This window comes from Thamnophis elegans, chromosome 2 (genome assembly GCF_009769535.1).
Source record: "Thamnophis elegans isolate rThaEle1 chromosome 2, rThaEle1.pri, whole genome shotgun sequence".
NCBI classification, from domain to species: domain Eukaryota; kingdom Metazoa; phylum Chordata; class Lepidosauria; order Squamata; family Colubridae; genus Thamnophis; species Thamnophis elegans.
The window spans coordinates 47,301,691-47,373,779 of record NC_045542.1 but is presented as its reverse complement, the minus strand read 5'-3'; the positions used below and the strand labels follow the sequence as shown (position 1 = coordinate 47,373,779).

General features: G+C 40.7%; 2 protein-coding genes across 4 annotated transcripts; one reads left to right on the top strand and one right to left on the bottom strand.

Moving 5' to 3' along the window:
* Positions 1-19,765: 19,765 nt before the first annotated feature.
* Positions 19,766-49,044, top strand: LOC116505060 (chromobox protein homolog 2-like). The gene is made up of 5 exons (XM_032212372.1): positions 19,766-19,961; positions 20,105-20,148; positions 21,374-21,439; positions 42,017-42,086; positions 42,475-49,044. Exons 1-5 carry the CDS (start codon positions 19,890-19,892, stop codon positions 43,822-43,824), a joined length of 1,602 nt encoding a protein of 533 aa, XP_032068263.1. The 5' UTR covers positions 19,766-19,889; the 3' UTR covers positions 43,825-49,044.
* Positions 49,045-59,626: 10,582 nt separating this feature from the next.
* On the bottom strand, positions 59,627-64,014 carry CBX8 (chromobox 8). 3 transcript variants are annotated; one of them, XM_032210303.1, is made up of 5 exons: positions 63,697-64,014; positions 63,070-63,113; positions 62,791-62,856; positions 62,596-62,662; positions 59,627-62,345 (listed from the first exon to the last, which is right to left on the bottom strand). In XM_032210303.1, exons 1-5 carry the CDS (start codon positions 63,763-63,765, stop codon positions 61,509-61,511), a joined length of 1,083 nt encoding a protein of 360 aa, XP_032066194.1. In that variant the 5' UTR covers positions 63,766-64,014; the 3' UTR covers positions 59,627-61,508. The 3 variants fall into 3 exon arrangements, with proteins under 3 accessions (XP_032066194.1, XP_032066193.1, XP_032066191.1); XM_032210302.1 differs by having other exon boundaries at positions 62,791-63,113; positions 63,697-63,751; XM_032210300.1 differs by lacking the exon at positions 63,697-64,014 and having other exon boundaries at positions 62,791-63,689.
* Positions 64,015-72,089: the final 8,075 nt, after the last annotated feature.

Below are 72,089 nucleotides of genomic sequence, written 5' to 3'. Positions count from 1 at the left end.
CAGTTCAAGCTATAATGAAGCAGAAGCAATTATTTGGCTGACTCAGGAATGGCTATCAAGCCAGTTTGTCCAGGCTGTGGGTGTCTTCACGTCTCGTCCATTGTGATGTGAATTGCATTTGCAAGAAGTCTATCTGAAATCTCTGCCAGGGTGGCTTTGTTTTGATGGTTTCACAGTTTGTCAGTGGGAAATACTCAGGAAGGTCAAAAAGTGCTCTCAAAGGCTGTTGCAATCATTCCAGTGAAGCACATAAAAAGTCGGCTGTTCTTCTTTTTCTAGTACTATAATGTCAATATTTCCCTAGAGCTGGAACAAAATATCAGTAATATCATGCAGGGTTTTTTTCCCCTCTTTTCAACAGTTTTTAATTAGTTCATAATATCGCATGCAAAGAAAATACAAAAATAAATAGTAGGAAAAAGTGAGGGCAAGGAAAGGGGAAAAAGAAAAGACATTTCCCTTTGGTGCTGTAGAATAAGCCATTAACATCAAACCTCAACTTTTTATTTTTAAATAATAGTATAAACTAGCTATTTCTATAACAACAAATCTATCTAATTGGTAAAACCCAAAATCAAAGTTTCATTTTTTTCCCCACCTCAAGCACAAAGTCCAGAAGCGGTTTCCAAGTAGAAATAAAAGTATTTATATATTTTTTCCTTGATCAAAACAGTCAATTTAGCCATCTCTGCTAACTCCATCACTTTTTGCAGCCATTCATCCATTGTTGGGATCAAGGTGACCTTCCATTTCTGTGCGTAAAGTAATCTTGCTGCCGTCAACATGTATAACATTAAACTTCAAAAAAAAAAAAATCTAGGTCTTTTTCCATTAAACCCAAAAGAAAAGTCTTGGGTTTTCTCTTTATATTCACTTTAAGAATTTTCCATATTAAGATGTGTATCCTACTCCAATATTTCTTTGCTTTATCATCCATCCACCATATATGATAAAAAGTCTTTACATTTACATTTCCAAAATTCATTTGAAATACCTTTATACATTCTTGACAACTTATCTGGAGTTAAATACCAACATCATATTATATAAACGTATATTTAAGTTATAGTTTAATGTAAATTTTAAACCTTTATTCCACATATTCTCCCATTGTTCAAGCATTACAGGGTTTTTTTTCTCTTAAAGCAATCTATATTCCTCTATTTTGACAATAACCTACAACTGTGTGTTTCTACTTACAGTAATATCAGAAATGTTAAAAAAGCTCTAACACAATACATATTCTTTTGGGAATAAAACCTGTGGAGCTTATTGGAACTAACATTTAAATAAAGATACACAGGATTCTGATGCTAGTTAGGGATTGCCATGTTGAAGGGTACAAACATAAATAAAGTGCTGTCCTGATTTTTAAAAAACCCCAAGGGACCTACTCATCTGTTACAAGAAGGTTATTTAAAAAATGCTCTCTGATTTCTATCAAAGTCTCCGAGTATTTAGCAGTCAGGAAAAGTCTTTGAAACATCCTCCTTCAGAATTAGATATAATTAGGTATAATGTTTAATAAAATGGTAGCAATGTGTGTTACCACCAAATGGTTTGTTTCAATTTAGATTCATAAGTGGATCAGTGGTCACTTAAGCTCCATCTTAAATATGAATGTTTCAGCAGCTAGTATGTTATTGTGCACCATGGTTTAAATTTGGCCTGCCAAGATTTGCTTCCAAATTCATATGGAGCAATGAAGTACATGGCTTCATTCTATATTATCTTTTATGATAAGAAAGCCAGTGGTGGGATTCAAAAATTTTGTGGGAGTGGCTTGGTGGGCTTGGCATGGCTTGGATGAGCATGGCAGGGAAAGGATACTGTAAAATCTCCATTCCGCCCCCCCACTCCAGGGGAAGGATACTGCAAAATCCCCATTCCCTCCCGATCAGCTGGGACTCAGGAGGCAGAGAATAGATTGGGGCAGGGCCAGTCAGAGGTGGTATTTACTGGTTCTCCGAACTACTCAATATTTCTGCCCCTGGTTTCCCAGAACTGGTCAGAACCTGCTGAATACCACCTCTGAAATGGAAGCTATAGAAACATAATCATAGGTAAGTAGAATTATCCCTATAGCTGTAAGAGGGAGAGCTGGACAATAGAAGACCTGCTTTTTCATACAAATGTGTCTAAGAATTAATAAGTGCATTCAAAATTCTCCTCCAGGTACTTTCACTATCAGAAGTTATATGCAGAGAATGACTTAGAAAAAAATAACTAGGAATGTCAAATAAATATTTTTAAAAAGCAACAAGAAAACACCCTTTCTTTCCCATGCAAATATTACTTTAGGCTTGGGGAGGGCTAATTCTGGAAGAGGTCATGCCAACAAATCTTGTTTCATTCTCCCATCTTCGGTGTCCTGGAAAGGAATTCTTGCTGAAACTGATCTCAAATCATAGGGGAAAAAATATTGTACTGGACACAAGCACCAGGGTCAAAACATATAAATAATTTGGTATAAAGTATGATGTGAGTTAATTCAGGATTAAAGTAAAGAATAGCTTGGTGGAATATGTGGCGCTAGTCAGGAGTTAGAACATTAGAGTACTTCGGAAAAATTGTAACACAATTTTGATGATTAATTTTAGTTTAGTTTAAGTGTGTTATGTGCAACCTTGTTTTCCATTTGAAAAAAAAATCCCAGATAGGACACATAGGATTTACACATGCTAGGCTCCAAATTGGAGGGGGGGGAGCATTCCATCAAAATGTGTATATGACAGTTTATACATAACAAGAAGCATTGTTATCTATATTTTATTTAATTTAGGAACAGTTGTCTTCAAAGTATTTTATTTTGTTGTTTTTTGGATGCCGAGTTTAGTTTCTTATTTATTTGCTTGTAACTTCCTTTTGTTTTTTATGCATCCTTCATTTGTTGTCAACATGGATTTATTATTTGTAAATTCAATTTATTTTTGTTATAATTTTATTTTTGACTTTTGTTGTTCTTATTGTTACTGCTTTGAAATGAAGGGAGCCATGTATTCTATCTAAGAGTTGTGATTTCTACTGCCTAATCTAAATTTGGTATAAAAATGAACATGTTAAAGGGAAAGAGAAGCAGGCTTCAAGCTGCCCAACAGGGTTAACAACAAAATTAAAGTCCATAATAATAATTAACCCACTAAGCCTCCAAACATTATAATACAAAATGCCATGTTCCTAGAAATAAAACATGTACCAAAAAACTACTACTATACTCACAATCTGCACAATAATGGAAAGCAGGTGACTCTTCCTAAAGTGTTCCTTTTATAAACTTGTTTCTCTGTAAGAAGATTTTTTTTCTCTAATTGCTACTATAGGAAAGGGGTCATTTATGGGGAAAGGACCTGAATGCAAGTCTTAAATCACATTCAGATGGAAGCAAGCCAAGCAAAGCATTTTGCTCTCAAGGCCTTTTCATTCTGATATTTCAAAAGCTTTTGGAGAGAGACAGACAGGATGTGATGTATCAGTTGATATTTAGTCTATAATATGAGCTTCCAATAGGCTGCACAACTTTTAAAAGTTGTATAGAATGCATCCTTTTGGCTTTCAAGTGGAAGAAAAATGCACCCATCTATAGCATCTGCCTCATCCTATTTAATGAGCCTCACATGTGACCTGACCATTTAAAAAAAACATAGAATATAGAATAATAGGATTGGAAGGAACCTTGGAGGTCTTCTAGTCCAACCTCCTACTCAAACAGGAGACCCTATATCCGTGATGGCGAACCTATGGCACACTTGCCACAGGTGGCATGGGGAGCAATTTCTTAGGGCACACAAGGTGTTGCCCTGTCAGCTCCAGTGAGCATGCACAGGCTGGCCAGCTGATTTTGGCCTTCATTTTCAGCTGATTTTTGCCCTCCGGAGTCTTTAGGGAAGCCCCCTGAAGCCTTTGAAGGGCGAAACACAACCCAACACGCAAGCCAGAAGTTGGAAAACGGGCCATTTCTGTTGTCTCCTGGCCAGCAGATGGCACTGTGCAAAGCGCCTCTGATTGGCCAGGACACGCCTGCCCCTCGGCAGGAGAAATCCTGCACTCCCATTGGTTCCCCATCTGACAGTTCATCCTCACCGACCATAAGCCTTTGCTGGGAATTCTTCCTGGTGACCCGCCTACTCCCCCTATCATTTCTCCCCCACATGTCCTGGTGGGCCGGGTTTTTAGCATCCTATTCCTACTCCCTTCTCCACAAGCCCGGCTGCCATATGGGGCACGTGGATGCTCTGAGCCGCTGCCCCTTGCCCACCTTGCTGGATGACCCTGCCCCAACTCACTCCATTTGTTTGATAGAGGATCTCCATCTGCCGATGTCATCCTCTGACATCGCGCAGGCTTCCCTCTCTGACCCTGTCCTCCCTGCTGTTATCAACACTGTCCGCCGGGGCTGGCCCCTTCCCTCCTTCCATTCTTCCATCGCCATACGGAACAGTCCGTGCTCCAGGGCTGCCTCCTTTGGAGCACCCGTGTGGTCGTTCCTTCCTCCCTCCACCAAGCTGTCCTCACCCGCCTCCATGAAGGGCACCCAGGCATTGTCCGCATGAAAAGCCTCTGGCGGAGCTATGTCTGGTGGCCCTCCATGGATGCGGACATTACAGCCTGGGTGCAGGCTTGCCCGGCGTGCCAGCAGGTGCGGCCGGTGCCTCCCGCTGTGCTGCACCAGGACTGGGAGCTGCCCCATGCCCCATGGAGACGGCTTCATGTCGACTTCCTGGGTCCTATTGAGAGTCTCAATTTCTTTATTGTCGTGGATGTGTGGTCCAAGTGGGTTGAGCTCTTCCCCATGAAGAGCACAACTTCTGGGGCCACTATCCACGTCCTTGACTCCCTATTCACCACCCATGGCCTTCCAGACGTACTGGTCTTGGATAACGGCCCCCAGTTCTCCTCCTCTGAATTCCAGCTCTACCTGTCTGGCCTTGGCATTCGTAATGCTCCTGTGGCCCCGTTCCACCCTGCGGGGAATGGCTTGGTGGAGAGCGCTATGTGCTCCGCCAAGGAGGCCCTCCATCGCATGGCTCTGCTGCCCTGGTCTACCCGGCTCTCCACTTACCTACGTTCCCAACACACCACTCCTTGCCCTGTCTCCGGTAAATCTCCTGCGGAGCTCCTTATGGGTCGCAAACTCCGCACTACTTTAGACTGTCTGCGCCCCCACTACACCCCTTCCTCTGTTTTCCAGCCTCCCCCCCTCGGGCTTTTCTGGTGGTGAGGGGATGTTCACCCGGAACTTTGTGGACGACCCAAAGTGGATTCCTGGTGTCATCTCAGACATAACCGGGCCCTGTTCCTACAGGGTCCTTCTCGGCGATGGGAGACATTGGCGGAGGCATGTAGACCAGCTCCGCCGCCGAGTTGCGGAGGGGCCCATGGACCATCCAGCCATTCCAGAGACCTCCAGCCCTAACAACGCCGCCTGCCGGCCCGACCAACAAACCACAACTAGCTCTGACGCCACACAGCCTGCCTCGTTCTCACCGGGACATTTACCTTTGCAAACTGGTGCCATGGCCAGGGTGGGCCCTCCAGCATTGTTCCCACAGCCAATCCAACGGCACAGAGATGCTCACACTCCTCCTTCTTCGATGGCTGCCACACTCTTACTGAGACACTCTCAGCGCGTGCGCAGATGCCCGGACTACTTTCACGAATATGCTTATGCAGGCCAAGGGAAAGGGGTGTTGTGTCCTGGCCAGCAGATGGCGCTGTGCAAGGTGCCTCTGATTGGCCAGGACGCGCCTGCCTCTCGGCGGGAGAAACCCTGCACTCCCATTGGTTCCCTGTCTGACAGCTCTCTGTATAAATAGCTGTCAGGCGGGGGTTTTGTTGCCTGTTACTTGATTTAAGTTCTGTTAAATAAAACCATTACAGTTGTTGTTAACCAGTCTCCTCAGTCATTTACCTCAGAACATAAAAATTTCCAGCCTCCAGAGGGCCTCCAAGGGAGCTGGGGAGGCCATTTTCGCCCTCCCCAGACTCCAAGAAAGCCATGTGTGTATGTGTGGGGCAGCTGGGGGGGGGGGGTCACACGTACATACGCAATGGGCAAAGCATGAGGGGATTAAGTTATGGGATGGGTATGCAAGCACACTCGATAGTGCGCACGGTCGTGCTTTTGGCACCCAAGGTGAAAAAGGTTCATCATCCTTATAACATTCCAGACAAATGGCTGCCCAGTATCTTCTTGAACACCTCCAATCAGGGGTGGGTTTCTACCGGTGTTACGGCTGGTTTGCTTTGCACATGCTTTGCTTGCATGTGCCACAGGTTGCCTGTAAATTGTTACGTGCATAGCATTAGAAAATGGCTAAAAACATGCTGGCAACAGCATGGGTGACTGGGGAACTGGTTCGGGGGCGTGGCCAGACTGCTGTCCCTACCGGTTTGCAACCTAATCTCTATTTCCACTACCAGTTTGCCTGAGCCGGTGCAAACCGGTAGCAACCCACCTCTGCCTCCACTGATGGAATACCGAGAGGTAAGCAAGGTAGGGATCTTGCTAAGTAGAGAACTCTGTATTTTTGGTAGGCACAAGGGGTTCTCTTTTAAAAAAAATATTTCTTTATACTGGGGTGTCTAATGGGGGATAAAGAGGAAGAGTTGCAGGGGGGGAGTGGGAGCCACATCTGCACCATCAAAGCCCTGCCCTTTTTATGTGCATCATTTTGACAGCACAGTCATGGATCCTTTCTGAAAGACAGACAGACGGATGTAGAATTATAATTTTTCATTACAATAAAAGTACATAAAACAAACAAAAAAAAGATGGAAAATAAGAAAAAGAAAAGAATAATAAAATACAGTATTGCCTTCCACCCGTCTTTCTATTGTGTAATTATTCTTTTTCTCATCCTCTTTGGGCATTTTTAATCCCCAGATTCAAAAACCATCAATTTTATTTGATTTTTTTTCTTTCAATAGAAATTCCATATAAGGTTTCCAGACTTTCAAAATAATTCATTGTTTTCTGCAAGTTCGGTTAAATTTATGATCCAATCTTCCACTGTAGATATCTCATTACTTTAGCAGCTTTTTGTAAGCAATGATCTTTCCACAGTTTTCCTTTTTTTTCTAATTCTCTGCCTATAAAACTCAATAGGAATAATTCTGGATTCATCATGACATGAGTTGCATTTTGACTTTTCACACACACACACTCACAGAGAGAGAGAGAGAGAAAGGGAGGGAGGGAGGGAGGGAGAGAGAGAGAGAGAGAGAGAGAGAGAGAGAGAGAGAGAGAGACTGCAGACATCCCTAGCATGATTGATAGGACTCCTGTGTCTCAGGCAATCTAAAATTTTCCAGGATAATTCTATCCCCTACCAACTGTATTCATAAGGCTATATAAGAAGGCTTTGACCCACTCCACAAATTATTCCAGAGATGTATTGATGCCAGATGAGTCCCAATATTTTAAAAGCAAGGCCAAAGCTCTCATTATAGGAGTTAAAAAGCAATAAGGAATGGAGTGCCATAGAGATAGCCTGGAGATGCAGTTGACGCTTCTTGTTTTATCCTGAGCCCCAGTGACCAGCAGTCAAAGAGGGAACTGGCCGCTCCAACCACAATCTCAGGTACATTGGAAAGAAATGCCTTTCTCCACAAAACACAACTCCTTGAAGACACAGCAATTGAAGAAGTCCCTTCTCCCATTCAAAAGAGAGATTGTCAAGATGAGCTCAGAAAGATCATCAACTGAATAACAAGGAAAGGTGGCAACAAGGGAAGAAGGATTTGCATGTTAATTTTGCCAAATAGACTTGTGTTGTGCTCTCTGGCTATGCAAGTCCATCTTTGATGTTTATAGATGCCAACTGAGGAATTAGTTTCATTGAATCTAATGAGGTTTTGTTCTGAGTCTGGGACAACAACAAAGGAAAATTGATAATGATTTGCCAAAGGGGAAATGAAAACAAGGAAGGTTTGTTGGAGATATGAACAGCTCCACTCAATAGGAAGTATTATAAATAATAATCCTAAAAACCAAATAACAAAAGGCCTTTTTTAATCTTCAGAAATACCCCAATCTGATTGAAGAGAGGAGGAAGCCTCCCAGGGCTGTTGTGGCTGCTGTGGCTGCTAATGAAGTTGCTCTTCATTCAGAAAGGGCTCTGGAGGAAGAGATGAGGAGGAGGCAGCCCAGCCAGTAGTGGCTGTCCTTTCCACTCACTTGCTCCTTCCTTCCATATTACTTCTCTGCTATGGCTCCTATTGTTAGGGCATTTACCTGGGCTGCAAAATTTGGACAACCACTTTATCTGCAACTAATTTCAGGCCACTGTTCTGTTCACTAGGTCACTTTTTCTCCATCCTGGGTTGAGAAGAAACTGGATCTGCACCCAAACTTCTTATTTTCCAGTCAATGACTATTGACATTCTTGTGTTCCTCTTCACAGACTTTGCCAACAACAAAAAAAAAAAAAAACTAAGGCTCATGCAGCCCATACTCTACGGCACAAGTTTTAATGCATAACTATCTACTTCATCAAAAATGAAGTTCAAGAACCTCCTAATAAGCAGCTAGTTATGTGTTTAGATACACCCGACTTTTTCTTCTTGTTTCCCCGTTCATGACATCTTGATTGAACCATAATTCAGTTACTGTACACATCCTGCCTTTATAATCACTGGAATGTTTAACACAGACAACAAGCACCATGAAAAAACCAATATGAAAATGAATAACAATGAAAGCAAAGATAATGTCTCTTAACTCCTCTCCTAAAGTAGAGACAGTGGGGATCAAATGCAGTTTCCTGACCAGTGGTTTTCCCCAAGTTGGAAGAAGGATACAGAAGGCTCTCTCCCACTAAAGGGGCCTCCTTAAGAAGGTGTCCCTGAAAATCTGAACACCCAGGAGCATCCGTAATGAGAGAGGTGCTCTCGCAGACAATCAGACTCTAAACCTTTTTATCAATATCAATACTTTTAAGTCATGGCCAGAAAGAAATCAGCAATCACTGCAGTTTTTTTAACAAGGAATTCACTTGATCTCATGGACTTCTGAAAACAAGAGCATTGCAGAGCAGTAGGAGGGCTGGCGTGTGGGACAGGCTGAGCTACGCAGAAGATGAGGGCTGACATCATAATTATAGGTCCTGATATGAAGTTCAAGCACTTGCAAAAGCTTAGTCAACAGATAATAATTGGTAGTACGAAGCCTGTATATTAAATCAACACCACTTAGGGTGATGCACCCCCGGATGAGAGACAGACAAGGGTTGGGGAGGGAAGGGGAGGCTGAAGTAAGAGAATGGGCCACAGGAAAATTGAGATGAAAGTGGAAGGTCATCAAGAAAGACTAAGTTAGTGAGTTCTCAGAGAACAAGAGCTACATATGGGAATTGAATGTGGATTGAGTTGATTGAGTAGTGGTTTATCATGCCTCCCAACATCATCCTTCTGTTCTACATAGTAATTTGCTATGGTTGGGCTAGGACAGGACAAGACAGGACAGGACAGGACAGGAGAGGGCAAGATAATAGACATCTGCAGCCATTATTATTGTTTGATTCATACCTTTCCTATATTCCTAATATTGTTTACTTCAAAATGATGTTTCTTATCTCTAAGCGACACATCCTGGTGAGAGAGAAGTTCCCTGAGGATGGGTTCCAGCACAAGTCCGAAAGCTCAGAAGACTAAACCTCTCTGGTCCCAATGATAGACCCAGATTGGATCCTGAACCATGGTTTTTTTTCCCCTTGCTGTTCCCCTTCTATTTTTTTTCTGTATAAATCTCAAGGTTATTTTTTTTTCTGCAACGTTGAAGCTCTTCTTTATAAGTGTGACAGGTAGTACTTGACTTACGATCATAATTGAGCCCAAAATTTTTGTTGTTAAGGGAGACGTATGCTAAGTGGGTTTTACCCCATTTTATGACCTTTCTTGCCACAGTTGTTAGGGGAATCGTTGCATTTGATGAGTTGTTAACCTGGTTGTTAAATGAATAGGGCTTCCCCATTGACTTTGCTTGTCAGAAGCTGCAAAGATCATAACTGTGAAAAATGGCCATAAGTCAACTTTTTTCATTGCTGTTGTAACTTTGAACGGTCACTAAATGTAATGTTGTAAGTCGAGGACTACTTATATATGTATTATCCTGGAGACCAGTGTCACATCTCAGTCTTCTTCCATATAGTTAGATTTCCACTACAGTATAATTCAATTCTTCTATAGTTCCCATCCTGGGACATTCCTCTTCAAACCACTGGACAACCTGTTGAAATGAGCTGCCCCCGGAGCTTCGTATAATCCCCGACCTCCGGTCCTTCCGATGCGCCCTAAAAAGTTGGCTTTTCCAGCAAGCCAGCCTGGCCTGAACAGAACAAAATAAATTACTGATCATTGTTAATTTTAATTTGATTTTTTTTAAAAAAATGTTATTAATTCTAATTGGGTTTGTTTGGGATATTCTATTTAATTTTTTTTAACTTTTGTATTATGTGTTTCTTTTAATGTTGTACGCCGCCCTGAGTCCTTGGGAGAAGGGCGGCATATAAATCTAATAAACCTAACCTAAACCTAGTACCAGCCACCTGGCTACCAAGTAGAGACGTAGTTGGTTAGTTGGATGGATGTTGGGGAAAAGACAGATCTTCAAGAGGTTAGGAAAGTTGTAGAGAAGGTAATAGGGATAAAATGCAAAGATCTTTAAAAGAAGATAATCTGGAATTCCAGATCCTTTTCATTTGGAAGGTTTAGATTGAGTATGAACGGAAGTCACTGCTGTATATAAAAATGAACAGATTTTCTCATGCAACCAGACCATCCTGGAGAATTCTATTTCTAAAGTCTACTTTCCTAAGGGAAAGAACAGAAGTAAAAAGCAAAATTGGAAGCTTTGCTCTCCAACAGTTTATTGGAAAAGGAAGAGATACACTAATATACATACAATATTCCTGTAGCTGAAGGATTTAATAACTGTAGCTTAGCAACAGGAGAAAGACACAATAAAAGTTTCCTGGATTTTCCCTTTAGGGCTCTCACTGACCAGTTCAAATATCCATTTTCTCCAAGACATTTCCTTTGCCACATAGAGATTCATAAATTAATAGTTGAGTGCAGCCGAGTCCACTAGTAGTTTCCAGCAGGGCAATGTTAAAAGTATATGTGTATATACACACATGCATGCACACATAGAGATCCATGCATTTATAATTTTGATGAGGAATATTAAGATTTAAACCTTTATATTTAATATTTCTGTCTCAAAATATATTGCTAAAAACCCCACCAATTTGTATTGCTGAAGTTATCTATTTTGATAGTGAAACATCTGTAAGTAAACATCCAGGCTGAGAGAGCATTAAGGACTACACAGATATTCCTATAATTAAAGGTAAAGAGTTGTATGTACTTTGTTGAATCAACAAAAAAAAGAATAAGCAATCCAACAAAAACAGTATTCAAGTTCTTTGCTCTTGCAGTAATTTTACACCAGTGACATTTATCATGCTTCTAAAAATGTTGAGTAAAGAAAGATTGCTTTTAACTTTTTGTGATTTTTTTTAAAAAAGGGTACAATGTACAAAATTAGCTGTTTTGTTATAGCTGTCAAATAACAAAATGGAATCAACAGTTTAATGACCATAATCTAAAGACAACACATTTCCTGACATTTTGCCAGCAATTTTGGCTGGCATCTATAGTCCGCCTTATCTCTGAAAATGCCAGCCACAGTTGCCAGTGAAATATCAGGAAATTTGTTGTCTATACCACAGTCATTAAACTCTGAAGACCAATACTACCTACCTGAATCTGAGTTTCTTCCTCTCCATCTTTCTGTCCCAGCTGCACCTTTTAAGACTTTTAAGAGTAGGCTAACCCCGTTCAAAAAGTTGCAACGGACTCTCATTAAGCCTGCCAGGTTTAGTTACCTAACTAGCTATAGATATGTGCCTTCAAATATTTCCAAGAAAAGTGTCTTCTCCACAGATTGCATATAACAGCAAAGCTCAGAGTAACATATCTGTAGCTCGATCTGTTTGGCCTTTCGCCCCATGAACAGAAGAGAGAACTAATACCAGGCATGCTATCCTTTCAAACTATACTTGCTATAGTTTTTGCATGTATAAAATCAAAGCAAACATTTGGATTAAACCCTGAGGTCCTCAGCAAGGCAGACAATGTACTTCACTTACCAAACTCCATCTACTAAGGAAGGGCAGAAGTTTTAGTTGAAAAGAACACAGTAATTACTGCACTCAAAGAATTTGGAATCCACATAGATTTTGCACTTCTGTCACTCATCCCTTTAAAGGCAGCAAAGCAATTATAAATGTGCCCATTTTAGCTTTAGCATATCACCATACTACATCCAAACTTTATTGGCTGTTCCAATAATTCGATCCCTGGTTTGAAGCACATAAGAGAGCGCAATAGATGAACACTTCATCATGTGAGGTCACTAAGTCAGTGAAGACCATTCTGGGAGAACTTGTTCCAAACTCTTTTTGATGAGGCTACTGAAAGATCAGTGAGGCTGTATACCATTATGGATGAGAGGTAACAGGTTACTATCTAGGGATGGATTGTTTGATTTACTGATGTCCCGTGTTCTGCATACTGCATGGTCAAGACAACAGGAAGGAGCAGGCTTCATGTTTGAATCTACAGATGGCAGCTTCCAGCTGCCTCTTTCTATACCAATAGAATGCAACCAGGCAGAATTAGAGTTTACATTGCAAATTGCATCCTGTAATTCCAGGATGTAACCCAGCCACCTCTCAACCTAGGAACTGACTGCTAAAATCTTTGCTGTTTCTTGGGTAGATATGCAAAGAGAGCACATGAAGCACAAAGCATAAGGATGCCCCATATGCTTAAAAGGCTTATCTTGGATAGATGAGAAAAGGAGATTCTGATATAGGCAGAATACAGAAACCTGGTTGTGTCAATGCAGAAAATACAGCAGTGTTGGAAAATGGTCCTGAAAACTTTTTCAAGCCATAATTATTGGTTTGCCATGAAACCGGGTTTCATAAGGGTGGCATCACTCCAAACCAGTTGGAAAGTTCACCATAGAGATCCCCTGCCTGGGATATGCGGTGTCCCATACTGTAGAGGACAACAACAAATTTGATTTCTCAAAGGAATGCAATTCAGAAATAGTTCCCCAAAGACGGTTTTAAGAGCTCCACCTCCATTTTGAACAGGCCCCAGCTTTCTTGAAACAGGAGCACACCTTCACAACATTTGTGTTCCTCTTTCACAATTAAAAAAAAAAAAGAAACTGGAAAGGAAAGATCGTTTTATCACCTTCAGGAAAAACATGCTCTGAAAAGGACATGAATAACTAACCTAACTATGTCTGAATGGTGAGGATCACGAGTATCCTCCACTCTTTGGTACAGCTAACCCTTAACTTGCAACCATTCATTTAGTGACAGTTCGCAGTTACAATGGCACTGAAAAAGGTGACTTATAGCTGTTTATCACACTCACAACCATTGCAGCATTCCCCATAATCACGTGATCAAAATTCATACACTTGGCAAATGGCATGTATTTAGGACAGATGCAGTGTCCCAGGGCCACATGATCAACTTCTGTGATCTTCTGACAAGCAAAGTCAATGGGGAAGCTGGATTCACTTAACAACTGTGTTACTAACTTAACAATGGCAGTGATTCACTTAATAAATGTGGCAAGAAAGGTCGTAAAAGGGGGCAAAACTCACTTAACAATTGTTTTTTACTTAGCAACAGAAATGTTGGGCTCAATTGTGATGGTAAGTTGAGGACTATCTGCATTTGCTGCCTACAGAAACCAAGTCAAATAAGCTGCTCAGTTTCAGTAAGACCCCCTTAATGAGCTTCTCCTGTCTAAACCAAATGTAATGAACAGGAGCCATCCAGGAGTGCTGATTCATTCTAGAAAAGATCTCATTGCTGTAATAGCTATCATCTAGCAAATGTTATACTGCACTATCATTACAGAAGAGGGGAGTAATTGTCTGAAAGTCTTATGGTACAAAGACAACAAGAGCAAGATAACAAAATAACAGAGTTGGAAGGGACCTTGGAGGTCTTCTACTCCAACCTCCTGCTCGAGTAGGAGACCCTATTCTACTTCAGACCTATGGCTGTCCAATTTCTCTTAAAAAACCCAGTGATGGAGCACCCACAACTTCTGAAGCTGTTCCACTGGTTAATTGTTCTCACTGACGATAAATTTCTCCTTAACTCCAGGTTACTTGTCTCCTTGGTTGGTTTCCATCCATTGCTTCTCATCTTGCCTGCTGGTGTTTTGGAGAATAGGTTGACCCTCTCTTCTTTGTGGCAATCCCTCAAATATTGGAAGACTGCTAACATGTCACCTCTAGTCCTTCTTTTCATTAGACTACACATACCCAAATCCTACAACCGTTCTTCATATGTTTTAGCTTCCAATCCCCTAATCATCTTCGTTGCTCTTCTCTGTACCCTTTCCAGAGTCTCAACATATTTTTAATATTGTAATAATCAAAACTAAGTGTGGTCTTACTAAAGCATCATAAACCGGAATTCACACTTCATGTGATCTTGATTCTATCCCACCATTAATGCAGCCTAGGATTGCATTGGCTTTTTTGGTGGCTGCAGCACATTGCTCCCTCATATTTAAGTGATTGTCCAAGATCCCTCTCACAGTTACTGCTATTGAGTCAGGTTCCACACATTCTACACCTGTGCATTTGTGTTTTTTTTCTGTTATTTTCTATACATTGAATTTCAATTTGTTAGATAGGGCCCAGTGTTCAAGTCTGTTGAGATCCTTCTGGATCTTGACCCTATCTTCTAGAATGTTGCCTACTCATGCCCGCTCAGTGTCATCCGCAAATTTGATAAGTTCCCCTTCTATTCTCTCTTCTAAATTTATGAAGATATTGAAGAGTACTGGCCTAAGACAGAACCTTGGAATACCCCACTGCTACTTTGGTAGTTTTGTAGTAGGTACACAGAATGCTGCTCCCCACACCATCAGCCACAACTAGCCACTGTCCTTAGCAAGATTCACACTTTGCCCAATGATGGAGCTCTCCAACAACCATGGAACTAAGGTATGGAGGAGCAGAGGGCAGAGGATCCACACTTGGCTAATGAGAGGGGGAAGGAGCCAGCAGAGAAGAATTCCCTTTTCCATTCATCTGGCAGCAGCAGTAAATCACTGTCTCTCTGTCAGCCTCTTTTAGAGGTGTAACAAAGGAAAAGCTGTGGAGGAAGCAGTTTTCCAAGTAACCTACTTACCTCCTTTTGTTCAAGGACAAGAGGATTGCATCTTGCCAGGGGTGTGGGGGAAAGCCTTGAGATGGTAATAAGGCAATCATTTTGAGGAGGTATGGTACCATTAAGAATTATTTTTACAGCCTGTAATTGATGAAAATGGATGTAAAAGAAATTTTTACATCAAAAAGAGTTCCTGACATCAAAGTCAAATCCTACCTCTTCATCCTAAACTTTTAAGAGACTTTCAAGAAGGAGGTCTTGCTGTCTTTGATTTGATAAAGAATTACTTGACTGGGCCTTTTATGTGAGCTTGGTAATGGCAGCTGGGGAAGAGAGAATCAGTCACCCATTTAAGAAAACCCAAAAGCTTCAAAAGATGTTGTTGTTGTTTTCATTTCTCCACCATTTGTTTTACTCTTCATGTCCTGAAATGGAGGTTACAAAGTTAATACTCCAGAATATCAAACAGTAGTACACGTGGTGAAGTTGCCCAGAGCCGCCTTATCAGTGAGATTGATGGCATGTAAATGTAATAAATAAATAAATAATATATAAGCAGACATACCGATAATTTATAGATCTTTGGCCATTCTTTCTCAAGAACTATAGTGGAACTTCTCCTTGCAATGATTTAAAATAAAGTCTCCATCATATTCTGTGGGCCATGCTATTTGGAAAGAAGTTTAACTAATTTTTCAAAATTGGAGAAAAGGTAAAAACTGCTTGGAAAATTCATACCAATCAACCAATCAATTTTGATTATGGTTGCAGACCAGCATTAAATTCATATCTATCTGCATGAGTCATTGTAACCATAATTTCAATGTTGGACTCCTACTGTCACACACACTCATGCATACACCTGCGAGGTTCCTCATGAGCTGATATGGTTTTTACACAAGATTTTCATGAATTAACCATCGTATGGCATATCCTTTAATGTGAAGAATAATTTGCTACTTAAATCTGACATAGAATTTACTTCCAATTGGAAATTGTTCTTGGTGTAGAACAATAGAGGTATGAACAATTCATACAATATAATGTTATCTATGAAGTTGTGTCGCATCTGAGATTTGGATTTTCATTTCTATAGAATCATATTTCAGCTTGTTCTATGGTAATTTAATAATTGTGTATTGTTTGTAACTAATTAATGATGTGTAGTATGTTAACCAAGTAGGTTCAATTTAAAGTTCAATAGGATAACGTTTATTTTTTCATGTGGTTTTTAAAGAATCAACTTTCACATGACATATTATATCTGTCAGCAAGAATGAGATATTGAATTGCAGATGTAGCATTTTTGTTCTTAATTATTTTTATCTGTATATAATATGTTTTTATATCAGATCCAGAGAGATCCCATGCACAAATCAGTACAAGTCATCAGTGTCATGCATCTGGATTTTCAAAACTTTCATATGCAAAAACCATAGATGTGATGCATCACAGATTCATATTATTGTTTTAAGAAATCTGCATGAAATCATTGTCAGATAATAGACCACATCATTTGCGCAGAATGAATAATTGAAACATAAATTTGACTCTTTATTCTCACTAACCTTCAGGTATATATGATATATATTTTAGTATTAGATTCAGTCAGATCCCATTGGGGGGGAATGAAATGTGTATCCCTGCCTTGAATTTATACCTTGTATTACTTTATTGCTACTTTGGCACCTTAAGTAGTGAATTTGTGATTGTAATTATTTATTCTGTGCAGATAAATCCCTTTTAGAACCAGATATTACATGAAGATTATCACCAGATCTGAATTTGTGTACAAGATTATTAAAACCTTCAAATCCAGATAATAGGGACTCTGTGCACAGATGAATATCCCTATAATTTGATGCTGGATCTACCTGAATCTAGATATCATTTGTAGAGGATCCATACTTTGGATTCATATTTTTACACCATGCTAATACCAAAAACAAAGGATTCATGATAATCATGTTATCTAGAGCAATTGTGATTTAATTCTGAAAATCCCATGTGAAAATTCTGTGAATGCAGATCCCTGTTTTTGTACCAAAGCAATGCCAGCACCTATTTGATCCATAGCTTTAATGGCTCATTACATGCATGGTAGCATCAATTTTATTGTTCTTGCTTATGAATCACATGTACAAACCATGAGTAATTAAGTTGATCCAATGACTTGGGTTCATGGTTTTCTGGCACAAAAATCTTCAGATTTTTAATTGTTGAACTGCACTAAAACCTAACAGATGCAACATTAGTTGATAAGATGTTAAATCAAATGGACACATAGTTCTGTAAATTGAATAGCAATCTGTCTCATTTTGGGGTCTGGTGACTCCAAATTTTGAAAGTGTGATTTTAATGGTCTCATTGCCTTCAAATATCTCTGATTTTTTGTCGGTTTTATGAGAATCCCATGTGAAATCATTTTGGTCCACAAAGCTCCATAACTCGTCTCCACAATTTAGTGATATAGCACCTCCAAAATTGTTGGGTTCCCATGTGAGTGTAACTAATGTGATTGTGGTTTCATGGGGATTGCAGATTTTAAAAAGCACGTGTTTGTGTGAAGATCTATAAATCAGATCTATGTTTTTGTGCTATGGTGGTGCCAGAACCATTGGATACAAAATTTTGAAGCACCTTCAATGTAATGGATGTGATCTAATAATGGTTTCATGTGAATCACCTGTAGTATTTATGTACAATCAAGAGGATTTAATGTTTATATAATAAAAAACTTTTTATAAAAAAAGAGGATCCATTCTTTAAAATAACTTATTTGATGAAATAGATTCTTGATGGCTAAAGTTTGGGGCATGTAGTCATACTAGATCTGATTTTATGTGCTTTTATGTACTGATACTGATTTTACCTGCATCTCATGTAAATTAACATTAAAATGAACATTTTGAGTTGAATCCACATTTTTGCATCATGACATGACTCTTTCCATGCCAAGATGTGACCTGTGATTTGATAATGACTTCATGTGGATCCCATGTTAGTTATGCACATATTTTTTATGACAGGAAAATGTTAAAAATCTGCTTCCTAACTGTAGCATCTCACCCATACAATTGATGTGATCTGTTATTAATAATGGAGTTATTGAAAAAATATGAGGATCTGTATCTCAGATCAATGTATTTGTCTTATAGCACTGCCAGATCCATGGTGATCAGGGAATTTTTGGTGAATTTTTGCCCTTTTAAAAAAAAGGCAGATCAAGAGGATACAACCTTTGACACACTTTTTTGTTTGCAGGACAGTGCCAAAATTCATCCAATCTTGATTATTTGAATTATGTATCTGCAGACAATTGATTATTTGTTTCAGGAGGATCCCATGTCAAAATATTATGAAATTATCTATGCTCGATTTCATGTATCCAGCTTCCATCTAAATTCATCATCCTCAGACTTCTGGATAAGATTCAATTTTTCACCTCATAATTTACAAATCAATTATTCCACATCACCTCGTTGAAATTACCATACTTGTTTCTCAGCAATACTGAAGCTGATGGAAACTGTAGAAACTTATATTTGTTTTCTTTTCAAACATTTAATTCAAACAATAAAGGGGGGGGAATCATAACTTTAATTTGTGAACACTGCTGTATTTCTTGACTGATTTCCTGACGAGATCATTTGTCCGTAGGGTGATTCCAGACGCCTAAATCCAAGTCAAGTAAGGGGGTCCCCGCTACGGATTAGGATTGAAGACCCTCAGAGCACTCTAGGAATAGATGGCTGCACCAAAAAAGCTGAGGAAATCATCTCCCCGTAGGAGGCCAGAGATGAAGTCAGGAGTTGGGTTCGACTTTTATCTCGCAAGAGTCCTGAGAAAATGAAGAGCGAGGGTGAGTTACCACTTTTCCGGCGCGCTTTACGAAATGATGAAGAGGAGCCGTTGTTAGAATTCCCGCAACCGGATGAAAAGAATTTCGATTCCCACATTTAATCGGCGTTCTAAATCAACAAGCTTCGAAGGCTTGTTGAGCGCTGAAAAGTCGAAACGCCTCGAAACATTCCCACTTCTTCGGGAGCCTATTTCTGGCGCCGCCACACGTTTTAAGAGCCCCGAAGAACGTCTCTGGCGGGTCCCACGAATCTGGGCTGGAGCGGGCAAGTGTCCTTCTTCTCTCAAGGTTTAAACTTCATGAAAGTCCCCTCCCCCGCACTCTCCCTCTCTCCCGACTCGGTCCTTTCTTCCACCCTCTCTCTCTTAAGTCTTCAGGAACTCGGCCGTCGAGAGACCCAGAAAGCCACGCAAGAAACAATAGGCGAAGCTCGGCTTCCCTTTCTCCGCCACAAGCTCTCAAGCCCCGCCTCCCCCTTATCCGATTGGCCGACCGGGAATTTGGGGAGCCCCTGAGCAGGGCGTGTGGGAAGGCGGAGCCGGTTGCGCGCGCGTTGCATTGTGTGCGCTCGAAGTGAAGCTCTGGGCGTCGCGGGGGGGAGGCGTGTGAGGGGGGGGGGAAGGTGCGCGCTTTGCCGCCGAAACTGGGGGGGACGGCGGCGGCGGGTGAGGGGGAGCGCGCGCTCCCGCGGACGCTAAGCCTTGTTCGGCCACAACGCTGGCTCCGCTAAGAGTAAGTCAGTGTTGGCGGAAGAAGCGGAGGCGGCGGCGGCCAAGGAGGAGAAGGGAGCCGAGCGGAGCCAGTCGGGCGCCATGGAGGAGCTGAGCAGCGTGGGAGAACAAGTCTTCGCCGCCGAGTGCATCCTCAGCAAGCGGCTTCGCAAGGTGGGCCAGCGAGGCAGCCAAAGCGGCTAAAGCAGCGACGACGACGCCCGCCGCCTCGGCTCCCTCTCTAACGCGCCTCTTTTTCTCTCTCTTTTTTTTTCTCCTCTCCCACCCCACCCCCTTCCCTGTCTCCCTCTTCACAGGGCAAGCTGGAGTATTTGGTGAAGTGGAGAGGCTGGTCTTCCAAGTGAGTCGGACAATGAAGCGAGCAGCTGAGCGCCAAGCCAGCCGTTGAGCCGAAGGGGCTCCAGGGCGGGGCTTGAGGGGCTTGGGGATGATGGGACTCGGGCGAAAACAAGACCCGGGCGGCGCGGAAAAGGGACTGGCGGAAAGTCCGGGACTGGGGAACCGCCTGCAACCTGGGCTGGACTTGCGAGCGCTTGGAAGTTACTTCGTTCCTTGCGGGTGTTTTGTTTCTTTTTTTACTCTCCCCCCCCCCCGGAGCGTTTCCTCTCGCCCGACCTTCTTTTGTTTAGTGAGTTAAATGTTCCTTTATTGGGGTCGCTCCGCCGGTGCCGGCTTTCGGGTGAATTCCATGCTTGGCTTCCATGTGTTGCTTTTGCCGCTTCTGCTAAAAGAACGAACTTCTTTAAGTCCGCGGGGCCGACTTTCTGTCTCCCTGGTTGTAACGGGGATGGAGAGAGCCCGTTGGAGAAGCGTCAGGGCTCCTCCGCAGAAACGGCAAAACCTTCCTTTGCTCTCCGGTTGACCCACTTCTGAAACCCCGATCTTCCCGCTGGTGCATGTGGTGGGGGTCCTCCCCCGCCTCGCTTGCAGAAGAAGGGGGAAAGGGTTGTCAGACTAAAAGAGGAGCTTCTCCTTTTACCCCTCCTGCCAGCTGCTTCTGAAAGCCAGACTTTCCCTCTGCTTTCATCCTTTTCCTGCTTGACTTCTCTTCTTACACCCCGAGCCCCCCTCCCCACACACGTGCCCAAGTTATCCATAATGCATCTCAGTGTGCTATTCCCCCCCCCATTGCCTCCCATGCCTTTTCCATTAAGCAAATTGAAGACGTCCAGTCATAAAATACAAACTTTTCATTGAGCGGCTGGGGGGAAAAATTTCACCCCAGAATTAAACTAGTGCTTATTATTCAGCAAGTTCTCTTACGTCCCCTGGCCAAGACAGTCTTTAATTAATTATTACTTTCAAGCCAGCTTTCCCTCTGATGCCCTCTGGTTTGATTAAATTGCAGCTCTCATTATTCATAGCCAGCAGGGCAGGAGTACTTCCATGTTGGGGTTATGAGAGTTGTAGTAACTCAACCGATTAGGGAGAGCTAAAGTGTGTAGTGCGCTTTGGATAGGCTTTGCCTCAACATGCAGTCCTACAATAAACAAAAACCTCTAATTGTGAATTGTATGTTGTAAGAAAGGGTATATATTGTAGTGAGTGATTTTCCTCTTTTCTAGGCACAACAGCTGGGAACCTGAAGAGAATATTCTTGATCCAAGACTCCTTTTGGCCTTCCAGAAGAAGTGAGTAAGCCACCAACCTTGCTGAGAGATGGGAGGAGGGCTTGTCACAACTCCAGACAGGCTAGAATTGTGGAAACAGGATACAGAGTACTCTATTGTTCCGCCAGATTGCAGCCCATTGGTCTGTTTTTCCTTGATACCTAAGTACTGTTTTAAGGGCCTGGTTAATGAAGAAAGCTCAAGTGTAAAGTTGATTTGTGATGCTTTTAGACAGAGCTTAATCAGATGTCATGTTTTCTTTGCTTCTGTATTCAGCATAGGGGTTGCTGTGTAGATTTCAGTCTGCACATTGATAAACTAATCAATCTGTTATGAAAAAAAGTTCCTGTTATGTAGCATTGAAGTAGAGAGGATTTAGGTCTGTCTCACTGGATGCTGAGAAGAAGGCTGCAATCGCTAACTTGATGCTTAAGACTGCCAACAGGCCTTGGTTCTCATGTAAGTTTTATGGACATTGAGAAATTATAAAAATTGTTACTGGTCAGAAAAGAAGATACTAAATAGCATTTTCTCTGAATACAATGTACAGTAGTAGAATATTAAACAGTAGTATCTGTGTGGGATGGTTCAAATTGATGAACGAGTCATGCCAATCCCAGCCCCATCCTTTTCTACCGTGACCCGTCAAAACCGCGGTCCACTAAAGCGCGCCCGATTAAAGCGCGTACCTGACGTCATCAGCAGCGCGACAAATACGACCGCAGGAAAAAAGGGCGCTTTAAAAAGCGCTTTTACAGCAAGCCGATTCGCATAAAGGTAAGGGTTAGGGTAAGGTTTAGGTTAAGGGTTAGGTTTAGGTTTAGGGTTACGTTAAGCGTTAGGTTTAGGGTTAGGTTAAGGGTTAGGCTTAGGGTTAGGTTTGGGGGGGTTAGGGTAAGGTTTTCGCGTTATTTTTAAGTTTCCCGCTCACAGCGTGCAGTTTTCATCGCGCTGTGATGACCGCGGTTTTGTGGTGGAACCCTTTTCTACATGCATTGACGATTGTGCGTGCATACAAAAGGGATGTGGTTCAGATCATATCCACTTTCTTGCCCATTTTGCTCCAATGCAGTTGCCACTGATATTGGGAACTATTGAACATGCATAATATTAGGAAAGAAATGTAAAGCTAAACTAGCTGGCATACAAGATAAAGGTTGTTTGGTGTTGGAAAGAAGTATGCTAAAGATAGAATTGTCTCCAGGATAAAGGCAAGAATGTTTTTCTTAAATTTGTTAACATATAGTAGTTGTGCAGGCTGCATGAACATTGAGAAGTTTATAAAATGGTCCAAATTAATCAAGTAGGTGAAGATACTAAGTGATATATTCTCTCAATACAAAGTGTGATAACAGATAAGCACAATAATTGGAAAGGAACAGAAAGCTGAAACAATGGTCATACAAGAGAAGTGTGTCAAAGGAGTTGACAAAAGTGAGGGACTTCATGTTTAGATTGGCAGTCTGTATTGCTATGCAAAATAAGCCTTAGATTTGTCCTTTGGTTCTGGAACAGCTTCCCCAGAGAACCTTATGTGTTCCATCCTAAGCATCTTCCGAAAGTCTTTGAAAACTTGGCTTTACTCCTAGGCCTGAAGACAGGTAGCTACTGAAACCCAATTTGTTTCTCCTGGGGTGAGCATTCCAGACATTCATGAACTATTTCTTCTATTTTTATAGTCAATGAAGATTCTCAATCATCCAGGCCAAGTTATCTGGAAGTTTAGTCATGATAACTCAGCTTATTTTCTTGTTGATTCAAAATATTTTCCTGCTTTTCCAAGTAGTTTCTTCAGTCTGAACAAATTAGTTTGGGGGACTCTGCATATGTCCTCCTAATCAACTTTCTCAGGCTGAAGAAGCTACCTGGATAAGCAGCAAAATGTTTTGAACCAACATGAAAAGAAATCCAGTTGCCATTATTTAACTTCTAGACATCTGGGGGTTTTTTTGTTCCTTACTTTTAAAATGTAAGCAGAAGTTGCACTTTTCACAGCCTAGAGTCAGGTGGCCTCTATATATAAAATAAATATACTGACATCACCATTTTCAATGCTTTATCACACTTATGGAATACAAATTCTAAGAATAATATATTGCTGCATCCTCCCACCAAAATTTCCAGTGTGATTCAAGAGGTTGATTGTACAGGTTTGAGCTGTTTTCAGAGTTTGTACAACTGTAGTTTCCTGCATGTATTTTTGGAAAAAACACAAAACTGATTTCCTGTGCAAGTGACAATGTTATAAGATTTATAGATTGGGCCATGCCTTTCCCAGCTGTGTGCTATTTCACAGTGAAAAGTGCAACTTCTTTCTCCTATAACACATTATAGATTTGATTGTGTCCTCTTTGTTCCTTAGTTATTTTATCTAAATTTTAATTCCAATAATATAGTTCTGGAAGAAAGATTGCTAAAAATGGCACAGAAATATATGAATTTTATAAAAACAACTTAGCATGTAGTATATAAATGCTAATAAACAAATGCCTGAGCAGGGAATTGAACTAGAGGAACTCCAAGGTCCCTTCCAACTCTGTTATTCTTTTAAATGCATTAAAGCTGAGAAATTATTCTCTAAATGGGAATGATGAGAAGAAGAGTAAATAAGAAATAAGATAATTATATTGTTTGTAAAACAATATAATTATTTGCATGAGATGTATCTACTAGGCCTGGGATTTAAAATATTAAATAAATAAAAGATGGATCTGTTAATAAATGTCAACCAAGAAATTGAAATCTCCATTTTCAGTAACTGTGTCCCTTTAGTATTAATAAATATTGCTGTTGATGCCATATTTTTGCTTTCTTATGGGTTTCTGGCCACTGTTGGACTGAAGAATAATATTGGAGTATTCAATTCTCCTACTCTGCAATTTTACTACATAATTTCATAAAGTGATTAAAAATAATTATCATCAAAGGAAAATAACAACATAAGGACAAGTAAATAGAGTTATTTTAAACTTTACAAATTTATATATGTTTCCAAATTCTAAATCTTTTGTTCCCTCTATTTTTCTTTTTTAATCTATGCAATTCTTATAACTTAAGTGAAGATAGTTCAAGTGATAATAATTAGGCTATCTGGATATCCAACAAATGAAGCCCTCAAAAGTAATAATAATGAGATAAAAGGATTTTAACATTTGTGGTACCAAAGCAATGGAAGATACATGTAAAACATTGTCATCATGGCTATCATGGCATATGAGGGGAGGAGAATGCTTTGGCTGGGTACGATGGGCACATTCACTTCTGTGTGCAATATTCTACCAGTCAGTCCAAAATTTGGTGCAAGAAATTTTCCTTTCATTGACTTCAGTGGAAGAAATTAAAAAAATCAGAAATTGCTATCCCAGGTTGACCACAGCATTACTGATATCAATATGCCAGAATTTAGTACTTATAGCTCACCTCGCAAGCATAACCTAAATGTATCCGCCTCAGACAGATATCATGTCTTAGAATAAGTGTGCAACATGGGCAGTATTTTTAGCCTGACATTTTGCAAAGAGAGCTCAAATGGAAGAACGATGGGAACATGCAGAGAAAAGATGTTCTGCACAAAAAGGAAGGCTGGTCCACAAAACCACCTGACCTTGCAACACATATGAAGAACATTACTAACCAATTTTGCCTAGACCCTCAACAGGTACTTATCTTGGCATTTCAAACACGTTTGGCACCTAATTCTGTTTCCAAGTTGAAGGACAAGACAGCGTCATACACAGGTAAACATGGAAATGAGGAACATATCTTAAACTGCATCTCTTTCCCATACCTCTTCCCAGTCCTTTTGCCATATATGTAAGAAACATTTGAATGGTCTGGGTTGTTTTAGCATTTCCCATGCCCGGCAGTAGAAGTCCTCATTCCTAAATATCAAGGGAGCCCTTCAATTGGCTAAGATCAGGTGCTTCATTACAACTGCTGTACAGGAGCACTTTTGCTTTGCAAAATTAAAATTTTGATTTTGCATGAGGATGGTCTAAGCAATCAAGGATATCATTCACTCTTTTCTTGACCAAATACTTAAGTATATATCCAGATCAAGGGGCTATGGGATCCTGCTGTCTATTGCCAGTTCCACTGTCTATGTTTTCCCTTGCTGTCCTACAGGTACAGGTTGATGGACAAAATCAGAAAAGAGATTATAACCTTTGACTATCAGCAAAACCCAGGATTTCCCCAGATGTTCTTCAGTGAGGTATTGACCAGCCTCTCCAGGCAGATTTACATACCTCCAGAGCAGGCAGTCATACAATTTGCTGCCCTGCTGTCTGTTAAGCCACTATTTCCAATGCTCAAGACTCTGCTCTTTGTTTCTTCTGAGGCAGCTCTATCCCAAAGGGACCATTCAATAAAAGCTCTGACATTGTCCTATGTATGTCCTATGTTTGTGTTTTGTTACAATGGAATAGTGACTAAGGCTTCTTTTTTATAGACATTGTAGCTGTGACTGTTGAGAGTCTACATGCTTGAAAAGTATCAGGTTGAAATCATTGCCATAATATCTCCCTCTGTTTAGTTTCAAGGTGGAACAAGAGAATAAAAGAGTTTGGTAGACTGAAGACTAGCAAGTGATATGTGCATTCTCATCTATGTGCTGAGGGAAATCTCTGTGAACTGGTGAGATAGATGCCTGAATCAATTAGTAGAGAATAATCGGGAGGCCGTGGGATACTCACACAAGAGTGCAAAGTTGGTCCAGTCAAGGATGGCAGAGGCTGCAAAATGAAGGGTGGGCCTCTCATAAGGAGCAATCAATGTGTTGGTGCCATTTTTCATCTTGTTATGCAGTGTCCTTGCGTAGGGACCTTTTCTATGTATAGTGTAGAACATATTTTTCTGCCAACTTAGTGTTTATTTTGCTCTTGATTCCTGTGATTACTACCTAAAGTTTTAAGGGAGAAAAGAGACATTGCTCCTTATAGATCTGGCTGTTTTGATATAATGGTTCGCTAACAAATTCTATTGCAATTCTAGCATGTTGTGCTCCCTTTTTTGTCCTGTCATTTTCTCCCGATGTCAAAAAGAACGAGTGGCTGTGTTTTGCCAGCACTTCCCCCTGCAAAACTTAAAATGTCTTTTGTTCAGCCCTGTGCAATGAGCCACTGGAGGGTGCTGCTAGCAGTTTATGAGAACCCCTGTTTTCTGTAGGTTGGAAGAGTGACTGCAGCTGGGCCTCCCTAATGCTGAAGTGGTATTTGTAGTCTGTTCAGAACCCCTGCTTGGGAAGCTGTGTTACATGAACTTTCCTTCCTTCCCTTTATATATTGTGCTCCAGAACTGAAAGAAGAACACGAGATTTTTGCAAAAGGGGCAAAAAGTCTGAATGGGGAAGGGAATTCTGAGGGGTGGTTGCAATTCCCTGTGTGGATCAGTTTTGTAATGATGCAGAAGATATGTTGGATGTTGTTTGAGTTCAGTAGCTCCCATTGGGTGGCTGGCATATAGCTTCAGCAGTACACAATTTGAAATTGTTGCCCATGAAATGTGTTGCCTACCTGTTATTGTATTTGCTGATTACAGATGTTGTTCTGCTCTCTGGGTATTAACTGCCTTAGGTATAGAAGCCAGTTGGCCAGAGGAGTAATGGTGTAGTTCCTGAACACAACTGTTTCAATGACATAATGTAAGATCTAAAATATCTATTTTGGGCAGGATACAATATCTTCCTTAACCAGATATGTGAAATTAAAAATGATATATTTGATGCAGTAATTAATACATATTTTTTCCTAGTGTTTTCTCATAAATCCAAGGTCTGTTTTTTTCCTGGATCAAATGAATGTTAATCTATTGGTTGTGACAATTGACCAACTAGCTTGTTACCTGAGTCAGACATGGGCCGAGAGTGACTAGTGTGGGCCAAAGTCTCTCAGTTGGCTTTCATGCCTAAGACAGGACTAAAACTCATAGTCTCCTAGCTTTTAGCTTGGCGCTTTAACCACTAGACCAAACAATTCCCATAACTAATAGATAATATCAAATAATATTCTTTACGGAGGCTTGGGCCTTAAAAGTTTCAATTTTCCCAGAAATTGAAAACTTACTTTTTGCACAGAATTTCCCTTGATTTTATTCACTTCCCTGAATTATTTAAACTATTTCTTTCATTGGTCTTTTTAAAAAAAGACAAATTGTTTTTATTTGTATTTTTATTTATTGTTTTTATTTCATAGTTTATGGAAACTGCTTTGATATTTGCTAAATGAAAAGTTATAAAAATATTGTAAATGGTGAAAGAAATGTACTTCATAAGTCTGGATAGATGAAATACAAAACACTATACGATCATTTTGGCTTCTTCCATGGTTAATCCAGTTATAGATATGCCATACATTTGTATAAGGTCTTTACAGGGCTGGTGGTTTTAATTTTGGTCCCTCCACCAAGGATCCTTTACATTGAACTGATGATTTTTTTTTTTACAATGCCACATGTTGAGTCAATGTCTTCTTTCAGCTACCTGCTGCAGAAGCCCCATTTTTGTCCCCTGCTTAGTTACAAAAAACTCAGTTCTTATCAACATCGTTTTAAAGTAAGAAAATATGTATCCCTTTACATTTACTTAAACCCAAAGTTAGGCCATTTCTGTGGCCATTTGCTCATTTTAAAGAGGAGCCCTGGTGGTGCAGTGATTAGAATGCAGTATTGCAAACAAACTGCCCATAGCCTGGAGTTCAATCCTGGCAGGGCTCAAGGTTGACTCAGCCTTCCATCCTTCTGAGGTCAGTAAAATAAGGACCCGGATTCTTGGGGGAAATGGGTGACATTTTAAACCACCCAGAGAATGCCATAAAGCACTATGGGGCGGTAGATAAGTTGTGTTGCTATTAAAGAGACCCTTCTGGAGCTTTTACTAACCTGAATCTAAGTAATACTCATTTGGCAATCACAATTGGTACGGACAGTTAGATCATTAAATGAGGTGGTTGCTAAATGAAACCACAACTGGGCTTATGGTTTTACTTCAGCTTTCCTTTGCTTACAGACCTGCAAAGGTTATAAATGTGAGACTTGGTTGTAAAGTTATTTTTCCCCACAACTGCAATTGTGTACAGTCACTAAATGAGGACTATATGTAGTTTGATATCATTTGCAAACTTGGCAGCTTACTACTAACTTCTAAGTTAAGATTTTTTTAGGAAATTTAAAAAAGCTTGAGAGACTCTCTCTTCCCTCCACTGAGAAAATTGTCAGTTTATTCCTTGTCACTGCCTCTTCTTTTTTTTAACCAGTTACCGATGTATAAAAGAAAAATCATATTTTTGAAGAATACAAAATATAATGAAATCACCAAGATGCACAATCGTAACAAAATATAACAATGCATAAAACTAAACATTTTGGGGGGGGAGAGAAAAAAATGAAAAGTGGGAAAAGAAAAAACAAATTTTGTATATTACATTTATATTCACTAGTTTAAAAAAAACCATATAATGCTATACTACAGCCAGATATGTTATTACAAATTATAAAATCTAAACATAGGGACATAATTTTACATCCTTTGATTAATAGAAAATAAGACACTTGTTTTATCTCATGAATGCTTCATTTGCGTGAGAGTCTTTGATAAAGTGAATGTTTGATTTTGTCAGATTTTGGGATTCTAAGGAAGTGGCAGTGTCAGCAGAACATTTAAATCTGTTGGTGGAATACATGCTGGAGTATATTGACTTTCAAAGTAAAGTCAACATAGCTTAGTGGTTCTGGTTTTAGCTTAACTTAGTGGTTCTGGCTTGTACAGAACAGGACATACAGTACGTTAGAGTGGTAAAATTGGACTTTTGGTTGCACTTGGGCTTTCTTCCCAAAATATACCAAATAGACCAGTATTGTGTTGGCCATTAGCAGGGAATGCTACATGTGGCAAAGGCATAACCTTATAATTCTATTACAAAACATATGAAAGCTTCAATTGACCAAAACCATGTTGGGCAATGGAAGACAATAATTATGGGTTGATCTTGTGATGATCATGGCATTTGGAATATTGTGGCTTGGAATGGAAGAAGAGTAAATAATAAAGACTGTGAATTAATGAAGTGAAAGAATAATAATTATGAAAGCAAAAGAAATCAGTGGAACAACTTGCCTCCAGAAGTTGTGGGTGTTCCACCACAGGAAGTTTTTAAGAAGAGATTGGACAGCCAATTGTCCGGAATTGTACAGGGTCCCAGGTCTCCCGCTTAAGCAGGAGGTTGAATACCTCCAAGCCCTTCTGTGTTATTCTCTATTCTGTATGAAGAAAGAAAGACTGATATCCAACTGAATAAAATCTGGATCTTCTGAATAAGAGTCAATATGAATACATGCAGGAGAGTAAAGGTGTGGGTTTGATTATGAATGCAAGGGCTAAAATGTGTCAGAAAATATAAATGAGTTTTATTTAGGTTATGGTGGATGTGTTTAAAAATATATTGATGGTAATTCAAGTTATAGACATTTTTGAGTACAGGGGTGAGTTTGAAGAAAAATATTTTGAATGAATGTAATCTGGGGGAAAAATATTGTGACATGAATGGTTAGAAATATAAACAAGATAATAGTATGAAAAGCGCTACTGAGCCATTTGGAATGAAAATGAGAAAAAGAATAGTGATTGCTTGGTGAGTATCTACTTGAAAGTAAATCTATTGGCTTTAAATAAGCAGTATAACCTGTGTTCATGCAAATATGTAAATATAAGTCTCCCAACAGATTGAATGGAAATTAATACCAGAAAGGAAGATGTGAGTGCTGTAAAATGAATTAAGATGGAGTTCCACATTTATGCTAATAGGATGTCTGAAAAAATGCTTGGTAAGAATGATGGAAGGGGCTGTGAATAAGAAAAATACATATGAATGCTACAAAAAATAGAATGAGAGAAAGCTATATGGAGGGAGGGTGGGAAGCAGTTACAAAGAATGCTATCTAACTTTCCACTTAGTTGTTGGACATCTCAGGAGAAATTCAGTGATCATTTAAGTGTGAGTTTTAAAAGAAGAAAATACAGCATTAAGCATGAATGGGACCTGAATTAATGTAGGTTGAATATTAAGTGAATTATTAGTGAAGAAATATGTTGATGGTTTGGTTATACAAAGAAAAATAAGGATCGAATAGAAGTGTATGGAAAGTTATAGTCAGTGTTTTTGAAAAGTGGACTGAGCTTAACTTACTTTGATTTTTACTTTTTTGTGTTTATTATTTCTTGCTCCATTTTTGCAGTTAGCATTATGTTACCATGAAACAAAATATAGGTAGTCCTTGACTTATAATGGTTCATTTAGTGACCGTTCAAAGTTATAACAGCACTGAAAAAATGATTTATGATCTTTTTTCACATTTATGACCATTGCAGTATCCCCATAGTCCTGTGATCAAAATCTAGACATTTGGCAACTGATTCATATTTATGACAGTTGCGGTGTCCCAGAGTCATGTGATCGTTTTTTGGGAACTTCTGACAAATTCAATCGGAAAGCCAGATTCACTTAATAACCGTGTCACTACTTAATAACCACAGTGATTCACTTACTGTGGCAAGAAAAATGAAAACAGGTCAAAACTCATTTAACAAATGTCTCGCTTAGCAACAAAAATGTTGGGCTCAATTGTGGTAGTAAGTCAAGGACTAACTGTAGTAGGATGGCTATATTTGTATCTTAAAAAGCCTTGGTATTGGCAGGGCCAACCCATAAATCTGTTGATACTGTCAAAAAGCTCTGCAGAAGGTTGGAGAAGCAGAATTTATCTTTGAGAATCCAAACTTATTATACTTCAGCAAAACGCTTTGAATGTAGTTTTACTTGATTATCATGGCAGCTAATTTTCCAAGAACAGATGCTAAGCTAATCATGCCTGTGATTTCCCAGATCTTCCATTAATGATGCCACATCTATTACCTAGCCCAGCATGTGGAACAAGTTACATTTTGCTAGTAATTTAGCGATTCCACATTTGAGTTCTAACTCTTAAACAAATACCATCAGGACCCAATGATTTGTTACTGTACATTCTCTCCTAATGTAGACTCTTCTTTGGGTACCTCAATTTGCTTCAGTTGCACCAATTCCCTCCTTAAGAAAGTCAGATCTCTCTTCTATTTTTTCTGTGGTACAAACAGAAAATATAATTTATATATTTCCTCAACATTCCTGGGTGTCCCTTTCACTCCTCTGATGCTTAATGGCCCAGTCACTTCCTGTTTCTTCGCTGTGAATATATTTAAAGAAATTATTTTTGTTCCTTTAATTTTTTTTCCTGTACTATAGTGAAATTATGATTGGTACTTACTGGATTATCATTTTACACTTATCCTGGTTTGTACTTTATGTTCTCTTCATTAGGACAGATGTTCCCTTTCCTGCAGGAAGACTTTTAAACTTTTTACAGCTTCCTGGATACCATTAGAAAAAACAAGGCATTTTCCTGGACTTGTTGACCCATTCTTACATTGAGGTTATTTGTGGTTTTAAATAGCCTATTATGAAACAAATGGACTTTATTTTCTTCCACTTTCTTTACTAAAAGCTGATAAACTCCTTCAGGGGAGAAATGTTCCTAGATTCCTGCTATATCACTCTGGTTGTACTTTCCATTTGATTGGCATTTGGAATGAAACTGAAAAAGGCCACCCAATTATTTTTATGGAAGTTCTACTATAAATGAGAAAGTATAGCCTTTGCAATTTGTACTTTTTAATTATGCATGCACTTGTTATAGTTTACTGTATCTCCTTGGTTACAAGGAGAGATTACAAATGGTAGATTATTGAACAGCCCTGCTCCCCCCCACTTTCCTGGTCCCACCTTTTTCCTCGCTTGTTCTTTGTTTTTTTTAAGATTCATATACTATTTTAGAAAGATTAATCAGTAGAATTCCCATTCTTCCATCTTCCCCCTACCCATCTGTAGAGGAGATCTTATATGATGCACCATGTTTTGGTACTAGTAGTTGCAACATTTAAATTTCAGTACGGCAGGTATATGTCATTTCTACTGCTTTGAATATTAACATTTAATGCAGTCTTCTTAATAAGATGGAATGCTAAGATGTTTTTCCCTGCAGTCAAACATGAACTGATGTTAATTAAATCTTTGAAAGGCAAGCACTTAAACTGCTTTTCTGCAAGAAAACAGACTCCTATTCTCCCTAAAGGTAAATAGTTTTTAAAGAACATGAGGGTGGGAGAAATATTACAGTTTTGATCAATAGTTTTTCTAGATCAACATTTTACTAAATAAGATATTTGATTTTAATTTTGTAGGATAGTTAGTATTCTGCTAACCCTTCCTTGCGGATATATACTTCTTTTGCCCATGCACAAAAAAATTGTTTTCCTCTGAATATTTTTTCTGATAATTCTTTGGTTTTTAAATTTAAAGCAAGTGACTTCAATGATACTGTAATGCTCCTGTACTTTAACCTTAAGAGGCAAACGTTTAAATGGCTCTTTTGAGTCAGTTGTGAAAGCATCTTTGCTGAAATATAAATGTGTTTTTCTTAAGCAGGTGGACCAGAAAGTGTTATCTTTTTTTGTTTTAACCAGAATTTTTCTACATCATTGTCTTGACATTGACCACTAGAAAAGCAGTTATTTGAGATTGAAGAATTACATATATTTCTTACAAAGCAACAACTAGTTGAGTTAAATTGTTACAAGTGAAAATTAAATAATTATTATCTGTTTATAATTTCCTTCTATCTGAGCAGTATAGAATTTTGATCTCTGCCAAAAATGAAATAGAGCTGGTAATCATGTAATGGTTTAATGTTGGACCAGAATTAGGGAATTCCAGATTCTAATTCATTTTCAGAATAGAAGCTGATTGTCTGACTTTTTCAGGTTAACCTATCTCACTGACTTATTTGAAAAATTAAGAGGAAGGAATGAATGCTACTTACATATTTCTTGAAGGAAATACATCAATCTCGCAGAGAATAGGGTAGAGTAGAACAGAATAAAATAAAAGTATTATATTACACCAGATAATGATATTCAGAAAGGGGAGAATTTTGTAAATTACTGGCCTTTAGACTCAATCAAATTTAAATAATGTAATATTATTTCATCTATTTCACACAGAAAATAACACATTTCAGATCTATTAATAGCTGTTAAATTTTTATTCTAAATTGTGGGGGACATATAGTAGGCTTACAGAAAATGAAACTTTTCATATACACTTCAGCTCCATGTATCACTCATAATTTAATTGGAAATGAAACCAACTCTGGCTTTCCACCCCATCCACTACTTTCACTTGGTTGTGGACCTGATTAGTCATTTTCCATGACTCTTGATTGGGGATTTCCCTATTTTAACCCATCCTCGACTGGAGAAAAGGGGGGGAAAGTTTTATTATTTATTTTCCTTATCAATTAGACCAAAAGCAGAATATTGCAGAACTCTTTTTAACCTGATTAAAGGGGGAGAGGAGGCTTGCACATTGGACATATTGATCATTCTTAAATCATTGAGAAATGTTTGAAATCTGTGAAAGGCAATGGCCTTATTGGTACAAAAGGACCTTATCTTTTTTAACTTACTAAAGGTATATAATAGAATTTTTTCAAATAAATCTGTATCCCTAAAAAAAATTAGCACATACAAAATTTTAGTAGAATTTGATTAAAGTTTATAATGAGATAAAATGCAAATAGAAATAAAAATCAAGAGAGATAGAAAAAGTGCAAAGATGAAGAAAGAAAAAGGAAAAAGTAGTGGCTTCTGATTTTTTTTTCAGTGCAATGGAATACAAGAAGAATTAGAACCTCAATCTTTTATATTTCAAATTAATTCAAATCATTTCTATAACAACAAAATCTAATAATGAAAATCAAATTTTCATTTCCCCCCCCATTTCAAGCATAAAAGTCCAGAAATGTTTTCCAGGTGGAAACGAAGCTAGATAAGTTGTCTTTAATTAAAACAGTCAATTTTGCTATCTCCACCAATTATATCATCATTTTTCCAGTGTGGGAATCGTGTCTTACCATCATTGAACAAATAAAATTCACACCACTGTCAACATATATAGCAATAAAGTTCCAAATTTTCTTTCAAGTTATTTATCAAACCTAGAAGAAAGTCTTCTGATTTCAGTTTTGTATTTATTTCAAAAATGTTCTGAAAATAAAATCAAGATCTGGTCCCCAGTATTTCTTTGTTTTCTCACAAGTACACTAGTGATGATAAAAAGTATTAGATTTCTAAAGTATATTTGAAGTTCCCTTATCCATAAATCTCAGTTTCAACATTTTATAGACCTTAGCAATATTGTTCATCATTAGCATACAATGGAATTTCAAATTCCCTTTTTACAAGCTCAAACCTAAGTCAAGATATAAGATTTAAGTTATTTCTTATTTAAATTAAGTCTTTTAATTGTAGATATATGAACAGTGACAAACCCTACCTTCTAACGTCAGTTTTTTTTCAACTTCAGGTTAGGTTTACCTTGAATAAAACTTATTTCATCATAGGTCCACCAGGTGGGTCTAATTATCATTTCTTTTCTTTTTTTAAAGACTTCTTGGGGTGACAACCAATAAGGTGTCTTAAGAGAGAATCTTATTTTATATTTATTCCAAATTTTTAAGATGGCATGCCTAACAAAATGATTCTTAAAATCTCTATTTATCTTAGCTGTGTGAGATCCACTGTGAGGTAATGGTTTAATGTTGGACAATGCACCCAAATCTCAATTCATGGCCTTTCTAGCCAAATATCAACTCATGGCCCTCCAGATCTAATAATCTTTTATTTTTATTTTATTTTTATTTTAGGGGTCACCCAACCTTTCATCCAAACCAAGCAGCATGCACCAAACTACAGTATAATCTTAAATCCGGTAGACCTTTTCTGTCTTTTGCTTCTTGCAACCCATTTATATTTGATTCTCAGATTTTTCCTCTGCCATATGAACTTAGAAATATCTTTTTGCCATTGCTTGATCATCAATATTTGTAAAACGTTGATCATCTAAGGTAAAACATTCATTTTAACCTCAGAAATTCTACCAAGATCAATAACTTCAGTTTATCCTTGATAAGTCCTTATTAATGTCATCCCAAACAACAACATAATTGTTCTGAAATAATTAAAAAGTTGTATTAAGTCAATATAACCCCTAGATATTTTACCTTTTTTCCACCTTAAAGCTTGACTTCCTTATTAAAATTTTATGATCATCTGCAGTCATATTCTTTACCAACATTTTTTCTTTTTGTTTATATATTTTAAAACTAGCGAAGGCACCTAAGTCATTCTGTGTCTTTAAATTAAATTAATTCAATATAAAAATATTTATAAATATTAAATATTCCATTGGGGGGGGGGGGGTCTTGTAGAAACAAAACTAAATCATTAGCAGAAGCTGTCAGTTCATATATTTTTTGAAACCTTCACACCTAACATTTTTTCATCTTTTCTGTTGTTTCCTTTCAAAACCTCCAAGACTAAAATAAGCAGAGAAGATAAAGGACATCCTTGTCTTCTGCCCTTTTGAATCTTGCAAATCTCCATAAATGATAATATGTGTTTGATGACATGTATAAGTCGATTTAATCCTTTAAATGAATTTCTCCCCCAAATCCTTATTTTCCAAAACTTTAAACATAAAGACCCAAACTAAATAGTCAAAAGCTTTCTCCAAATCCAAAAATATTAATGCTGAATATTGTAAATATTCTGTAATATCCAAGGCATCTTAGCTGCCTTTTCAGCAGAACCCTAGATTGATGTTGAATAAAGATCTGTAGAATATTTTTCAATTTTTTAGCCAATATTGCAGCAAAAAGTTTATGATCATTATTTAACAAGATTCGTTCATACTTTTTTGTTAGAGACACATCCTAGTCTTCTTTTAGCAATAAAACAGTATTGACTTCTTTCCAAGACACAGGCATTGTAGAGTCCTGCAAAGTAATATTCATTTCACCCCTCTGATGGTAAGAATTGTCTTTAAAGCATTTAGAATTTTGATTCGAGAATCCATCCATACCTTATCTATTTTTATCTTTTTAATGGTGTCTGATATTTTAAAAGTTGTTGTAAGTTCATTCATAGTTTGTCTCTCAGCTGTGGAATGTTTGGTAATTGCTGCTTTTGTAGATTTCCCCCCCCCCCCCAAATCTACTTCCTGTTTCCCTTTTGATGAAATAAATATTATAGCTGTTTACAAGCCAGACATGGATTCAACTATGTATTCTAATTATATTTCTTTGCTAGATATGAATGCTAAGATTTTAATAGATGCCTTAGTCGGTAGATTACAGCTTATTCTTTATCATGCACATAGCCCAGGCTAGATTTATACAGGAATTTCAAGCTTCTGACATAATCAGGTTTTTAATTATGTTTGTGCTGTACTACAAAATAAGCAGAGTCTTAACAACTATAATTTATTTGGATGCTGAGAAAGGCTTTTATATGTCTTGATTTTTTAGCACTGATGATGTTACCTAATTTGGGTAATGAAATGTCTGCAAGAAAAAAACAAGCTTCGAGAGCACCTAAGGACCCATTTGATTTTTGGCTTCATTTCTGAGCTAGATTTTTCTTTTAGCTTCCTCAATAACTAATTGGTGTGTTTGTGTGTGTTTGTGTGTGTGGTTTTTTTTTAAATCCATTAATGAGGGAAATCCTTAAAACTCTGGATATCAGGATAATGTGTAGAACTAAGGCTGTTTTAAAAATCATTCTTTTCACTTGCAAAGCACTTCTTCCTAATATTTTTGGTGTACAGCTCTGAAATATATACTGTGGACCCTTTTATCAATAAAAAACTTCCATTGAGATATACACTTTTTTGAGTAAATTGATTATTTCATATTATATTATTTTAGATCAACTCATTCTGAAGGAATCGTCCTTTGTCTGTCTTTTTAAAATGTAGTTTGATTCATCAGAGCATTTCTTGACGATGTATTCAATTCAGGCATATGTTGTTTTATCCAGAAGCCATTGCTATCTCTTTTTTAAATAACTATTTCATTAAAAATTACAATTAGACAAATTAAAAACAAATGCAAACTAAAGGATAAATGAAAAAGTAGTACAGAAAATTAAAAATAGAATGGAAAGAAAAATAAGAAATATAATAAAGAAAATGAAAAAAAGTATATAAGGAAATGAGTTTTCTCTTCACCACAGTATATAGAAACAATTTGAGTGATTTATCATCTTCTCTTAAAATACAACAAATAACCATATCCCAATTTCTTATCTATAAATAAATTCTTAAAGCCTTGTCATTCAGTTTTGATCAGCAAAAGTCCATTAAGAGTTGCCAGAGAGAACAGCATATTTATTTTAACCTGGATCAAATAAAACAACTTTATATTTATTCCTTTTTCTTTTAACAATCTTGATCTTTAATCCTTTCCTATAATGTCAAAAAACTTTGTTTCTTTTCATGTTTTCTTCGTCCCTTCCCACAAAATTTCTTAAATACCTCCAGTACTTGAAAACTATCAAGAACTATACATTTATTTAATATAAAAGTAATAATAACTATGGACTTCTGGGATTAGTTACTAATTCATACAATGTTAGAAAGAAGACTGTGATCAGATCTGCAGCAACACCTTGCTTATCAAAATTTGTATTTTGAGCAATATATTTTCAAAATTATAATGTTGATGTGTTAATGTATATTAATATTAAGTAATATGCATTGTGTTTCCATTTTTTAAAAAAACCTCTTCATTGTAATAATATCCCAAAAGCAATAATAATGAAGCAATAACATGGAGTGGTGTTTTATGTAAATCAGTTGGGTTGTCTGTATTCACACTATTTTGTTTCTACCATTTTACTCCAAATAAGTCAGTATAGAGCTAAAAAAATTTACATCTCTTTGTGTTGCTTGATGGTTGCTTATTAATCGGATTGCAATCACAGAATATCTGCAGGTATAAATTTTGGGGATGCAGCTATAGAATACTGCACTAATCTCTTTTTTTAATAACAATTTCATTTTCTTGCATTTGTAATATTTAGGGTTGTGTATATACCATTTAAAATGAACTATATATGTTAAATGTCATGTATTTAAAAAAATACTTTCCAATTTAAAGAATGCTGACTTTTTTTATCGTATGTATTTATTAAATTTGTATGCAGCCCATCACCTAGACATTACCTATAAATTGTGGTTTTAAAGTTTAAAGTATTATAATTGTTGTATATAAGAGAAAATGGCTAATTGGGTAAGAGGTGGAATGGTGTAAACATTGAAAATACATGCCATGTGACCCTGAGGATGCTGGGATAGTTGAAAGCTTGAGGACTGTTTGTAAATCACATAATTACTCTGATATAATTTAGAATTTGTATTAGTAATATAATTCCTAGATATTTAACATTTTTCCACTTTAAAGCCTGACTTCCTTACTAAAATTTCATGATCTTGTACAGTCATATTCTTAACCAATATTTTTATTTTTTGGTTTGTTTATATAATTTTAAGCCAGCTACGGTACCAAAGTGACTCAGTTTCTTTATTACATATTCCATTTTAGAGATTTTTCAGAAACAAAACTAAAACATTAGCAAAAGCTCTCAGTTCATATGTTTCTTTTTTAAATCTTTACAGTTAATATTTTTTTAATCTTTTCTGATGTCTCTATTTAAAAACCCCAAGACTACAATAAAAAGCAAAGGAGATAAAGGACATCCTTGTCTGGTGTTCTTTTGAATCTTGCACAGCTTGGGCAAATCTCCATTGATGATATAGGAATTTGCTGAGATGTATAAATCATCTGGAATGGAATGGAATCTCAACTATACTGGAATGGTGTAAAGATTGTAAATAGACTGACATTATCAAAATAAATAGTTCCAGTATTACTTTAAAGATAAATTTATCCCCATTTACCAGGAAAAAAAATATTGGAACAGTTTGCATAAGGCAGTTCTAGAAGAGACCAGACAATTGCTAAAAGTCTGAGAATGTATAAAGGCACTTAGCACTTCGCAATAGCTCTTAGACTTATATACCGCTTCACAGTGCTTTACAGCCCTCGCTAAGTGGTTTACAGAGTCAGCATATTGCCCCCAACAATCTGGATCCTCATTTTACCAACCTCAGAAGGTTGGAAGGCTGAGTCAACCTTGAGCCTGGAGAGATTTGAACTGCTAAACTCCATCTAGCAGTCAGCTGAAGTAGTTGGCAGTACTGCACTCTAACCATTGTGCCACCTCGGCTCTTTTTAAACATGTTGGGTGTCTCTGGAGAATCAAAAACACCCTAAAGGTGGCAGGATTAGAGAAAGATACTCCATGCCAGTCCCGGATTGGTACCAGTGTCTGTCTGTGTTAGGTATATCTAGCAATGGAGGGTCCTGTTTCTGGGATTCCTGCAAATGCAACATACTGATTCATCCTCGTTTTGCCCCCAAACAGTGTGAGGAGGATATTTAGCCTTAACAATATAAGGAAGTTCTACTGCAGGGCTATCAAACTCGTGGCCCGTGAGCCATATACGTCACGTGCTGGCCATGCCCTTGCCTGGTTTAACAAGAGGGGGGCGGTTGCGATACGTCACGTGACGCTGCCGAAATGATGCAAATTTGACACTCCTGTGCTAGTAGGTTAAACAATTCAGTCTAATCCAGCATTCTTTTCCCAAAGGTTACCTGAGGAAACTTCTGTCCCTCTAGCACAGTGGTTCTCAACCTGTGGATCGGGACCCCTTTGGGGGTTGAATGACCCTTTCACAGGGGTCGCCTAAGACCATCGGAAAGCATATATTTTCGAAAAAATACAGAAAACATAAAATAATTTTATGGTTGAGGGTCACCACAACATGAGGAACTGTATTAAAGGGTCGCAGCATTAGGAAGGATGACACCCACTGCTCTAGCAGCTGATATATTTTCATGGGAATCTTTCAAAAAGGACTTCATCAAGCATCTTTTGAAAGTAAACAATATCTGCTGGATCATCTATATCCACCGGTGTACTTCATGAAGAATTAATAACACGCTATCTCATCACTCGCTGCACCTCTAAATATTGCCTGTAGATTCTCAAAATAACTTTTTAAAAGTCCAAATATTTGATTTTTTTTCTAATTATTTAGTCTAAATAGATATTACATTTTATTTAGACTTATTCTCTGCAGCTCTTCTTAATATGAATATTGCCTTGACCACTTTGGAAATCTCTGCTAATGTTACTATAAAATGTGTTAATATTTTTGTTAGAATATCAGTAGTTTCATAGTTTGTTTCTCCAATATTCTGTAGTGGTTCTTCCCTGGATTCCAAACTTGAAAATGTAACTACTGGCTGGTACATCCAATCTATTTCTGTAATAAAGACAGGTGCAAAGAAACTATCATTAACTGTTTCTGAAAAGTCCTTAATAATTCTTTGTAATCCAGTGAATATATTGCCCTACACAAGCATACATTACACTCCCATTTTCTCACAGAAACAATATTTTTACCATTTCTTCGATACCACTGGATTAGCTATATTTATTTCATTGCTTGCTGTAGAGATGCAAGATGAGCTTCAAATGTGGTTTTGAGTAAGCTCAAATATTCTGGATAGATTTGTTCTTCCTGTTTGGAAACATTCATCTTTTGAAATCCAGTGCAGTTATTGGATTTCCGTAGCAATTTTCCACATTGAATTGTTTTAAAAGTTTTTGTTTATGGGTTTCTGTTTTGCATCTAAGCAACCATCACCATTACTTTTAATCATATCTTTCTGCATATGTGGTGTGTATATTTGATATGTAACAAAATGGGTTTTTTTAAAAAATTTAGCTGTTTGTATAGTTAAATCATATAGTTAAAGTTAGTATTTTATCTTAAAAATTTCTCTAGAGGGAGTAATATCATTAATACATTTAAAATTGTGCCATTAATATTGGAAATATAATTTCTAAGGTAAAAAAATCAGAATAATTTATTTCTGCTAACAAAATATTTGGAGGGAATGACAAAATATTTCAGCATAATAGAGAAGAATTCATTGAACCTAGTCTTCATCAGAATGATCCATTAAAGTGTAATGAAGAATTAAGCTAAAGGTAAAGTTTCTTCTCACATATACGTGCTAGTCGTTCCTGACTCTAGGGGGTGGTGCTCATTTCCATTTTAAAGCCAAAGACCCAGCACTATCCGAAGACGTCTCCATGGTTATGTGGCCAGCATGCCTAAACGGCAAAGGCGCACAGACCACTGTTACCTTCCCACCAAAAGTGGTCCCTATTTTTCTACTTGCATTTTTTTTTACATGGTTTCGAACTGCTAGGTTGATAGAAGCTGGGACAAGTAACGGGAGCTCACTCTGTTATGCGGTGCTAGGGATTCAAACTGCTGAACTGCCGACCTTTCTGATCAACAAGTCTTAGTCACTGAACCACTGCAGTGGCCAAATTCTATCAACTGAACTGTGGTGATTTGTGATACAGCATTCTCTTATATAAGAAACAAGCAAATTTGTGTTGTGCTGGCAATCCCCATTCCTATGTAGTGAGAAAGATTTCAGTCTGGATGGATCACAAGATTCTGTGAAATTTATAATGAATTTGTCTGAAAAAAAATAAAATAAGATGATAACTTTCTGTCTTCCCAGGGAACATGAGAAAGAGGTACAAAATCGGAAAAGAGGCAAACGACCGAGAGGCAGACCAAGAAAAAATGTTGTAAGTAATGGTGATTTATAGGACCCATTGAAATTACAGTCACAGGGGCATTGTTGCTTGTAGGTAGCTGAGTTCACCTGCTATGGTGCCTAGTAATCTCTTGCATGGTCTACTTTGACATCTATCACTTGGAGTCAATATATATTTGTCATTGGCAGTATCTAATTTTATTTAAGAAAATACAAGTCTGTAACAAGAAACTTTTACATATTGAAATATAATAAGCAAATTATTAAAAGCAAATTATGTTGGTTTTGAAAAGTAAATTGTTATCCAGATAGAAAATTGATTATGTAGATCTTATTTAAGAGAATAAAGCTTCGCCAAGTTTATTGAATAAGTGGGCCGTATTCATGTTGCTGTCGTTCTGTTTTGTCTATATTTTAAGGAACCTGAAGCACCCTCCAAGAGCAAATCCAGCAGCTCTTCCTCCTCTACCTCCTCTTCAACTTCCTCTTCTGAGGAAGAGGATGAAAGTGACCTTGAGACAAAGAGAAATCAGCGGAACAGGGAGAGTCACCCAGTGCCTCAAAAGAAAGCTCAGATTTTAGTTGCTAAACCTGAAAACAAGGACTCGGCCAGGAAGAAACGTGGGCGGAAGCCACTGCCTACAGAGCAGAAGACAACCAAGAGGACAGTCAACCTTACCAAGGTGCTTAAAACAAATAGAAAGGAGTTGGGAGGGGGAGGGGGGTCCAAATTGGCAAGCAAGATGCAGCCACAACACAATGCTCAAAGTTCTGGCATTGCCATGCTTAAATCCCACATGAAGGAAGCACAAGGTGCCTTCGGTGGCTTTTGTTCTGGAGCATCCTCCAATGATAACCTCTCCAGCCTAGTGAAGAATACTACCATTGGAAGCCCAAATTGTGGTATCAGCTGGCAAAGCTCCATTGTCCATTATATGAGTAGGATGTCACAGAACCAGAGCTCCGCAGATGCCTCTGCAGTGGGACGACTGACTCTGAAGTCAGCTATGTCCTGCAAGAACAGTCTAGGTTTGGATTTAAAACTAAAAAACCAGAAAGGTTCTGGAAACCTGGAATTGACTGTGCAAGGATCCAAAGTGACCAAGAGACCGAGTGGCAATTTCTTGGGGGAACAAAAGACAGGAAACTTGCACAATGGGAACAAAGTTCCTTCTGGCTCTCCCAGCAGCCAGCCATCTTGCAACCAAGAGCTCAACCTTCAAGCTTTAAACCTGCAAAGTGTGAAGAATGGGCCAAACTCCGCCAGCAGTAGCCATGTCTCTTACCATGGCTGCGGGGCAGTTGGCAAAGGCAGTGGCAGCAGTTTAGCAACAAAGACAAGCGCATCCAAGGGCAGCGGACCTGGGAGTGGCCAGAACATCGCCAACACAGGGGCAACGTCAACAGATGCAGATCCTTGCAAAGGTGAGAAACCAGCACAAAGAGCAGCCATTAGTGAGAGAGATGTAGCTACCAAGAGTAATGCCACCTGTGCCCAGGAGGGATGCCCCACAAAAGACAAGACTTCAGGCATGTCAGAAGGGAGCACCGGAGAGGAGGAGACTAGTTCTGATTCTGACAGAGATTCTGCTTCTTTTCCTGGAGCAGACCAGAATACGTCTGTTTCCATCCAGACTAGCCAAGACTGGAAACCTACCCGGAATCTTATTGAACATGTTTTTGTCACAGATGTGACAGCTAATTTGATCACAGTAACTGTTAAAGAATCTCCGACAAGTGTGGGCTTTTTTAACCTAAGACATTATTGAGTTCCAAGGCAGATAAGCATTCTTCCTCCATCTCATTTGACTCTACTGTCCCCATGGATATTAGAAGGAGAAACAAACCACAGTAGTTAGCAACCAGATAAATAAGGTTAGGGGCTCTTTTTCAAGAGTCTTGGCTTTACTCATGTTACTCGGCAATACAGAGGAGTACATACTTTCCTGTACTTGTACACTTTAGCTGTATGATTTGAAAGACCAGAGAATGAATATATGTGTGTGTGTGTGTATGTATGTATGTATGTATGTGTGTATGTATGTATATATATGTATGTATATATATACATACACACACACACACATACACAGTATATATTCATTCTCCTGAATGGGTTCTCTTAAGAAAAATAGTTCCTTGTTTTTCTTCCCAATAATGAAGTTTCCACACTTCTCAGCTCCTAGAACAAAGTATGTTAGTTTGAAAATTTGTGAACAAATCTATATTTAGGATACCTGCCAAGCGCCATACAAAAAGTTTGTCTTAAGGTTTGTCTTAATGTATGTAAGACATACTTCCAACTTGCTATGGAAACTAGGGGGTATGATATATAAGACAGCATTGGTTTGGAGCTGGGACTAAGAGCTATCAAGTAAGTTTGGGTTCAGGTTAAGCATTGATCTCTAGAAACTCCAGAAGTATCAATTAACTTGTTTGAACTAGTGTCTCAAAAACTTGGGAAGAAAGTATGCTTTTCATTCTGCCAAATATATCAGCAGATGCAGGAAATCAACCTTGGAGAACTGCAGAACAATGTTCTCAAGAACTTGAAAAGACAATATGTTTTTCAACTTGCCAAATGTCAAGAGATGCCACTCAGAGGAGAATGCTGTCTCATTTTTAACAACAATTTTTATCATATACATATATGTAATTCAGGAGATTTTTACACAATGGAAAATTCTATATGGAATTTAGTTCTACCAGTTCCATGTAAAATGTGGCATGTGTAAATCATTGCTTAAATAAGCCATGTGTTCTGAGAAATTGCTATAGGATGTGGTTCAGACCACTTGTAGGTCCCCAATGTGTTCACGCACACATGCACACATATACACATTTTGCATGCTGTTGCTTACACAGAAGAAACGGGAAGGAAGCAAGATTAGAGATTTTTGCTGATGTTGAGATTTTATAAGCATAAGATGCCTTATAATGTGAGATGAAATACTGTTGATGTGTGCTGTTCAAATTGAGTTGAGAATCTTTGGAACTTTGGAAAGCAGGTTTTTGAGGTTTCTATGCAATTGATATCTTTCTATAGTCCTAAATGCTCCCTTGAGTTTGGATGTTTGGTTGCAGATATTTCATTACCAGCTAGGTAACATCATCAGTGCTACTGAGTGTGGTGTTAGCTGTCTGAGTGTGGGGTTACACACACCCATCAATACTGTCAGGGCAAGTTATTGTACTGTTATAAAAATATGGAGCTAACACCAGAGTCACTAGCACTGATGAAGTTACGTAGCCAGAGAATGAAACACTTGCAAGCAAACAACCAAGTCAGAGAGCATCTAGGACTCCACAATTTAACCCTAAGCTACAAATATTCTCTTCTATTGATAATATCTTTCTACTTATTCTAACCTGCAATAACTACAAAAAACTTATTGCAGATGGCAAGATAACATTGTGATACAGACTGCCATTTATTTTTATTTGATCTTTACATATGTCCAGTATCTCCCAATTAAATTCTGTTACAGGGCATCACTGCAGAGCAGAAATGATTGAAACGTCTCTTTGCTTTATTCTTCCAGCAAGGGATGGCTTTATCATTACCTTGACCAGGAAGGTAATGTATGAAACCAGAGAGGATAGACTGGAGTGAGAACATCCTAGAAGCTATGTTTATTTTAGGCTACCTGCTTTTTCTGAAGTCAAGTGGTGATTCGGTTTAGCTTTCTATTATTTCTCTCAGAACAGGTGCTTCCTGTTGGTCAAGAGCCATGGTCTAATTTTGGGCAGCGCTGAGCTCGGTCAAGTCAATTGACAGCGAAGCTTGATCAGAATTTGACTTGTGTTCTAATAGTGTGCTTTTAAGTTCCCATACTCCTAGCATATTCAGTAAAAAGAAAGAGAAACAGGGAATGTTAAATTGATGATAAGGAATTTTATTGAAATTGGTATTTTTGCAGCTTTCAAAGTCAATAAAGTACATGATGTTAGACCACTGTTTATCAGACCCATTCTAAGGTAAAGCAATGCAAAGGTTGTGACCAAAACTGTATGTTGAGACCGCAGTTTAGTTTGTTGTGTGCATGTTGTGATGTGACTCAGCAAATGGTTTTCAGACTTTTGGATCATTTGGAGCATTGGCTTAGCCTACTACTTTTCTTGCTCGTACTGTAGTTTCTCTTTTATATTGCTGAACCTTTCCACTACTGCCATATGAGCTGTGAAGCTAAGAAAAGGCAAGAAGGCAAATTTATCAGGGATAAAGTGTTGCTCATGCTTAGGTTAGCTAATATGAGTTTGTTGAATACATTGATATGGAAGCTTATTTTTTTCACCAAAGTTTACTCACATAGAAAACAATTTCAAGGAAGTCCATGAGATTTGCTTCCATGGAGCTGTAATTTAAATTTGATATGCCAGGTTATAATAGTGCACTGAATGAGTCTTCTGCAAACAGTGCTACTAGTTCCTTAAGCTTACTCCTCTTGATGTGCACTGCTGCTGAACAAGGTGACAGAAGTTGAGCCGGGATTTTCCAAAGGGCCTGCAGCTAGGTAGAATGCCTCTAAGAATCAGGCATCAGGCTTAATACAATGTTATTCAGGTAATATTTTCAACCCTCCTGGTTTGAGTCCTGGGCTGCCTGGGGTCTCAGCTCACCATATTTGTACCACCTCACCATATTAGTTCCAAAAATATTCTTTGTTGAGATCAGAGGGAAAAATCTCTTGTGAGAATGTGACTTCTTATAATATAAAAGAAACCATCCAGTGACTATATTACACACCCTGACAGATAGCGTAAGAAAACAAGGCATTTGTTCTGAATTGTAGATTTTATGACTTTCTCATTCAGTGCTTTTAATCAGATGCCCTCTCTTCTCACTTGCTCTCCATTGCAATTAGTGCAGTACTCTATAAGTTGTGTATTCCTCTGAGTCAGATTACACAATTCCCATTTTCTATTTTTTTCTGGAAGTCTCCTCACCTCAACAACTAATCTCCTTAGAGTGCCCAATTTTATCTAAGGGGCTTCTGTCCACTTACTTTAAAGCTGTCATTGTGTAATATTGAAGGGGCTGCCTTAGTGAATCCTTTAAATGCCTTTGGTAAAATCTGCCAAATCTAGATGGCCCGGATAAAGATACGTTGCCTGTGTTCTTTGTAGTAATTGGTGCGTCCCACTTAGATATTATCAGTGAAGGATCCGAGGATGAGAATTCCTGCCTGTCTCAGTTTTTTGTTGTGCATCTCCTGTTGGAGCTGTCCTTGGCTAAACTATTTTTAAACTCCTATCATGTGCCTTTTAATTCTGGGTGTATGTTGACAATATTTTGATAATTCTGCCAAAGTAGATGTTTCTGTGGAGAACTAAGTTTCTGGAGCAGAGTCAGAAGAGGAGGATACACAGCAGTTCAGTTAAATGAAGTCAGTTTTCTATTAGACCCCACCACATCTTTCTTGTAGAAGCTATTGTCTTTTCCCAAAGAAGAAAATCCCATTAAAATATTGGCAAATATTGCTTATGGGCTTGAAAAATTTGGTGGTTTCAGAAATAGGAGTTCCTCCCACAAAGCCGTGTTATCCCCTAGTCCAATTTCTCAGGTCATTATGCTGCATATGTACCCGTACATATACACCTGTGTTACATTGCTCTTTGCAGGACTGTTGCTTTTATTAGCTTACATGCACTATTGTCTTCTTGTTCTTTAAGTTTTGCAAGTCGCTTCTGCTTCTGTTTATTTTCTAAACTCATTTTTTTATCCTACTGTAATCTATAATATGCAACCATTTCCTCTCACAGAGATGCATTCTTCCTTTTTTCCCTGATCTCTATTACAGATCCTTAATTCTGCTTTTCAGTCAGTTCCATTAAAAATGAGCTTCTTTCTCATCTCGTTTGTTTGGAAAACCGAAATGTTGCTCTCCTTCAGAAGCTCAAATGCTGTTGTGCCTTTTGGTTAACCAGCTATTTCAGTTTCAAAGTCTAAAGTCCTAAATAGCTTATCTGAATGAGCAAGTTGGCATATTCTTCCTTAGTTGTACATGCAACTGAATTCCAAAATGACAACTAACCTTGTATAAGCAGATTGTGCATGTGAGTTCTCTAGTTAAGAACTCAATTTTATCAGTAATGGATAGACAACTGAACTCGATGATAATCATTGCCCCTTTTTATTCTTACATGTTTTTCTTGTTGCTCTGCCCCTTCTGTGGGTGTTTTATCTGTGTTACAAACTGCTTTTAAAAGTTCTGTTGCTACTATTCTACATTTTTAAAACGTTTTATAACAGGTGTGTTACTGCATTAATCGGGTAAATATTTTTGTTTTGGAGTAACTTGGTTACTCGGTTTACACTGAGCAAAAGTGCTCAGTTTATTCTTGTGATTAACATTAATAACTGCAGTACCAAAAACTAAAGGGGAACAGAGTTACTTTATATTACACTGTTTCTGCTACTCCAATAAATATTCACTCTATTCTTCTCCGAGCTCAGCGAAATGCCTTTGCAAGAGACTCGCAAGAATCAGTTCAGTGTTTCTTGCAATGTGTGTCAACCACTGTATGTTCCATTTTTTAAAAAAGCCAAATAGTTCTTGTATGACATTTTCTAATTGCTTTAACTGGAGCTGCTTCTTTGCTTTTATACTAAGAGAACAAAAGTTGGGGATGTTATTACCCTGGGAAAGCTTAGCTTCTTTGTTTGAATGGGACAGACTTTCCAGGCAGAATATTAAATAAGGCTGACAGCAGTGTCTGTCCACTGATCTCACTGTGGGTTCACTGCTGCACTGGGGTTTATTTGTTTGACCCTGGCTGTGTAGCTTGCTTGGTTCTGTTGTGTGATGTCTATCTCCCCGTTTTCTTGCCACTTACTCTAGTTTAGACTTGAGATTACTATTCTGTTTGTTTTGTTTCTTTAATTTATTTCCCAGCTTAAAAGAACTTTTAGACTACATTATGCTGGACAGTTTTTGTATAACTTTCAATTCTCTGTTTTAGTATCAATAAATATTTTTTTAACTTAACTGACTGTGGCTTGTTCTGCCTGGTTTGGGTTGCCTTTTCACTTTTCACTTGTTTTCCTAAACTTAATCTTAAGATATTAATTCACTTATAACACATACCGTATTTATCGGCGTATAACACGCAGTTTTAAAACTAAAATTGCAACCTTAAACCCTGCCTGCGTGTTATACGCCGATACTGCGTGTTATACGCCGATAAATACGGGTCCAACGCCGGGTCCACTGTTCCCTCTAAGGTGGCAAGAAACCCCCGCGCAGAGGTTTCTAACTCCCGCGCAGAGGTTTCTTTCAAAGCAAACGTGGGGAAGTCCTTTGCAGGCAGCTAGAACTGGCTGCCTGCAAAGGACCTTCCCAAACTTGTTTCAGCGGCAGCTCTCAGCCTGGCGGCAGCGTCACACAAACTGTGGAAGGAGGGGGAGGAGGAGGGAACCAAAGAGAGCTTTTACCGAGTCTGCGCCCCACAGCCAGGACCGTCCTTGCGCCTCAAGCCGCGTTTCTTCCCCGCAAAGCCCTTCGGGCAACCCGAGAGTTCCGCTTGACGCCAGAAGGGCTTTGCAGGAAGAAACGCCGCGTTTTCTGGGAATTCTGGGAGTTGAAGTCCAGACATCTTCAAGTTGACAAGGTTGAGAAACACTGCACTAGATTGCCGCAACTACAACTCTCAGAATTCCCAGTCAGTCTCGAAAATAGAACCAACTTCATAACACGTTATTCTATATTGTTAATTGTGATCCAAAGTCTTAGGTTTAGTGACGGTTCAGAAAAGGTGTTTCATTGGCTTGCCTAGAAGAGACCCCGCTGGCCGCTGAAACAATTGTGGCAGAGATTTCGCCATTGAGAAGACTTAAGTTGAAAGCCGGGCGAATTCATTGAAAAAGGCCGAAGCGGGAAAAGCGGCGCTTCCAAAAGGCGAGGGGAGAAAACCTTGTTCTCTAGGCAACTAGGAAGACTCGGGTCAAAACTCGCGAGAATTACCCAACCACTCGATCTCCAGTATAGTACTCTCTGGTCTGAGAATAATCAGAACGGGTGGGCGGGGAGTCACAGACGGAACTACATTTCCCAGCGGCCTCTTGAAAAAATAGCCTCCCGCTTTTTCCGAGCGCATTCGCGTTCCCTACGGCGCGGCGGTTGAACCTGGGCCGCTCTGGGAAAGCGGTCGCGATGGCTGGCTGCAATGTTAATGCGGCTTCTCCCCCAATCGAGTTGACTCCGCTTATCCGGAAACTTCGTAAGTGGTTGGTTTGTCTGCACCGATAGCCCGTGAGCCTACTCAGAGGCTGGGGTTTTTTTGTTTTTTGTTTTGCTTTTGGATTCCTAAAAGTTGATAATGGCTTTGCTTTGGGGATGAAAAAAAGTAACCCCAAACCACTGCTTAACTGCACAAAACATCCCAAACCAGGATTCTCAGGATGTACAAACCCCAGTGTGAATCTGTTTATTGCACGCAGAAAAGTAGCATATTCCGCCCCTATTTCTCTACTTTTGGTTTTGAGTTTGGTAGATTCTCAATACGACCCCTTTTCAAAGTCGCATCTATTTTTATACGTATTGATTGATTGGTGACTGTGTCATCCCATCAGTGTCAACTCTTAACGATCACGCATAATAAATAAATCTTCACAATCTATACAAAGGGAATACCAAAAAGAGGAAAAATTGATAAAGAGGGTAGGTATGTTAACATTGTTGCAGCAGAACTGCACAAAACTGGCTAGAATGTAGTAAAAGGAGATGGAGTGGAAAACTAAAAAGGAATATTGACACCGTCAGGAAATGGAAAGAATGCAAGTGACAAAAACAGTAATAGAAGCTTTTAACAATAAAGATTATTATTCCTGATATTAAAAGAAGAAGAAAAATGCTTAGAAGAATAGATTATATGAGATCATGATTGAAAGATAATGAACAGTCACATGCCTTGTCCTCCCTAAGAAAGTATCCTAAATTTTCAGTGTGCTGTTTTAACAAAATCAATTCACTGGCTAATTTTGAATATGTGTGTGGTATCACATGTACAAGAATATAGATATGAGGAGGCACAGTCTCTAATAATCCAACATAGATACAGAAGCTCATTGGGTAATTTTGGACCAATCACTCTCTCTCAGCCCTAGACTAGGAAGTTAAAAACATCTGCCTGTCACCTGCACTGTGCTAAATTATGGTCTGTAATGTACAGGGAAGAAATTGTTTACTCCGCCGCAGATTGTTTGGAATTTATAAAGTGTGTGTGTGTGTGTGTGTGTATATATATATATATATATATATATATATATATATATATATATGTATGTATGTAAAAAATAACTTTTTTTTTGCAATATTTCCCCCCTTTTTAAAAAAATAAACAGGTCACGAGCTGTGTGAAATTAGAGAAAGAGCGCTTAAGAATATTTTATCTAAATTAAACCATAATTTGATTACGTATGACGATTTGGTTCAAGAAAAGCTACTATTTATCAGTCTTTTAGAATGGTTCAACTTTCCTGTAGTACCAATGAAGTCATTTATTTTTAATGAAAAAAAATTTTACTCAAATTTTTGTGTTAAAATGGGGGATGCGTGTTATACGCCGGTGCGTGTTATACGCCGATAAATACGGTATTTACTGACAATTCAATTTTATACATGTTTAATAAAATCACACTGTATTGTATCGATTTTATTTCCAAACTTCTGTATATAATTTCATCTTAAAGACTATTTAACTTTGCCAGTATAAAAATAGCTGCTGATATAGGCTTCAGAAGTAGTAGATGGGAAAAAGAAACATTAGAAGCTTCAGTCAGCAGAACTGAAGATCTTGAGCAATTATTAAAGCATATAGCCACTGATGCAATAACATATTGCAAATCTCTGAGGATTTTCAGAGTACTCCTTAACACAATCCCTCCCCCACAAAAATCTACAGTAATAGGATTGGGATGTGTTCTATGCAGTTTTCTTTATCCTTTCTTTGTTTGGTGTGTGAAATTTCAGCACTGAACTGCTAATTTTTCACCAACCTTGCAGAAGGTTGTATGGCCTTTTCTGCAGCACACAGGGAATTACCAAATATCCACAGTGGGGGGGGAAAGTTCCAAGCAATAATTTTGCCCCTGGTAGATTATGAGGTTTTTTTGTTATAATTTGCAGATGGCATTAATCTTAAAGGTAGACAAAAATTGAATTAGAATACTTCACTATCAAATTTTTTTAATGAGATCTAAAATGCCTTTTTAATGTCACAAGATATTTACACTGTCCTTTGTTCTTATCAATGTTATGGTGTATTTTTTAGCCTGGATTAGCAACCGTTTAATTACACCATAAAAAAGAAACATAAATAATCATCTGAAGAGGAATGAAATATGAAACCTACCTTGTTTCATTTAGAGACTTTATCTTATATAGGCCTTTTGAATAGTTCACCATACTTTGGTCAAGCTAATGAAGACCTGATCTAATTGACTTATTTTACTTATTTTACTTAAAGCTAGAGATTGGTAAAGCAAGAGATTTCTTGCTATCTATACAAGAGCAATTCCTTACAGTACATTTTTCTGGGCAAAGGTGCAAATTATTTAGAATAATATTTTTTTTTAATTTTTTATTTGTTTGCCCTGTCTTGCCACAAGGATATTCCTATTCTAACACTCTTGACTGCTTCCTTTCTCATGAGTAATTTTAGCTGGAAAATTGATAACAGCAACTGGATTCTGTTAAGGCTGATTATAGTGTAGGTAACAAAATAAAGAACACTGAATAAACCAGGATGGCAATGAAATCACTACACATGTCGACTTTTAACTTAAAATATTCCATGATGAAGCCTTGAGTCCAGGACTTCAAATGCTGGTAGATTAATGGACTTCAAATGTTCCTGTGCAATGGAACAACATTCCTATAAAACTAAAAATCTGAAACTGATAAATCCAGCTGGAGCAGCTTTGTTTTGCTTTTCACGTTTCCTCCAAATACCGGGCCCTTGCTTCGTCAGCAGTTTCTCGAGTCTTGCCTCGCTAAGACCGGCATAAGAAGGATTTCCTTTGGTCGCGTGTGTCCGTCAAGTCCAAGCCTGACTTCCTGGATGTAGGGCTTCGTCATCAAGTCACCCCTAGTGGCCAGTTTAGGGTGGTACACCCCGATACGGATTTTCTGAAGCTACGGCAGTCAGCCGCCTGAGGCTCCGATAACCGCAGCGTGTCCGGCAACCCCGCAGTTTTCCCCAGGGGGCTACTTCTGGGTGGGCATTGGGACAGGATGCAAGGGGTGGATGCAGCACCATCTGTCCCCCGCCTCTTCTTCCTTTCCCCGTTTCCATCAGGAAGAATCACATCACGCAAGGAAGGTGCTGCTGGCACCGTTCTGAATGCTTTTAGTATCTCGAAGATTTGCTACGAATCCCCGGGACACAATGACGCGTCACTCACGTGGAAGGTTTTGAAAAGCTGGCTCCAGTCCTTCGAGGGACTGGAATCTGCACCTTCGGGCTTCACCGGAGGTGTGATCTCAGCCAGCGGCTGCAAGTCGTTTAGCGTCGGGTGCTGCAACCTCAACAGAGGGACCGGGGGATTCTGGGAGTTGCATCCCGGTACCTCTGGAGGGCGGCCCGTTGAAAGAAGCGTGGCTTTGTGTCGTTCTCTTCATCCGTAGCAAAACTTGGGGTTCGTTTCTCCCGTTCCTTCGCCATTAGAACGGCAAGCATTTTGGAAGCGACATGTGGACTGAATGGGAAAAACCTGTTCGTCCACTTCTCCTTTTACAGCTGGAGGTCGCTGTTTCGTGGCAGACGTTGGTCGCAATCCAGCAGTCCTTTAAAAAAAATGCTGTTCTAAGTTTTCTTAGAACCCCGGACAGCCCTCCCGGGGTGCAAACAGGCGGCGGCAGGGAGGAGAGGATGTCCTGGAAACCAAAGAAGGCCTTGGAGCGAGGGGAAAAAAGCTCGCCGGGTTCGCGAAAGAACTGCCCAAGGACCTCGTCACTTTACAAGAGTTACTTGAATGCAGGCTCATTCATTCAGATGAATCCCGAGCGGGGTGGCGTCAAGCATCAGGATCGCTAAGAAGATAATGGGCACCCACCTTCGTTGGTCCTCTCATGTAAACTGTTATCCAGTGGTCCGTTCACATTTGAATGACAACCTACACAAGCCAAACTAAATTTAGCAAGAGCTAAGAATAGTTGCATACGAATAAACGCGCCTGCGATCGTCTGAAGTTGGAATCTTTAATCTTTAATCTTTAATATTAACGGCGGGTGGCAAGAGCTTTCGCTGGGACTCAACAACAAGCAAAGCTAGCCCTGGTGGCCAGACCATGCGCTATGTTTCCCAAGGATCAAGGGCGCTTTTCTATTCTTGATTGATCGATTCACTTTCTCCCAATTCACCAACTGAAGTCTGACCCTGCCCGATGGAACTTTCGACACGGAGTTTGTGGTGGCCCAGATGACGCACCTTTGACTTCATTATAGAGCCTCTGTTCTCGGGGAGTTGCATCGCTTTCGCCTTCCCTGGCCAGGCAGGACCACGTTTGCCATGCGGACTCTCTGGAGAACATGCCCAGTGTCCATTTCCCCGGAGCCTTCAGGCTGGGCTTTCTTTCCCCGTTTTTTTTTCTTTTCTGAGAAGCTGTCCAGAGGTCCTCTCTTCCAGGACCTTCACTAATCCCGAAAAGAAAACCTGGTTCATAGCGGGATGGGACGTCACCATGAAATCCCATATCTATCAGTTCCACTGGGCTTTTTTTTTAAAGGGGGGTAATGGTTAATCACCTCCCTATTGTTGCAAAGAAAATCGGCTGGATCTGCTCATGAAATCATGTGGAGTCTAATTTGCCTCCAGACAGATTTTACCTGTTACCTCTAAGAAGTCCCCTTTAGGATTGGCTTCTACCCATCCCTTTCTCCGTCTCTCCAGATACTCTTTACTTTTCCATTCCTTCTTAGTCAAAGAGAAAGCTTTCATGTCTTGTCTCATACATATTTGTCCCCTCTTTGTTACGGTAGATCCAGAGCAAATCTGTCTGGAAAGTCAAGGTAGAAAGAGTTCTAGGGTCTCTGCTTTCGACTTGGTGTAAAAGAGACCAAAGGGATCCACTTGGAGCGGAAAGGGGCATGCCTTTAACCCAAAAGTTAAACGGCGAAGGGGTAGGAGAAAACTGGCTTCGAAGGCAGGCTCATACATTCTAAGAAGTAGAAACCATTGTCTGTGTACAGTCCTCTGAGCAGAACTGATTGGGCTTTCTTGGCAATCAATTTTTGAACCTTTCAAATTAAGCTATAATTCTGAGATTTTCCGGTAGTCATCTACAGTTAAGTTTTTCCGAGACCGGCCGTCTAGTATTTTATTGAATGGTAGCCAAAGGGTTCCCCATTTCCAATAACTGTTAAGAAAGTCCATCCGCTGTAAAACCTCCGTTGGCAACGGACCACTGGCCAGGACTAGTCTAAGCAGAGGAGTTTTTTGACAGCTGACCACCTCTTAGCAGCAGCGGCGGCGGCTCCCAGCTCCCCAACAGGGAGGAAAGATCTTAGGCGATCTGGCATTAGTCACCGCCCGGTAAACCAGACGGCGCGAGGCGCGCGTGTGCAGGAACATAAAGGTTTGCGGGTAGAGAAAGCATGTGAGAAGCGGCGATTCCCCTTCCCAGGATGTGGCCGTCATCCTGAAAGCGCTCGCCTTCAAATTCAGAATCGCCGAGAAACTCTCCTGTTTCGATCTTCCGAAGGGCGGAGGGGAAGGATATGCCTCCCTGCCTTTGGTAAGGGAAGGGGGCGTCTTTGAGGTCCGGGAGAGGAAAGAGTCTGATCTCGTCCCAACCCGGGCCAGCTCGAACTGGCTCCGCTCACCCTGAATTTCACAGTCCACTTCTGCAGCTTTTCCCGAGCAAGAGTTTAACCTGCTTGCTGGAGACAAGACGAGCTGCTTACTAAGGCTCAATCCTGGATCTCCGTCTCTGGGCCAAACCCCCCCCCAGCCCCCGCCCAATTCTTTATGTCGATTGTCAGGGTGCCTTTTAAGAACCTCTCTTCGCCGCGCATTTAGACTTTTTACATTTTGGGTGTAAGACTTTTTGCAAGCATTGTAAGGTGCTTTGTAAACTAACTTAAGCCAAGTTTCTTCTTAGAGCAGCCTTCCTCAGCCTGATAATCATGAGAAGTGTTTAAGGCTTTTAACTCCCAGCATTGCTAAGCCAGAGTCACCACCGACAGATCTGGGGGAGGCTGCCTTAGAAATTACCAGCCGAGGCCGTAAAGCAACGCCTATTGAGTGGGGAGTAAGCGGCCTGCAACAGGACGGCGTTCACTTCCTTAGTAAACACACCGCGATTTGTTTTGCCCATTTGGCCGGCTGTCTTCGGGGGGGCGAAGAGACAAAAAGTACGCGGGTACAAAAGTTGCCGTCTCCCAAAGAGCTTTCGTCTTGCCCTCCCTTCCATTCGCAGCAGCCATCCTGGACGCCGGATGGCGAAATCGGGGCAAGCCGTACAGGAGGTGCTGGAAACACCGGCTCCGGTCGCCGCCTTTCAACCTCTTCCTCTGGTGTGAGGGGAGGAACCTCCTGCTCTCCCCTACCCCCGCTCCCCCGCGCCGGTCTGGAGGGGGGAGGAGGCGGCGAGAAACCCTCGGCTCGTCACTCCAAGTGCCGGCTCTTCCCTTCCCGGACGAAGGCGAAGGGAAGCAACCCGATGCAACCCCACCCAACCAGTGTTTCTGGACTCGGTAATTGCCTACTTGAAGACGCACGCACATGCACACACACACACACACCACCGACTGAAAACACGCCAGAATAACAATAATTATGTTGGCGCAGACTCTGGAGAAGGGAGAGGTGCCCATTTAAAATAAATAAATAAATCCGCCTTTCCCACAGACCCGACGCCTTGTCCTCCTCCTTGTCATGTTAACGCGCGAGGGAAAAGGAATCCACTGGATCGATCCTTAGGATCACCGACTGGAGCGGGTGTGGGAACAAGGAGCTAAAGTCAAATTCCTCGCATGGGTTGCGGAGAGAACCCCTCTGCAATAAGTAAGGAGGGGTCCTTATGCCTGCTAGTTCAAGATTACGGCCGTCTATAGTATTCATGAGAGAGTGAATAAATCGACGGCGCTGCCGCGATTAAATCATAGGGACCCACATTTACGCTGGGAAGTCCGCAGCCAACCTTGGGAACGCGGTGGCAGTCACTGTTTCTACGCCTGTCGCCAACTAGCTGCAGTCGAACCTGTTTTACTCCAGACTAAGATCACCGTACCCCGCTCAACTCTTCTCCTAGCGCCTGGGAGCAGGGTGGGTCACGCCAAGTATTTGGCTAGGTTGAGTTGCGGTTTAGGGCAAGTTGAAAAGGAGCCTGGGCTTCCATTTCTGGTGGGCATTTTGCGTGAACTCGACCTTTCGGTTTCCATCCGAATTGTGTTTTGGGGGGCATGCCAGATGAACCTTAAACCAGGGGTTACGACCCACAAACCCGTCTTTTAGAGTTAAGCTTAGCGGTTGTTCGAAACCAGCCGCACAGCAACCTTTCAGGTCAAGGATTGGCATTGTTTCTAACCGCGGGGCGCCCTGTATGGTCCCCCTTCCCACGATGGGCGCGGAGGCGCTAGATTGTCTCCGTCGCTTCTGGCTGGGACGCTTCCCGGACTCGCCAGTTTTACCGACCTCCAAACTCTCCGCGCTGCCACGCAACGCAAAACTGCAAAGACCCAGGAAAGTGCGTGGCCAAGAAGGCCACGGCAAATTCCAAAAGGTTATGTTGGTAAACAGTGTTAAGGCTACATGGGAAAGAGGGAAGGCTAGATTTAAACAACAATTAAACATGATTTCGGTTGTTAACATCTGAAGAATTTCTCCCAGGGATTAGGATTCCTGATCACAGAGAAGCCGCGGGTAAACTACCTCTGCGGGCCTAACCGAAAAAGGGAAAGGAGCCTTGTATTTTACTTAAAATTCAAATCTGCCCATTTTCCTCCCCGACCTTTTCAGTTTGATCTCAAAGATCACAAAGGAATTGAAGCCATAAAGGCCCTTTGCTTTACAGCCTTTATGGCTTTTATTAGTGAAATTTGGGGTTCTGGATTATCACAATTCTATAAGGTACCTGCCAATCTTCTGCTTGGGTAGTCCTATTAAATTGTTTTACTAATTCTTTTCCAGGTAAAGGATACAAGGCTGTGCCTTCAGTTCAATTGAAGGAGTAACTGAATTTTTGTAAAATCCCTGGCAAAGCTGGCCTCCCACTCAAATTAGCAACATTGTAAAATTAATTAACGTCTGAAAATAGATTGATTCATGCTTGAATATAGCAGTAGCACTTAGATTAACATACCACTTCATAGTGGTTTACAGCACACTATAAGCTATTTACGATTTACAGAGTCAGCATATTGCCCCAAACCATCTGGATCCTCATTCTACCGACCTCAGAAAGACAGAAGTCTGAGTCAACCTTGAGCCCGCCAGGATCAAACTCCAGGCTGTGGTAGTGTTAGCCTGCAATACTGCATTCTAACCACTGAGCCACAAGATTACGAGCTTCCATCCATAACTTGGTGATAAATACAGATACTGTTCCTCCTTTTAATCTTCAACTTCTTAGGGATTCATTTAATCCCAGAGACTGGTGAATGTCCCAAGAGAAAACGGCTTGAAGCCCAAGGGCATCCATTATCATCCAAAAATCATAGAGGCCAGCAACATAATGATATTCCCAGGGAAAGGTTCTTTATTTCAGTTTCTCAGCGATCCAGTAGGAGAACAACTTCCTGATCTCCACTACCTGAATTTTGGTCAAGCATGAAGTGCTTCAAAAAGTCTCCCCTTTCAGTTGTGCGTTGAGCAGCTGGCTAGGGCAAGGAGGTAGCACCATATTTTCCCAATTGTAGTACTTCACTCAGGAAATGGGCTGGTGCACTGCAACCCAACTTCATATCAGAGGAACTGCTGAATGAGCCAAGGGGCAGCTAAGTGTTCTTTTCCCACAAGCAGGGCAAGATAGGATGACCCTCAGAACTGTGAATCAGGAAGAGGAGTCTTTTATCCCAGAGAGCAACAAATGAAACAAAGCCAAGTCTCTATTTACAAAGAATCATATATATTTCAATTCACAAAAAAGCAGGTACTGTATTAGACATTCCACATTTGCAGAAGACACCTACTTAAGCTTCACTTATGAGACTGTGAGGCCAGTTCAATAATATTTTTTTTCCTTTTACAAATCTTAAAAGAGAATTAAATAACTCACACCCACATACATTCAATATATGTAACTATGTACATAGACAGATACACTCACATGTCGGTCTAGCTTTTATATACCCATGTGTGTGCCTCTAGAAACCCACATCACAGGGGGCATATACCACCTTTGACACCTGAGGAATTAAGGAGAGCACTTAAAGATCGTTTCTACCCAGGAAATATACTTCCTAGGCATTCTCCCCTCTTCCCCACTCCAGCTCTAAACTATATGGAACCACTGTCAACCAACACATATGCTGACATGCTTCCTCACCCCTGGTTGAACTCAACAGATTTGCAGAGCTACAGAAATGCTTTGAGCTGACTGGAATTTAGAATATTGGTTTTCCTTTAAATAAGAAAGGGAGGGTGAACAGGAGGGGAAAAATGAAGCTTACTTCTTCAGCACAATCCAAACAAAATGTCCATGTTGGTATTGGTGGAAAAATCCCACCTCCAATAAGCAGGGAGGAGATAATGGGCTATGAAACAATATTTCTATCTGAGCCCAGAAATGACCAGGTCATTTCTGCTTCTTGCAACTTGGGGTTCACCTGATTTTCTCCTTGTCTCTTCTCATTAGGCCACACATAGAGTTTCACTCCCCGCAATTAGAAAGTGTGTTAAAAGGGCCCAGTGAGTCAGCCATTCAGAAAAAGAACAGAGAAGTCAACACATCCCCCTGCTAGGCCCTTAGAGGCTATGAGGCAGATTTTGTGCTTTTTGAACCAACAAAAGATGCTTAAATCAATATCTATTGGGACACCACAGCACCTGCTAAAAGCAGAGGAAGCAACCCTTCCCCCAATTTCCTCTGCGTGTGTGTCCCCTATTAATCAGGAGCTTTACAGAATAAAGCACAACCAAACCCTTTTCATGAAAAGCTAAGGAGAGTTCATCTTCAAGGGAGTAGAGAAATGGTTTAAATGTTTGTTTAAAGTTGACAAGCATTTTTTAATCACTTGGCTTGGAAAATTTGGGGGGGGGGGAATCAGATGCTTCTTTCTTTAAAAAATGAAAGAAATTTAGCTATAAAAACAGCTAACTCTGAAACTCTTTCCTAGCCCCATTACATGGGAAGTTGTATTTTATCCTTAATCAGAGATTGAGAATGTATGAGGAAAACAGTGATGTTGTGCCATATGTTAATCTAATAGCCTACAAAGGAACTACGAACATTGGGGGAGGCTGGAAAATCCACTTTCAAAATAACAGCAGGAACACTGAGAATATGACCAGTCAGATGCTTTCCTCCCCAACTTTCTGGCATGTAAGGAATGTAAACAGATTTTCTTATTGGAGTGAGCAGGGAAAAGATCAAGAAAGAGAGAGAGAGAAATCAAAATTAAATTAAACTATCAGCTCAATTTCTTCTTCTACTACTCCCACTTTCCCTCTATGACAGTCATATTAAAGTGCATAACAGCAGCTACACTTTAAAAAAAATCTTACACATCCCCTTCTCCCTTGCAAGAAAAGGTATTCAAGTTAATACTTCTTTGCTAAAACATATTTCAACCGTTTTTAATGGACACTTTTTAGAACAACAACCTTTTTTTCAACTGGAGCAAAACAAAGCAAGACAATACTGTAAAGTCAAGTGCTTACTTCAGCTGTCCAGCCAGAACAGTTGTGTATACAGCACACTTGATTGTACAAAGCAACACCTTATAACAATTTTAAAAAAACCTGGAGCTTTTTCAATCCCCAGATGAATATAATATCCCCATATTTTCAGTCAACATCATATTTGTGGGAAGGAAGGAGAAACAATTGGGGGGGGTGTTAAACCAAAGTATTATGATTGACTAACAGGATCATTCATTATCTACACACCAGCTCTTGCAGTTGAGGCAAGAGATGCATCACTTCTCTGTTTTAATATCCTTCTCCAAAGGCCTTAAATTAAAAAAAAGCAACAATCAAACAACTTAAGAGCTGAAATATATATATTTATATGTATGTATATAGATATATATATATAGATAGATATATGTATTTTTCTTTAAATAACATATTTACATCTAATAGAAAATATAACTCTAGAGATAATTTTTTTCAACCAAAATTGAAATTGGTGGCAAGGTTGGGGTGGGGAGGGAGAGATAAAGAAAAGAATTAAGGACAGATGTTTGACAAGCAAGCCTGTCCCAAAAAGCTTTAAAATAAAAGTTTTTTTTAAAAATCCCAATTCAGCCGACCTCTATCCAAAGCCTTTCAATGACTTCTCTGAAGGAATTCACCGCTTTTCTTTAAAGAACCCTTGGTCTGTGCTGCTCTCCTTGATGGTTACTGTCAAGAAATTGGATGTCACGTCAGTCACTACTACTTTCTCCAAATTGTTGAGAGATGGGCTCCAAGGTTCTTCTTCTGGGTCACCCAGGATCCGGGAGACAGGGATGCGGGCGATGAGAGAAGGCCTGCCAGCCTGCGTCCCTATGCCATCACGATATAAGCTGCCTTGGTTTGCAGAGCTATGCAAGATCTTAGAAGCCCCCAAGTCCAAACCACTTTGCCCTTTGGAATCCAGGAAATCCGCCCTGTGCTTGGTCAGTCTAGGAGGGTAAGTCTCAGGTGCACCCAGTTTCATTCCAGTTTCCGCCCTTGGGTTGGGAACAACACTGGGTAACTCAGGCTCTCGTCTCCGAGCTAACTGGATCACACTGTGTCCTGAACTGAATTTTGCTGTCCCAGAGTTATCTGTCTCTTCTAATTTTCTAGCTTTTAGGTAGTCCACCACCATCTTGTCGCCAGGCTCTATTGACTTCCGCTTTGAGGCAACCTCTGTCATTTCGGGCAGGTCTTTCCTGGGCTTTGGACCTCGTTTTTTGAAGGCGGCTTCAGATCGGTCTTCCTCTATCCCCACCCTGTTTTCCTGGATTGGCTCCATTCGAGGCATGCTGGGGGAAGAGGTGGTGGAGGTGCTTTGAGGGGGCAGTGGAATCTGTCTCAGTCCTTCTCTAGCCCGGGAAGTAGAGCCCAGTTCCTGGGGAGATCGTCCAGGATAAGGTACCCGGAGGCCCCTAGCAGAGTCACTACGGAATTCATATGTTTTGGCTTTGGCTTTGGCCTGGGCCTGCAAAAGAATGAAAGCAACTACACTTCTTTAGTCCTGTATTCCAACAATGTTGTCAAAACAAAGGCAGAGGGACCCCCTCCCCATACTCAAACACAGACATACACACACACATTCAGACACAGAGAGCAGAAAAGAAGTTGGTTCTTCATATTTTGACCTTTTAATTAAGAAAAAAAAGTTGCATTTTCCATTATGATCCCAGCAGAAACTCATAAAACACATGGCTCTTTGCACTTGTCTTTCTTACCTTTAAAAGGAAGGTTTTGGGTTTGGGGCCACGTTTCTTAGGACCATAAAGTTCCATTTCTCTTTCCCTATGTGCGGTTTTTAAGGGGGGAGAAACACAAATGCAGGCATTATGAGGACATAGAATGATTTAATAGTGCTCTAAAACACAGTTATGACACTAATAAAGCTGTAGGTTTTCCTCAAATAGACATACCTTTCCTCAAAAGCAGCAAGGAGGCGGGCATCTAGAATGTTTTCCTCAGGTTCCCAGGTGCTGTACCTAGCAAAAAGTAAAAGAAAGTCCAACAGAGAAGGAGGAGGAAAAAAAGAGAGAGAAAAAATAATTCCCCCCTCATGATGTTCCATAACACAGCAGTGGAGGATAGCTTGGGGGGAGGGGGGAGTCGCTCGGTCTACTCCACAAAGCATTATTTCCAGTCCTACTGCAATTTTTGCTACCAATCTACATTAGACTGCCCTGAGCTCTACTTACTTCTGAGACCAGCCTTTCCATTTCACCAGATATTCCATCCGACCCTGCAGTTGCCAAGAAGAAACAAATGAGCCCGCATTTCAGGAGAGCCTACCAAATTAAACGGCGCTACAATTTCATACTCGCTATGAAAACCAAAGGTGTTCCCGACCGCATGCGTCAATTACCAAAAAAAAAACAAAACAAAAAAAACCCAAGCAGCCCCCAAAAGCATGCCACGAAAACGCAAAGGCAAAAAAAAGCTGCAAGGGCGGAAAAAATAAAATATCTCCATGCATGAAAAAGGGGGCGTGCTGCAAGCCGGGTTCCAATAGATGCATGCAGAGCTGCGTGCAAAAAAAAAAAAAAAAAAATAGCCGCAGCAGCCAAAAACGTGCATGCATTTAAGAGGTTGGAGGGGGGGGAAGGGTCCGCGACGCTCGAGAGATGGTGGCAATCTGCGCAGCGCGAGCCGAAAGGGGGAGCGGCAGGCAGCAAAGCACTGCTGCAGAAAGGAGGGAGCCGCGCGGAGAGCCCCGCTCCTCTGCCTGCCTGCCTGCCTGCCTGCGGCCTCGGGCGGGCCTGGCGGGTTCGGTGCCGCGCGCACAAAGCCGAGCCTGCGCTGCCAGGCAGCGCCGGAGCACCTACTTTCCGGATGCGTCTCTTGAGCAAGGCCTCGGCCGCGAAGACCCTCTCGCCCACGGCGGAGAGCTCCATGTTTACTCGGCCGCTGGCAGCAGAAAAGCGGCGGCGGCGGCGGCAGCCAGCACAGCCCAGACCATAATAGTCCGCTCGCTGACGTCAGCGTTCGCCCTCCCTCGCCTCGCCTGTCTCCCTGCGCACTTGTTGCTGGCTTCGCTTGTCCGCCTGCCTTGCCCGCCCGCCTGCCCGCCCAGCCGCTCTTCTACGGGAGAGGGGCCGCTCTTGTCGAAGCCCTGGCTCGGCTCGGCTCGGCTCTTCCCCAGCCTCCCCTCCCCCCCGCCCCCGCCTCCCCGCGACGTGATCGGCGTTTCAATCACAAAGGGCGGAGCCAAAGGAGTAGGGATCCCGGAGGGGGGCAGGGAAGCTGCGTTCCCAGCAGGGGGAGCTGGGAGGGGGGGGAACCTCCGGAGCGGCTGAGGGGGAGAAAGCGAGGCGGAGGGGGTCTTCAGCTGTCTGGAGGGGGAGGCAGGGGGAGGGGAGCGGGAGCCCCCTCCCCACCTCTCCTCCTCCTTCATATCCCTCCTTGCTCACCAAACTCCTCCAATCCGCTAGCCCAATTCCAGTCCCCTCCCCTCCGTGTGTTTCGGGGGGGGGGGAGAATAAATCAATGGCATTTATAGAGCCTGGAGACAGGCGAAGCTTTTCTTTCTTTTTTAATCGACTTCCTTACTCCAGCTAAATAAACAACGACCAGCCCCCACCCCACCCTAGCCTGGAAAGACCCCCCCCCCCTACAAGTAATAAGGAGGCGGAATAATACAGGATCATCGAGAAGAGGAGGTGCCCCAGCCAGATTAATCTGGGAGAGAGGAGGAGGAGGCCAAGTTAACCCTGGGATTCGCAGGATCTGGCCATTGACGCATTAGGAATTCGATCTTGAGCATTGGTTCTGGAGCCCGGTGGGTTGAATGTGTTGCAAAAAGCGGAGGGAGGAGACACGCCGACCACACAACACCGTTCCTTCTCCCTCGGCTGACGCCTCTCTTCAAAGTGAGCGGGTGGGGAAGAGCCAGAATAACTGAGGTTCCGAAACTGCCCCCCCCCCTTGCTCCAGCCCGTCGACTTTCCTGAAAGGAGACGTGGGTGGGTGGACACCCACGCGCATAATGAGCTGAAATGTCGAAGCAGCCGCCCAGAGCGCCCTCCCCCGTCTCATTTCTAGTGGTTCCGGGGAGAATCGCCTCCTCCGAACTGTCCCTCGTAGATCCAACTAGACCGGGACTTTTCTGCGACAGTCTCTTGGATCTATGCAAATCTCTAGGAAGAGCGAGCGCCTCCCAGGCTCCACTTCGGTGCGTTCCGCTAAAGTAACCTACCCGTCTCTCTGCTTTCCCGCTGGTGTGCAATTTCCCCTTCATCTGTCATTCTGCAGAGGAGTGGAGAAATGCAACTATTTTTCCTTTCAGTGCAGCGTTTTGAGCTAAACTCGGTGAACGTTGACTTCAGCCTATTTTCTGGGAGAAGCATAAAGACGCGGGGAGATGAGCGAAAGACACGGGTGTGTTTACCTCCTACTGTAGCTCATAACTTATGTCCAGGGAGAAAAGCTACTTACCCACCGAAAAGCATGTTGGTCTTTCCACTCTAAGCCTCTGAGTTTAGCGCTTTGAGTCACATATCGGTAGTTAGGAAAAACTTCAAAGAACATCAAGAATCTTTGTTCCCCAGTAAATCCTGGTGAGATCACGGACATACCTATATATTTGCTTGACCCTAAGAGTTCTTCAGACTCCTGGGAAACCGTGGGCTTCCCAGACGTGTTCCTTACGTGTAGAAATGCTAGATGTGTTCAATAGATGTATTTGTGTGCAGAAATCGCTGTCACGATCTATCCCTGCCAACAATCTAATTGTCCCGATCATTTTGATTTGCATCTAAAAAAAAGCTTAAAGTGAGTCCTGTTCTACTCTGCTTTTCTGCTTCGAATCAGAGAGGATCTCGGACTAAGTTTTGTACTCTACCACACGATTTTCTGAAGCTGATGGATTGGCATGAGAACCAAAGAGTTCATAGAAGTATACCAGCTCAGGCAATAGTTTTATCATAATATCTAGAAATTCTACAATGTACTTAACTCTCTACGATCGAATACATTAAAATAGGAAACCAAGTCTTATCATCAGTTAATCAGTGTTTGCAATTTTAACACACTTCCGGGTGTGTGTGTGAAGGCGGGGAGGAACGAGGAATCTATTTGCAGGCTGTTTTGTTTTGTTTTTAAAGGCAACCGAGGCATCTTCCCTTCTAAAACGCCAGTTCTGAATTACAAAGTCGACTTTCTCAGCAACAAAAAGCAGTAGCAGCAATCCAGCTGTTTCTGCTTAAGTTGAAATACTTTCCAACAGTTTGGGCAGTGAAAATAAAGTCGACTTCAAGAGTCTATAATGCGCGGTTCTGGTTTCCTAACTCTTAAGTACCTGGGGGTAGGTTATTCGCTAGTCTTCTAGAGAGAGCGCGACTGGGTGGGAGAAAGGAGAATGGCGACGGGGTAGGGAAAAGTGTGGTGTAGGTCAGGTCCCACCCGGGTCTGGAGGTCGGGAAGAAACTGCCTGCCGATCCCATCCATAAAGGCGCGAGCACTCACCCAACAAGTTCTCCCAATTTTTGAGCCTCACCACCAACTTTGGGTGAGTCTCCTCACTGAACCGTTTACCAGATCTCATTTCGATCCGCCAAACTCTTAAGAACACTAACGCCTCTTGAAGAGTTCAGGTATTTGCTCTAAAGAGATATTTTGCTGTATTTCCTCCCTTCTTGCCCGTTAACTATATTTACCTTTTGACGCTTTGAAGAGACTCGAAGGATTAGGAGACGTGGGAGGAGAGAACGAAGGCAGAAACAATTTTCTATTTTGTGTTTTGAAGGGTGTGTGTGTCTGTTTTTGCACTTTTCGGTGAAACCTATACAACAATGATCCTCTCAAAGCGAATGTTGTCTTCGCTTTCTAGTGATTCCGGAATGAATCGCAGCCCTTTTGTGTCGCACCAGGAACCGGACTGCGGGGGAGAAGGGACACCAATAGCATCCTAGCATAGTGTCATCCTTGTGGGAACTTAAAACACGAAAACAATCGGATGGGAAGCGAGGGTACGACCTAGGCAGCAATTTCCCCCAAAGGAGTGAGGTGTTGGTTCCAGATGAAACACAAGATAAAAAAGAATTCCGTTTTTCTCGACACTGTCCCAATGCCCACCTCTAGCTTCTGTGCCTCAACAGGGGGAAGGGGAACAAGGGCTCCACCATATGAGACCACTCGTCAAACTTGCCAGTGTAGCAATTTTATAACCCCCTTAAATCTCTAGCATAGTGGTAGATATTGGGAACAAAGGGTAGCAACAGAATCTTATACCGCGCCTATATAAGTCGGACAATTGGAGGTTGTTCAACTGTACCTCTCGAGTAGCCCTGGTTCACTCACGTGTACCTGCTTGATTCCTTTTCGTTTCTTCCTCCGGCTCAACAGGGTACAAATTAGAAAACATTTCGCAGTCTCAATCTCTGTCTCTCTCTGTCTCTCTCTCTCTCTTCCTCCCTCCCTCACATTCACTCACTCACTCACTCACAGGCGCGATTTCCAAAAGTAGAAAGATTGCTGCTGGCTCCACCAAGCGTCAATCTCCGTGCGTCTCTGCTTGGATAAATAAGGTAAAGCTTTCTCTTCCGCTAGGTTGTCTCTATCTGCTTACAATTTTGACCGTTTCGGATCGAGTCGGCGGGTCTGGTGAACGTGGACATAAAATGCTTTCACCACTGCAATTGTATAAAGAGAAAACGGCAGCGGATCCATTTGCACCATTATTATTAACCGCTTGGTCCATGTACCTGCCTGCCCGCCTCCAATTCGCCCGGCCTCCTCCCTCTCGCTCCCTTTGTGTGTATCCCCACAGCCACCGAAGGCGATGCGCGTGGTCGCGCAACACCTGTTTCTTTCCAGGACTCTTAGCTTTTCCTCTCTCCCAGCCGAAACCGAGGACGGGAAAGTGCTAGAGCTCGGGAGAATCAGAGAGCAGCTGCCGGGTTACGCTTTCATCCTGGGATCGCCTCCCTGCCTGGCACCGGGAAAAACCATTTGGCCAGAGACAGTCGCGGTGGGAATGGATTAGGGCCGCCTGCCGAATCTCTCTCCAGCCACCTGCCCCTTGAGAGGGACGCCAGCCTATATTACAACATCTAGGAGCAACGGGGGGAGGAAGGGAGAAATCTCCCGGTCCTGCGGCGGAAAGCGCGGCGGGAGGACCTGCTCTTTCAGCCAGGAAACGAGTCTCCGCGGAGATCGGTGCTGCGCGCCTGCGCGCCAGCCGGGCTCGGAGAGAATGCGCGGGGTTGCCGGCTCCGTGGCCCGAGGTCACTCCATTAAAGCCCGACTGGGAGCAATTGCTATATACTGGCGGAGGGGCACGATCGGTTTTGACCTCGACCCCAACGACAAAATAAGGGACAGCAGCCTTCGCCCCAGAGAAAAAGATGTCCAAATTTAGCAATCGGGGACCATTTAACACCCAGAGGGAGAAAAGGTTCTGTGAAATTCAGACATTTACACACACCTCCTTACGGGATCAAGATGGAAAAGTCTTTTAAAAAAGGGAAAATGTAATCGGAATGGGGAATAGAAGGGACAACAAACAGTCCGCACTGTATATTGCTTCTTTGCCGAGTATGAATAGTAAAGGTAGTCCTCAACTTACGACCACAATTGAGCCCAAAGTTTATGTTAAGTGAGAAAATTGTTAAGTGAGTTTTGCCCGGTTTTACGACTTTTCTTGCCACCTTTAAGTGAATCACTGCAGCTTTTAAATTAGCAACAGGGTTGTTGAGTGAATTTGGCTTCCCCATTGACTTTGCTTATCAGAAGGTCGCAAAAGGAGATCATCTGACTCTGGGACACTGCAACCATCATAAATGCGAGTCAATTGTCAAGCCTCCAAATGTAAATCACGTAGCCACGGGGATGCTGCAATGGTCATAAGTAAGAAAAATGGCCATAAGTCCATTTTTTTTCACTGCCACTGTAACTTTGAACAGTCATTCCATGAACTGTTGTAAGTCAAGGACTACCTGTAGTAATAGCTGGGGAAGGGAAGACATGCTCCAGTGCAAACTATGGCCCCTGATACAGCAATATCTGCTCCCTTGCCAGGCACCCTGCTTGCCAGATCTTCCTTTGGTCTTTCCTGTCACCAACAAGCCATTAAGTAATAGGGGGACACACACACACACACACACTAAAACAATCCATAGTTGACCGCGTGTTGATAGAAGAGCTTGTAAAGTTTTACTCTGGCCCTGTACCAGCGAGCCTAGGAGTGTCCATGTTGAAATGACCGGGGTAGACTGTGACCAGCTTTCATGCACAGCATGTTTTCTTTCTGTGCACTAAAGCATGGTGTTTAACCCTCCAATCTTTGAAAGGGCATGGGCCAAGGTCAAAACCTGCTTTAGGAACAGCGAGGTCGGAAGCGGTCCTCAGGTGAACCCAGGTGGAAGGCAAGTGCCCAGCTCGCCAAAGTCAGTCTGACCCCCGCCAGCCCAACTCCGGCTCCTTCTGGGCTAACTAACACTCGATTCCTTTTCTTTTCAGCAAACGGCTCAAGTCAGGTAATGAAGGGACTGATGCGAACAACGGCAGCGAGGTCAGAGTAAATAATCCCAATCCTGATTGTGAATCTTCTTGCTGGCGGCTGACGTCAAGCGAAGGGAGGGGGGCTTGTATAAACGCTCGTGTTAAAAAAAAAACCTTTAAACTAGTATTGAATTATGAATAATAGAGCGGTGAATTATGAGAACAAACGGCGCGTCTAAGCCAATAAATACGGTTCGTGTCTCTCAATCTGTCAGCCGCTCAGTCTGCAAGTGAGCCGGCGAAACGAGTGTGTGTGTCTGTGTGTCTATGTGCAAATGATAGAAGCACGGCACGTGGACAAAGCAGCTGCGGCTTCTTGCCTGGCTCAAAAGTGTCCGGCCCTGATAGCATTCTGCTGTGTGCCATCTCTCGATCTGGTGGAAAACACCCGTAGGAAGCCAAGCGAAGGGGTTCCGCAAAGCCAACTTCGCAAAAGTTTTTTACTGACCACATCCTCAGTCCGTATTTTCCACCCACCCATCCCTCTCGATTCAATCGCCTTCTTTGCCTGACTCCTACCCCGCTGTAGATAGCAGAGATAACCCATCGTATAACGACTGTCCTTGATCCTTCATTGGGAAGAGGAGCAGATGAGGTGATCTTATTCAGCACCACCGGGACTATTAATTCTTGGGATCCTGTACGAACCTGAGAAAAGGAAGAGAGACAAAGATTCCCCTCCCCTCTTTCTTGCAATCAATCTGTGATAGTAACGCCAGGTAGATTCCTCCTAACCTTAATTTTACCTGGAGTCTCGGCTCAGGTTCTTTGACCAATAACAATTACTTCAATGTATTTCTTATGGAATGAAATTGGGCCAGCTTCCTAAACTGTGCTGGTTAGTACTAGAAAGACTGACAGGCGTTGTTCACACACTTACTAAAAGGACCTAATTTTTGGACCCACCTAACACGCTGAACCATAAAATAACCAGATGAACTCAGCTTCTACTACAAAATCACAAAAAAGCAAAACATTGTGTGTGTGTGGGGGATGGTTATCACAAATTAAATTCAGCACATTGTTTGAATGCAACTGCTAGAAAGTCTGTCCTAAACTTTCATTGTAGATACATTCACGTTATTGATGCTGCCTTTGATTTAGGAGGCCTTTCAGCACTGGGAATAGTTCTAAGGCCTATGGGAAGGTTGATACATAGCACTAACCCATAATCAGGTTTATTAGTTCTAACTAAATCTGTTAGCCTTTGTTGTTTATAACAGACTATGGTTTATGGCAGACACCATAATCAATTACCAAAAGAACATCATCTGTGTATTTATAAGAAGGAGAAAGAATAAGGAATCAAGAGTCATATATTCCAATCTTCTGTATTCCAGACTGACCAATCAAGTTCATTCTGGAATCTCTGAAAAATTAGGATAACCTCTCTTGCAAACCCACAAGCACAAACACACCCCACAGTAGCTGGCAATTAAGGACTGCTCCCTTTGATTTAAAAAGGCAGCAAACAGTTGTCCAATCTAGTAGTGGGTGAGAGCCAGGAGCTCTCAACTTTTTTGTCCCCTTTAAAACTATCTGAACTAGTGACTGCCACCACCTTTGATGACAAGAGATTCCTAGTGTAGGCATGGAAGAAGACAATGGTAAATTCTCTCCTGCTAATAAGATTGCATGGACCCTGTAGTCCCCACCAATGGAGCTTGACTTGAAGCCTCTTATCAGGCCCAAATCACATTACTTTTAGTTTTAATGAAGGAGCTGGAGTTAGGGAGCCTCAGTCTGAGGGGATAAGAAAAGTTAATGGGTACCAAGGACATCTATAAACAGGACAACCAAGGGACAATAAGGGAGATATAAGGTTCTCCAATTGGCTCTTTCTTCTAGTGAAGGGAAGTACCAGCAAGTTTCTCATCCTACTTGCTACCACCAAACGTTCTGGGCTCAAAGAAAGCTGTGATCTAATTGTCTCTGCCCACTAGTTACCAGGGCTAGATATCAAAATATCCCCCCCTTTAACCTGCTGCTCTATAAGTGTGTTAGATGACAATTAGCATAATCTCTAGCTCAGTCATACATATGTAGGCTAAAAGGGCAGTTTCAGGGGAACTAGTTTTATGATACCTACATGGACACATCCAGGCAAGTTTCTTGGCAAGAGTAACATATAATTGGCCTTTGTTTTTGGGTGTATCTTCATCTTCAGTCTGACTACAAACCTGGGTTGTCCTGGTAGCTTCGTGCTCAAGTGCTAATCAGGTCAAAGCCATTAAGTTTTTTTAAAGTTCAGATAAGATTTTGATTAGAGCAGCAGAAATCTGAAACTCCCCACTCAGAATTGGGTGCAAGAAAAAAAAATCAACCAAAGTGATGAAGCTTCTGTTGAAGATTTAAACCACAGAAGGATGAAAGAGCCAGAAGTTTCTCCCTAATCTCTCCCTGATATATTCAATTTGTTCTTAATCCAGATTTAGTTTTACCATAGCAAATCGTAATATCTTCTTTCTTGGTTTCCAATTTTCATTATTTTGTATAGTTGCCAATATGTATCCCAGCAATGACATATTGTTAGATACAATATCTCACCAAAAGGTAGGTTAAATACCAAAACTGATAATACTGATAAAAGTTTTTGATGTACAGATTTCGTAATTGGTAGGGAATAAATAGATAGGTATCTGTCTGAAGTGGGCAAGTTAATAGTTGTGATTTTTCCTGGACTTTCTCACAAAACCTCAGGCCTTCCTCTACTGTCCCA

Coding starts and splice junctions, on each gene's coding strand:
- LOC116505060 (XM_032212372.1), top strand. CDS start 19,890: ATGGAGGAGCTGAGCAGCGTGGGAGAACAAGTCTTCGCCGCCGAGTGC. Junction 20,149..21,373: donor TGGAGAGGCTGGTCTTCCAA/GTGAGTCGGACA, acceptor CCTCTTTTCTAG/GCACAACAGCTGGGAACCTG. Junction 21,440..42,016: donor CTTTTGGCCTTCCAGAAGAA/GTGAGTAAGCCA, acceptor CTGTCTTCCCAG/GGAACATGAGAAAGAGGTAC.
- CBX8 (XM_032210302.1), bottom strand. CDS start 63,005: ATGCTTTGTGGAGTAGACCGAGCGACTCCCCCCTCCCCCCAAGCTATC. Junction 62,663..62,790: donor CTTGCTGCTTTTGAGGAAAG/GTATGTCTATTT, acceptor AACCGCACATAG/GGAAAGAGAAATGGAACTTT. Junction 62,346..62,595: donor CCAAAACCTTCCTTTTAAAG/GTAAGAAAGACA, acceptor ATTCTTTTGCAG/GCCCAGGCCAAAGCCAAAGC.